This window comes from Phalacrocorax carbo, chromosome 3 (assembly GCF_963921805.1).
Source record: "Phalacrocorax carbo chromosome 3, bPhaCar2.1, whole genome shotgun sequence".
Classification (NCBI taxonomy): domain Eukaryota; kingdom Metazoa; phylum Chordata; class Aves; order Suliformes; family Phalacrocoracidae; genus Phalacrocorax; species Phalacrocorax carbo.
The window spans coordinates 125,748,788-125,818,987 of record NC_087515.1 but is presented as its reverse complement, the minus strand read 5'-3'; the positions used below and the strand labels follow the sequence as shown (position 1 = coordinate 125,818,987).

General features: G+C 49.9%; 1 protein-coding gene and 2 long non-coding RNA genes across 6 annotated transcripts; 2 read left to right on the top strand and 1 right to left on the bottom strand.

Moving 5' to 3' along the window:
- Nucleotides 1-5,047: 5,047 nt before the first annotated feature.
- Nucleotides 5,048-11,657, top strand: LOC135312908 (uncharacterized). Its single transcript, XR_010372527.1, has 3 exons — nucleotides 5,048-5,135; nucleotides 6,002-6,649; nucleotides 9,105-11,657. It is a non-coding gene; the product is annotated as an uncharacterized LOC135312908 (long non-coding RNA).
- A 21,589-nt stretch (nucleotides 11,658-33,246) lies between these two features.
- LOC135312694 (uncharacterized) lies at nucleotides 33,247-36,547 on the bottom strand. The gene is made up of 3 exons (XR_010372386.1): nucleotides 36,438-36,547; nucleotides 35,485-35,642; nucleotides 33,247-33,281 (listed from the first exon to the last, which is right to left on the bottom strand). It is a non-coding gene; the product is annotated as an uncharacterized LOC135312694 (long non-coding RNA).
- On the top strand, nucleotides 36,189-68,037 carry GATA4 (GATA binding protein 4). 4 transcript variants are annotated; one of them, XM_064448258.1, is made up of 7 exons: nucleotides 36,189-37,568; nucleotides 57,140-57,306; nucleotides 59,402-59,482; nucleotides 59,964-60,089; nucleotides 61,287-61,374; nucleotides 61,643-61,785; nucleotides 63,075-68,037. In XM_064448258.1, exons 1-7 carry the CDS (start codon nucleotides 37,043-37,045, stop codon nucleotides 63,255-63,257), a joined length of 1,314 nt encoding a protein of 437 aa, XP_064304328.1. In that variant the 5' UTR covers nucleotides 36,189-37,042; the 3' UTR covers nucleotides 63,258-68,037. The 4 variants fall into 4 exon arrangements, with proteins under 4 accessions (XP_064304328.1, XP_064304327.1, XP_064304329.1 ...); XM_064448257.1 differs by having other exon boundaries at nucleotides 57,137-57,306; XM_064448259.1 differs by lacking the exon at nucleotides 59,402-59,482 and having other exon boundaries at nucleotides 36,705-37,568; nucleotides 57,137-57,306.
- The last annotated feature ends 2,163 nt before the right edge of the window (nucleotides 68,038-70,200 follow it).

Here is a 70,200-nt window from a genome sequence, read left to right as displayed (position 1 = left end):
TACTTAGAGGTGGAGCAGAGCTACAAGGATATTTCACGTCAAAGGGGTAGAAAAAATGAAACTCCAGTGATAGAGAAACAGATATGGTTGAAAAAACTTCATAGATTACCCTTCTGTTTCACCAAAAGTGGAGACTTTCAGTGCAAAGTAAACAGAGAGTTTGTTTTCGACAACGCTTTCTTACATATTTTTTCTTCTGAAAGAAATTCTGATTAAAATCTTTCTCTTCTCCCCAAACTAGTAGGCTTTCTTACCAGTCTGGACACTTGGGGACCACTTCCTCATCATTCAAAGGTAGAAGGAAAACCCAAAAGGTTGAAGAGTGCAAAAGGGAGGATGAAGGCCCATCATCTACATGACTATGAAGAAGCCAAGATGTCCAGGCAAAGCTGCTGAAGGTGGAAGACTGTGGAAGAGACCCTGTCGACTAAAGAGCTCTGACTCTTGAATCCTGATGCTACCTATTCTCTCTCTGTTTCAATAACATGATGCTGACCAACTGAAGGAGCCCCCCATGTCAGTCCCGCTGAAAGCTCTTTTGAGAATGGAAAGACCCAGCCTGAGCCTGGCTTCTGATAACAGCTAGATGGCTGGAAGGTACTTTCTTGTCATAGTGCTTGGCTTTAGTACCTGGGTGTACAAGGAAGGACAGAAAGTCCCTTCCATTTGGAAGAAGAGAGGGATGGAGGCTTAAGCCCACCTTGCTCGTCAGGACTGCTAGGGGGACAGTTTGTGCCCCAGTTGCATGGTTTGTAGAGGTGTGCTTGTGAAGGACCAAGACGATTTTCCAGTAAGTGCTCCTGAAGCGTTAAAGGCTGCTTCTGAGTCAATCAAGGTGAAGTCATATTTCAGAGGTTGACCCATGCTCCCTCAATACTCCTGGAGGTTCCCAGCCCCTGAAGGTTCCTCTTGTCTATCACTGACTGAGGCAAACATAGGCCACAGTCTGCATGCATTGGCATGGATCAGGGCTTGCGGTTTCCCAGCACTGATGGCCTCCAGGACAGAGCAGTAGAAGATGTCTGGCTTTGTATGGAAACTCCAGGAAGATGTTCACATGAGAACTTCTTTATCTTCTCTGGAACACCACCAGGGCAATGGACGAACACCTCTGTTCCCATGGGGAAACCTTTACTGACTACAGATTTTGCAGGAAATTTTCTATGAAGAAAGGACCGTTCCATGCAATCAAAAGCATCACCCCTTCTGGAAAGAAAGGGTCCCTGGAACAGCCGCTGTCTTCCAGAAGAAACCATGTCACCTTTGACTCAAGACTACTTGAAGAAGAGGGGCTCTGCAGTGCCGAACCACAGCCCAGAAGAGGAAGTGCTCCCTGAGACATGTTTCTTTGTTGAAATGATCAAAGCTGCCTAAGCGCTCAAACTACAGCTGAAATGACCTCAGTGCTGTGCTGTTTCCCTCCCCTGACCTCATTGGTTCTTAGATCTGGCTTTGAAAGGTAGAAGCTGTGTTGTGTTAGCTGCAGACATGGTTGAGGGCTGGGGAACAGGCTTCAGAGGTGCAGGGATAGGGGATGTGGGGTAGATTCTGGATTTCAGGAAACAGAACAGCCTGGGTCTGGTCTCAAATTCTCGCAGATGCCGAGTGCTGTGTTTTGGAAATGCTTCAGCAGAAGTAGTTACGAAACATGTGAGTCTCCAGACCAGATCCTCAAAGAACTTTTGAAGTCAATGAGCTTTCCTTATCGATATGACTGTGGGGGTACTGTGCTCTCATGGAAAGCCCTTTACCTTTCACAGTACAAAACCCATTGGGAGACATTCTTTATCTGCAGAGAAATGCATGGTGTTTATCCTCCTGCAAAGATCCTGGATGGGATTCAGCTGAAAGATTTAGGAACCTAAATTTAGGGCTAAAGATGGTTGTCCTCATGTAAGATGCACTACAGCAGCCAAGATGCCCACATAGGGTAATTCATGCCCTTCTGTCCAGCAAGCGGGTATTAAATGGGGATATCCAAAAGGTGTCCTAAATTTGGTGCCTGGATTAGGGTGAGTTGATCTGCTGCTCTGCCTGTATGGTCTGGGTGTCTGATGACTATTAGGGGAGCTCAGGCAATCATAGCCTATGGAGGCCTCTCCAATGGATGCATCCAGTGCAGGTTTCTGATCCTGCAAGTTCAATCTCTCCCTCCATCCCCTTCCACCAGCACAGGGAGGCCTCAGACTAAGCAGAAGGGAAGGTTACTCTTGCCCATTTTAAGCATGGTATTGTTATCATGGATCTTCACCTAGCAAAGGCTTGGCTTTTTCCCTTTCTTCTTATCCCTCCAGTTATACTTGAGAATAGCTGTCTCCACATCAGCTCGTGGCTTGCAAGCCACCAAAGAGCTCAGACCATCGCCTACAGTGGTGACCTACTGACCGCCTACTCCCACTGTCGGTCTGTTTACACATAAAAACCCCACCACTGGGTCTGAGCTTGAAGCCAGCTCCAAAACCATTTAAATCATACACATGTTGTGAGAGGAGCTACAAGGATAAACCCTGGAGAGTGCAGCTGGGCTGTTGCAGATAGTTTAGATCCTGAGAGCCAAGATCCCAGCCATCAGCTCACCCTTTTCCAAGAGAGACAGAGACTGCTGAGTTTCTGCTGGGGAAGAAAAATACAGTCTGGCACTCAACCCTTGAAAGGTTTCCGGCCCCTGGATTAGATGACCTCAGTATGCCTTTTTCATATCTGCTACCACAGATACAGGCCTAACTTGAGCCTGATGGGAATTTTTGGACAAAACTACTCTTTTTGTTGTTTTTTTTTTAAATGGAGGAAGCCAGTTAATTTATCTGCATCATTATTACTATTATTATTATTATTTTTATTATTATTATTATACTTTTCTATAGAAATATACTTGTTTCAGCGAATCCTGTAAAAATTCTCAGTGTTGGATGGAATTTTGGTTCAAAATGGTCAATTTTCTCATCCTACAGATCTGAAGACCTTTACAATACAAATCAGGCATTTAATTCTCAGTTTTTCATTACAGGGATCAGCTTTTACTCTTTGGACATTTCATTTTAATGTTTCACCATGACAATGCAGGGCTAGGCACAAGGGCCTACTGCTTTGCGAATAAATAGCCAGAGAACAGCTTTCCTACTTAAAAATGGTCTCCAGATTTCAGAGCCCCAAATGAACTTTTACCTTTTCCGCCTGTCCTGAAATAAAATTAAAAGGAAACATGCACCCTGTCAAAAAAACAGCATCTTATATTAGGTCTCCCATCCCAACGCTCTTGGTGATAGTGTTGTTTTCTCATCTTTCTTGTTTTTTTCCATGTTAGCTGGGGAGGGGGCAGAGGAACCAGTTTTTTCCAGTCCCCCACTCACCTGCAAGCTGTGACAGGTTGTGGCTTGCTGCTTATGACCAAATGTTAAAGCATCTTGGCTGCCTCCCCCCAAACCTCTCATAGTCCGGTGGTCCTGGCATCCTGTGCAATACCACGTCCTCTGAAGGAGCCACAGAAAGGGAGGGCAGCTGTGGCTTGGAGCAGACTGTGGTGTGATCCCTGCTTCTGTCCTCAAGGATTAAAAACACTTCAGACGTGAACATTTAAGACACCTTTCAGCTATGCAGGTGACTTATACCTTGGTATAAGTCCACCTCTTTTCACCTTCATCCTCTTCCGTGTTCTCAGACAGCTGGTCCAGTCTCTGTCAAAGTCAATGAAAAGTCTTCTACAGAGCAAAGGTGCCGGCGCTTGCAGGTGTTACCTCTCCATGACCTCTGCCTGCATATGTGTGACTACAGCATCCATTATGATGCTGTGTGAAGCTAGAAGATTTCCATATTATTTACCATTATTTACCATATTTTCCATATGAAATCTGGAATCGCCTTCTTTATGGAAAACAGGCTGACTTAAAAGCTGACTTCATTTTGGAAGTGATCAGCTTGGCCTGCCTTAAAAACATTTTATTGTCATACAGCACCAAATACATTCTCCTGTCCTGAGATGAAATTGTGAAGTGGCTGGAGTCAAGTCTCCCCAAAGCCTTTATTGAAAGTCTTGGGCCATCTCAAGAAATTCATTTTCCTGAAGTAGACACCTCATGGTCTAAGCACCAGGCTCCTGAGAACAGCTGTGGGGTTAGGAGACACACCAGCAACCAGAAATCCACTTTTTGCCCTGGTACACCAAATCAGGGCTAGCAGAAATTCTCCATGCAGTAATCATTGCCACTAAACATACGCCCTCTTGAAAGCCGGTTTACAAGTATGACGATGTCCTATCTGAAGGCAAGCAAGTTGAAAGGTCCAGGTTGTTTCAGTCTGTTTAGTTTTTTACATAGGGAAAGGAGTTTAGTTTTCAATCAGCATCTATATGTCAAAATTTGGACTCGAAACGACAACTCGTGGCTCGAATCAATTTGAAACTGCCGTAAGGGAAAAGGAAATTTTGAGGCCAAAGAAATTCTAGATCAGGTGTGTTTGTTTTATAAGTGTATTTTGAAGAAAAGCAATGACTCTCAGGGTGTGTCCTTTCATGGGTACAGAAGGACAGATATGCGCTTTGGAGATATTGTTGCAGACTTCCCCTTTTTTGCTTCCTTCCCCACCACACCAAGACCCATAGGGGTCATGGTGGGACAGGACAGCTACAACACCAGTTTGGGTGCTGGCAGTTGTTTCCATCACCCCAAAGGGAATATCATGCTCCCCTTCCTGTGCTGCCAATGGGAAAGGATCCTGGAGCTGGGGGTCCTGGCACAGAAAGAGACCACGGTGAGCATGCAGAAGTGGGGGATGAGGATGAAGAGGGTAAAGGGAGAGGCAAGCTGTATCGATTGGTGTGTGAAAGGCCGCCCAGGAGTCCCGTTGCTGAGAGACAGCCCTGGGAGATGCAAGACTGGAATTAATAACTGCTCCACTGGGGCCCTGTTTGCTCTCCTTGCCCAGAGCCGGAGGACTTTGGTCGCAGCTTATCACCCAGCCAAAAGCCCCAGGAATGCAGTCACAGGCAAATGTGCATGTTCACACGACATCTATTAATCAAAGGGCTCCCCCACCCTTTAACCCTTTGCAGGTCAGGGAGGGAGGAAGAGGTGAGAATAGCTCTTCTTTGTCTAAAATCAGAGTTCAGGGAGTCCTCTTCAGACCAACCAGAGATAGGGGTAAGTCTTCTCTGAACTTTGGTTAAGATACCATCCCCCTGCTTTGCATCCAGGGCTTTTCTAAAACGACATCCCCCACCCCCTTCAAACTGCTTAGGGAATTAATTTTGTACCTGCATCTGAAGACACCCCTTTTCAATGGGAGCTAAGTATTTAACCGCCTTAAAATGCCTTGAAAATCCCAATCATTGGCCCTGAAAAATTATCACAAACTTTTCTTCCTCTGTTTCAAATTTCAGGCGCTGTTTGCATTCACACCATGATGGTTGTCCTACAGCTTCCCCAAGCAGCCTGTGGCTACAGTTCCTCTGCTGCTGTAGACATCCATAACGGGACAATCTCTACGCTGAACAGGACAGAACTAACCAGTCACACTCTTCATCACCAGCTTTCACCTGGGAACATGGCACCACAGGCAAAGGGCCCTGCTGCAGCCTACAGCAGGCAGGATTTACCCCAGCTTGGTGTCTCCATGGCAAAACCAGCCCCCCTCTTGCCTGACTGTTGAGTCTGTTAGTCTCAGTGCCATGTGGCAGAGTGTGTTCCAGCCTGGAAACATGAAGTTGAGGAAGGTTTTCAGGCTTTTGACTTGTTCACAGTTATTTAGCCAGCTAAATTAGCCAGACAGTCTCTGTAGGCCCCCTATGGTGAAGGAATAGACAGTGGCAGCTCCCGAGGGCAATTTAGCACACCAAGTTAGGCTCCTGCTCTGTATCATCCCCTGGAAGACCCTCATGACAGAGAGACCCCAGGAAAACATCACATGTTGCAGCCTGGCCAGGATGCACATCACTTCACTGATTACCCTGAGATGTCACCTCACCCTTGCCAACACCCCAAAATCCAGAAGGGTTGTTTATCCACAGGCTGGATCACCAAAGAGACAGACACCAGAGACCCTTCGGGAAGGCACCAGGAATGTTGCAGTGCTCCAAGGTACAAGTGAGCCTGGGAAATGTCAGCTGGGCATTAGAAGACAGCTTCTAACCTACAGAGGAGTGAAGCATTGGCCTCCCAGGAGGAACAGATGGGACAAGAAGCCACCCAACCTAGAGATGGACTCTGAGCAGATTCTGGTGTGGTGACCCAGAGCAGAGGCTGGTGCTGCTCCTCCCTGTCCTCTGTGCCCTGTTCCTGGATAAACAGTGCCCAGCGATAAGGTGCCCATGTGTAAAAGGGGTGGGGACTGAGCAGCCTCAGTAAGTGTGGTCAGTTCCCCATCACTTGAAGTTTTCCACCCAGACTGGCATCTCCTCCCCCAGCACCACCACCAGCAGCCACGTGTTCACGTTGGGTGACAGGGTGAGGCTGTGTCTTTTGCCGCAGGCCATATCAGACTGGATGATGGGGTGGATGACTTTTAGGCTCCTGCACCAGGAAGGAAGGACAGATTTTAATGCGTCATGTCTTGAGAAGTCTTTAGCCCTGGATCCTGTCCTGTTTATTTTGTGTCAAGAGGAGGAGCATGAGCTGAAGAAGGGGCTTGAATGAAGACGGAAGGCATCACCCCAGAGGTGGGATTTTGAGTGTTTTTACTTGCATTTGGGTTCCTAGCTTAATTCATTATATCTCCCAGGCTTGGCTCCCAGGCTCTCACAAGCCAAAGATGCCAGGACAACAGCCCCCTTCTCATCAGGGCAGGTTTCACATGTTAAGGGCAGTGATGGAGACAAAGGACATTGTGATTAGCTGGAATTTTTAGGCATGCAAAATTTCGGGTTCTTCTATCTGTCAAAGATTCAAGCACATCTTTTGGGTTGATTTTGTTAATTTCTGAAGCATCACCACACTCTAGTCTCTGTTTTGAGCCTTGAAAAATTACCCCTCAGATCCGATTGTTCCTAAAAACCTGGATTCCTTTTGAATGAAACTAACCCAAAAGATGGACTACAGCTGCTAAGGGGTCCTTTTGTCTATGAGACCAGAGCAGGGCTGGCCCAGAGGAAATCCCTGCTGAAATATGTGCGGTGTGAACATCACATGCTCCAGACCATCCGTTTGGCTACATTGACCTAGTTCTTCATAGCCACCCCACTGGCTCATGTAGTCTTTCTTCTTGCTCTTCCATAACCTATTGCATAGGACTTGCCACGTGACTGTGCAGCACCCATTGAAAAGGGACTCTATGGGGCCCAAACATGAATAACAAGCATTTATATAAGGGATAACCATATTACAGGATCCCGTTCCTTATTTCTGATTAATTAATGCACATAGAGAAAGAGATACAAAAGGAAAAAATGCATTATTAATGCTGCAGTCCAACAAACCTCCAGCGAACCAGGTATTAAGAAATGGAAGGGGAAAAAATACCCATCAAGCAATTTCACACTTCTACCTATAAAAAACTATTCATCCAAACCCTAGTGATAAACACATGAAACTGCTCATGCAGATTAGGACCCAGCCAGAAAAGAAAACCCTCCTTGGTTTCCCTCTTCCCATCAAAGGCCATATTGTTCCCAAAGAGTTAACAGCAAAGCAGGTCTGCGATTACTGGGGAATAATGGGGTGTGATTGGGGCACTAAAGAGCTGGAATTGATTTTTTTTCCAGGCTTTCAGCACTAGAAGTCCCTCCCTGGCTTCCTGGTAACTCATGACCAGCAGGGTCAATAAAGCAGAAATCCTTCTAAAGGGGCAATCTGTATTTGAATTATTTAAGCGATGTAGTACAGCCAAGTTAAATGGGGCTTATCAAATGTTACACCTCTTAAAGCTCAATTGGAGACAGAAGGATATTAACTGCTGAATGCTCCACCGATGGCCCAAGGGAGGAGAGACAAGAAAAAAGGGGGGAGAAAGAAGAAGGAAAAAAATGGGGGGCCAAGGCAGGCTGGTTTGTACAAGGGAAGGAGCAGGTGTCTGCCGCGTGGTCTGGACAGAGATTGTCAGATTGTCTCTTCTCCCTTTTGGAGACCCTCAGTGCTTACCCAACATGGCTTTACCATCCTGACCCAAGGGAATTAAAAACCTAGACTTGGTGTATTTGAGTGCTTAAACTGCATCATCTCCCCCTGCCCCCCCACCCCCAGGATGAGAGCAGCTGGGGATATGGCGTTAGAGGGGCTGGGTCTTTTCTTCACCTTTCCTGAAGGAAATGCAGGCAGAGGTTGTTTCCATGTCATGACAGGCTGTGGGTTATTATCCCCTTGCACAGCTCGGGATGTGCACTTTGCCCAGAAAGGGCTAAGACACGGAGCCATCCGCAGGGCGCAGTGGAAAAAGGAACAGGAAGCTAAAAACGTAGTAACAGCAGGGTTTTCCTTCAAATTTTGGAGACAAACAAAAAACTCTTATACTGAGAGGGGCTAAGGACAAGCAGGGAAGGTCTAGCTTGCCGAGCAGCCCAGAAAGATGGCTGTGAGTATTTTTTCCCATAATAGCATTGATCTTGCTTAGGTTTGGGAGCTGCAATTTTTTTCAGGAAAACAGCTCTTAATTTTCTTACAAAGGTGAAAGCAAACAAAAGTCCACCTGGATGCTTTTCTGGCCATTTATCCTGCATTATGCTAACCCTTTCGTGGTGTTTCAGGTGACTGGCCATGCACTGGGAAGCTCAGAGGGTCCCTGGTGGGATTTGGGGGGTAAATAGTTCACAGGTAATTCAAACACTGAGATTTTCACATGAGTTATTTGACCTGGAGTGAAAACAAATACGTTTGTAAGTAAGAAAGCATGATCTGCCAACCAACCGCAAACAGGCCCCAAAAGAGCCTGAATTCACTAGGTGATGTATGGATGGGCGAGAACTAATTCAGCCACGTACAACCATGCAGTGAGGATATAAGGGAAAGGATACAGGGGAAAAGAGTTCATAAATTATTCATGGACCAAAAATATATAAATATTGGTTAACTGACCTGCAAAGGTTTTACCAGAAAGCCTTGAGTCTAAAGGAAAGGATAAAAGAGGGGAAAATGTAAATTAACAATGCTATCTTAATGACCCACGTTCTTTCATTAATATAGGTACTGTCCTGCCTCTGAGCTAATCAGCCCTGCTACTTACTGGGACTTCAAACTGTTTTCTCTGCACACCGGGGTACCAGCTCCCCGAGAGCTGATTCTGGGAGGGGGTCTTTACCCACCCCTGAGCTGAGCTGCCGTGCTCAGCCTGGACCCCCAGCCCGACAGCAGTGAGTCGGGGACGTGCAGTCGGCCAGAGCTGGCCAGGAAAACCCAGAGGGAAACATTTCCTGCTGCGAAAGGCTCTCCCATCCAAACTGGAACATTTCAGGAGACGTTGCTGATTTCACAGAGGTTGTGTATTTTTTTATTTTTTTTTAAAGAAAAATAATGAGGGGAAGGAGAGGAAAGTTTTCCTGACTCTGTTCCATCCTTTTTATCAGAAGTTAGGAATATAAGAAGGTGCCTCGCGGCTCAAATCCAGCCCAGTGCTATCTCAGTATTTGACATTATTTGTCATTTGGGGAAGAATTTCAAAATGTTTAGATTTCATTTCAGTTCAAAATGAAACCCCAAACTCAACCCTTCCTCCCCCTCCTCACCAAGCAGCATTGCCATCCTTCCCCAACCGTGCTTTTAGGACCATCATTTGCTGCAAAACCAAACAGGTTTTTGGGCCAATGTCTGTAACCTCCAGCTCAAACAAAGCCGGGCGCTGGGTTTGCTCACTCGGCCGTGACAGATCCAGCCCCAGGCACCTTCTGCCTCCCCGTAAACGGGGCGTTGGGGGGGGTCCTGTCCCCACCAGCTCTAGACGTCACATTTCCAGCGGGTTCTTCCACCTTGAATGCTGGATGTCTCAGCGAAGGTCACCATCGCCAGCAGCCCCTGCTTTCGCACGTTGTTTTCCCAACCCACGGCACCGGCCGATGTTGGAAGGGGACAGGATGATCACAATATTGAGAAAGCTCAACCCAAGCAAATGGAGAATTTATAAACTTCTGGCCTAGCACGCAGGCTGCAAGGTCACCCCTTATCTGAGTTTGCAGAGGGTTTGCAAAGTGCTGGCAGCCCTCCAAATATGTTTGGGAGTTTTTACTCTAACCTAAGGCTGCTGGACTCCCACATTTGACATTTTCCAAGTGCTGTTAAACGACGAGGCAGAGACCAGGAACAACGCGTGATTATAACAGCGTTCTGGGATAGGGAAAGCTGCTAGCTGAGGTTTTCCAAGAGCCGTAGCAAGTGTGAAGGCTCAGCAGCCTGGATGCTCATCCCACAGAATCCCTTCATCGGAGATGCTGCGGGGTAGCGGGAGAGTGATAGGCACAGCCAGCGCTTGCCACTTGAAAGCCTTTTAATCACAGTCCAAAGGTGGAATAATAGGGTTTTGCAAAGGGAAAAGGATGGGATAGGTTTATTAGGGCTGCTCTGGGAGCATCCCTGCCTGGTTGCCTCTGCTTTGCCTGCAGATACTCCGTAGGCTGCATCGTCATGGTTCAAGACCCTGCCAAGGATCCCATGCACTGCTCTTTGCCAAAGCCACAGGGTCTGGGTCTGGGCTGCCACCCCCGTTTCACAAAGAAATGAGACAAAAAGGAACTATGAGGATGATTCAGAGTCAGTAAAGGAGCTTGTGGCCTTGAACCCGGGTTTCTCAAGGTCTGCATTAACCCCTGCATAGATGATTCTTCCCCCTTGTGCCTCAATTAATCCATCAGTAGCAAGGGCCAGCCACCGTTAGAGAGCTGCATACATTAACGGATGTGCTCAGCGTTGCACAATCATGTAAATGCGCTGAGGTGCTCTAATCCTCAGCTGGGAATATTTCTGTTATTTGGTGGAAAAAAGGGGAAGAGAGAAAATCCTCACTGAAGACAGATAAAAATAGAAACTCGCTCGTGGTTTTATTTTCCCTCTTTCTTCCTTTTATGAGGGTGGAAAACTGACTGTGCAGGGCAAGGAGTAAAAGAAAACAAAAGAAAGAGGAAGGAAAAACAAAACCCAAAAGTGCTGGTTTTCCTTCTTTCCTTCTCAAGAAAACAAGTCCAGAAAATCTCTTCCAAAATACAAGTTTTCACCCAACAGCTGCCCCCACTTAAAAAACATTTTTGAAAGGGGAAATGATGAAAGGAGAGGAATGGCTGAGAAAAAGCGGGATGTGCTTGAATAGAAATTGGATTGGAAGTGCAGAGGGGGTTATTGGTCAGATAGGGAGGATTATTTTACATCTTGACCACCTATACAACCGCACATTGGCCCACCTAAATGAATTGTTGGTTTAATCATCCTGGTCAAAGTCCTCTGGCTACAAGCAAGGCTTGTTGTACTGTGGATTAACAGGGGGAAAAAATTAAGGGATTCTATATACACAGGTTTTCTGGCTTTGGTTGGAAAGCCCAGGGTCAGAGCAAAGCTCTGATTTCAAAGAACTGTATTTTGAATGATCCTGTTTATTCCAAGTGTCTGCTCAGGCTTTGACTCCGAGCTATTAATACAAAATAAATAATTTTTACATGAGCTATTTTTGCCTCCATTGCCAGAAAAATAAAGCCAGGCGGCCACATAAGTGACACGTGCGAATGGCAGAGAGGGAGTGAGACGGGACCGTGGGCTGCTGTGACTTTCTCAGCTGCCGAATGATACATGAAGCACTGCTGGCAAAGGATCCCGAGCAAGACCGCCTCAGCCAGCACGATGAAGGATGCTTTTGCGACACATACGGGCTGGTGGGAGACTCCCAGGGTGTGTTAGACCATGGGTTTTATGGCATCTAAATCCACTGTTGTTCGAGAGGGTGTGTGACCTGCAATAAAGGCAGCTTAGCCCCTGTGAGCAGTAGCTTCGACAGCTGCCTGTTGCAGATCCTGCCGGGCAGATGTGAGCCCAGATGGTGCAGATGTGCTGGCACAAGACCCTGTGGTGGGTACAGACGCATCCAGAGGAATGTACTTCTGTAGGACTGGGTGTAAATATGTTTTTGTGGGAAGCAGCATCCCACCACAGTGCTGCCAAGTAGAGATCCCTTGAGGAATCTCATTCCCCGTGGCATGGGGCCCATCCAGGCTAGCTGGGATGTGCTTGGACCCACTGCATTTGGATCCCCAGGGCAAAGGAGCAGGAGTTCAAGAGATAAAGGCAGCAGGTCCCTGCTCAACTGTGTTCCCAGCAGATGCCAAGGATGAGCTGTATTTGCACACCTGCAGCCAATCCCCCTCTCATGCCAATGGTCATACACTCATAGCCCACTTACCTTCTCCACCAGCTGTTTTCCTGGTCCCCTTTTTGCAGGTTGATGGCTTGAGCTCACCAAGTCTCTGCATGTGGGAACCGGATTTCTGATCTAGTGATGGAGTGAAATGGGAGGGAGGTTCAAATGGTAGCAAGCATACCAACAAATGAGGGCCTCAGTGACTGCAAATAATTCTGCAAAGCCTCTGCAGATGCCACCTGGCCTCCTGTTCTGGTGCGCCCAAAGGACAGCCCTGCTATTTGTCTCCAAGAACAACTTTAAAGTCTCCATCACTTGCTTGTTGTGTGCCCCGTGATAAAGGGGCTTCACTGGGGTTCAGAAATGATGACGGTCTTGGGGGGCATCAGCAAGACAAAGAGAAAGCAGCTAGTGAAAGTGCAAAATGATTGCTTCTCAAAAGCACAGCCCTTAACCTATATCCATGTCAGGCACTCAAGGCTGCCTGGGGAAACCGAGATCTGTGCCCTCTGCTAACACAGCAGCCCCTCCGTCAAAATAAGCACCAGCTGGACCGGGAAAGGCTCTCCCACCTCATGCCTCTGCTGGATACAAATCATGGAGGGAGGCAGCCTGACCCCGAGGTGTTTTGCATGCTCAGACTCACACAGGCACAAGGAAGGACCTTCAAAACTGCCGGACAAAGGACCTGGTGTTGGAGGCTCCCCTTGGAGCCGGCGGGGGAATTGATTGCTGCGGAGATGTGGGAGGCGTTCGCTGGAGTCTGCGAGTCTGCAGGGAGAGTGTACAGCTAGAAAACTCTACCTACCATTCACATCTGGGTCCTGCAGTTTTGGTGCTGCTTTTTAAGGATCTATTCATCTATGTGTTGATCAATCTAGCTAGGCAGCTTAAATTATCAGGTTTTAAAAAGACATATATTCATTTAAGCTGTAAGATGTCCAAAATGGGACTGCGTCCTTCAGAAGGCGAGTGTTGCAGTAAGGTGTAAATATCCCTGTTAAACTACTGGATGTAAAAGCAGACATGGCTTTAGATACACAGGCATTTCTTGGGGGAAAATATCAGATAAGGATTTAAACACAATTATATCAGTTCTGGTTCTGGACATCCATCACCTGAATTTTCTAGAGGCGGGGTGGGGGGGTACCAGGGGAAAATCACTACAAGCTCACCTTGTTCTCATCTTTTCCCACAGATACCTCCTAACAGCTACTATTTTCAGTCTGGAGGGAGGAAGGCGGTATAAACACTGTCCATCACTGCCACAAATTATACATTTTATTTTTCCATATTTGGGAAAATCAGGGCTCAGCATTCCCCCAGTGCAAAGCACCAGCTTGATTTTACTGTCACCCTTGGAGGCCCCAGGTGGCTGGACCATTGTCACGTTAATAAGGCCTTGATCTCAAATAGAGCACCTGTACACCCCATAATACAGCTAAATACCAATAAAAAAATATGTGTCCAGCCCATCGTTCCTGGCAGGGCTCACCAAAATCTAACCCAAATCTGAGGTCCCACCAGGACAGGGGCAGGAAAGCGGAGGGGGCCAGATGGCTTTCCCTGAGCTGTAGGCATCTATTAACAATTAGCTTTTTGGCTCCACTAAGTGCACTCAGCCTGACTTGGTTTTATTGGCATCACCCATCTCCCAGTAAATGTGATAAGAAAGTCTGATTAGCCGTGGCGTTCAGACCAGGCTCTGAGCTAGTCTCTGGTACAGCTGTCTGAAGGCTACTTACCACATGTGCTTTCCACACCACACTTCCAGGCCCAGGAGGGTCTAATGAAGATTGTCCCTGGACCTCATTGTTTACTTTTAGGCAAGCATCAGAATTAAGACCAATTTAGCTGCCCCTTCTTTTCCTTGTCTTTTTTTCACCAGGCTCAGTCTAAACATGCATCTCAAGAAAGAGACTTTTTTATTGCCAAGACAACGCGTGATAAGGAAAGATCATCTGTCTGCGAGAAAATTACTTCTGTGGGGTTCAGAAAGTGGTCCCAAGGGTCTGATTCCAGCACAGGCACAGCCCCTGGAGAACATTAAAGAATTATAGCCCCCATGATAAGGCACTTTCTTTTATAGTTTTTTATTTCATACCAATAGTCACAGCTTAAAGATAAGAGCAACATACATTTTGTTTAACTAGGCTCTTGTTCTTGGTGTGGGACTCACTGTGAACTGGCATCCATCAAACTCTTTTGTGATTTACATGAATACCTGATTCTTCTGATAAGGGAAAGTGTAAGTCAACACAGTTCTGTTGTAATTGGGTGTTACCTGTTTAGATACTGAACTGCTATCTCAGCAGCAGTTCACAGGCAAGCTCGACTTTACCTTTCCTTGCTAGGTGCAGAGAGAATGTCTCTTGGTTTTGCATTGGCCCCCAGGTGTTGCAACAAGCTGCCTGGAAGCATCTTTTCTCTACAGTCTAACGGAGGTGGCCACAGGCCGCTGCGGATGCTAAAAGTCAATGTGCGTTCAAACAGTGATGGGAAGAAATTACAGAAGAAAAATCCCAAGTTAAACCCAAAGTCCCCACCTCAGGTTCAGCATAATCCTTGGCCAAGACTGGTGGAGACTGCAAAGTCTAGCAAAGAGGTGCTACCATATCCTTATTTTGCTGATATAATTATTTATCTTAGTGAGCAGCATTTCATGCTTATAGTATAAACAAACTATTATTGATGCGTGTACGATAGCAGCAATCTCTGACCCTCAGCACACTAAGACTTCTTTGCACTAGATGACAGAGATACTAAGACACCTCAAAGCCTGGTAAGTCTGCAACCTAAAAACAAATCAGAAAAGGAGCCCACTAAAGGATTTGTTGACTGCCAGGAAGCAGGACTTCTCAGAAGAGACACCACAGCTCCTGCCTTGGACTATACCACTTTTAATGAGATGCCAGTGTCCCAGGAGACAACTGCTTTACTTCTGACAAAAATAAGAGCAATTGATCTTCCATAACTAGAATAACTAGAAAAAAAAACCTGACGGCTGAGCATGAGCCAGCAGTGCCCAGATGGCCAAGGAGGCCACCAGCCCCCGGGCTTGTGTCAGCACTGGTGTGGCCAGCAGGAGCCGGGCAGGGATGGGGCCCCTGTGCTCGGCCCTGGGGAGGCCCCACCTCGAATGCTGGGCTCAGGTTTGGGCCCCTCGGGACAAGAAGGGCCTTGAGGGGCTGGAGCGTGTCCAGAGAAGGGCAGCGGGGCTGGGGCAGGGTCTGGAGCACAAGTGTGCTGGGGGGCGGCTGAGGGGGCTGGGGGGGTTTAGCCTGGAGAAGAGGGGGCTGAGGGGAGCCCTTCTCGCTCTCTGCAGCTGCCTGAGAGGGGCTGGAGTGAGGGGGGGGCTGGTCTCTGCTCCCAAGTCACCAGGGACAGGACGAGAGGAACCGGCCCCAGGCTGCGTCAGGGCAGGTTTAGGTTGGATGTGAGGGAAAATGCCTTCCCTGCCAGAGCGGTCAGGCCCTGGCACAGGCTGCCCAGAGAGGTGGGGGTGTCACCGTCCCTGGGGGGGTTCAAACACCGTGCAGCCGTGGCACTTGGGGGCATGGTTTAGGAGGCCTGGGGGTGTTGGGTTGGGGTTGGACTTGATTCTAGAGGTCTTTTCCAACCTTAATAATTCTATGATTCTATGAAAGAAGGGAAGACCGTGAAGAGCCTGAATCTCCCACCTGCAGGCTCTGAGGGCCAGAGGATTGAAGAAACGAAATACAAATCACTAACCAAAATGCTCATTTTGGATAAGAAATACCCCAGATGCTGCCTAGTTTTTTCTCACTCTCTGCCTGATGTCTTTAGGAGAGCCATGCTCAGGAACCTCAAGTGGAGAAGCAGAGTGGAAGTCAGTCATTAGTACCAAGATGTTCTCTTCTGCTTCCATCCCAAGTTTTAATATCAGCCTACAACTTTTCATTATTTCTCTGGCATAAGCCAGGGCCCCACCAAACCCCCTGCAGTGGCAGAGGGGTGGGCAGCAGCACAGGACTGCAGGGATCTCTCAGGAACTGCTGGTAGAGGGGCTAGAAGACCATCAGTCAGTGAGATGCAGACTGGGAAGATCCTATACAAGGGCTGTAAAAGGCTGTTTGGATGTATCTCCCTCCCAAAATCAAAGATTTGCCAGCTCCCAGCTGGGCATTTGCAATGCTTTGCCATGAAAGGGCTATTCATGGCACATCTCTCCAAACCACAGTGATATCCCGTATGTTAATCCTATGCCACTGCCCAGATGGGAGGAACATTGGTTCCTGCCAGCAAAAACTCAGGACTGGATAAATAAGAGGAGCAACAGGGTTGATAAAGTCTTCTTCCCAGATGTGGGATCCAGGTCTTCAAAAAGAGTAAGACTCAAAGCCTTGTCTCTCCTCAACCTCCCCAAAAGCTTCTGCTCAATGTAGAACCTTGCTTGAGTCCCCCCATCCAAGTGCTGGACTCTGGGGTGCAGTAAGTAGGTCATGCATGCCCTGAAACATTGACTTGGCCATGCTTGGTCAAGGCCCTTCTCTGTGGAGGTAGATATGGGTTGGATGTGCACCTCTTGGCAAGCAAAGATCATGGCTTGGTTGGCGTCAGGTGTCCTCAGAGGCCAGGAATATTTGATATTGTGAGAGACCTGAAAAAACCCTCCAGCCTACATAGTTGAAGAGGTAGTGTTGTATTGGCTTGTTTTTATGAGTTTAAAAGAATTTCTTGGCCACCACACTGCTAGAAGACAGGGATTTTATGGTGGTATAGAGAAAGACAGATATATAGATATGAATGTATATAAAATGCTAAATATACTTTTAGCACGGGAGAGCTGAGGTTTAAGAGGCTATTTCCTGGCTTACTTTAATTCTCTCACTAGACATTTTCCTTCACACTAAGTGAAATTCTGGCTGAATTAAAGAACCGCTTTTCCTCTTATCTGCTGTTACTGTTATCTAACTCCAAGGCAAAGGCTGGGAGCTCAGAGACAGCCAGGGCATGCCATTTTACAGCTCGCCTTCCCACCATTCCCCTGGGCTTGCATGGAAATGCTGGGAGGATTTGTTAAAAAACAGCCTGTCACTCTCAACCCAACCATACAGGGGGAACAGCAATAGGAAAGCCACAAAATAGGTCACTTTGCTGGGTATCTTGGTGGTTTTTTTTAGTGTGGAGGCTCCCAAAATCTCCTACAAACCCCAGTGAAGTGGTTGCAGTATGACCTCTGTAGAGGAGGGACAGTTCTTTCCATGAAAAGGTCCAGGTCCCTTCACATGTGTGAGCCTCCAAGGGTGTCATGAAAAGGGAAGCAATAAAAACCACCAATCCCGTTCCTTATTTACTGTCAGTACTTGTTTCTGGCTCCTGAGACAGGTTGGTGCAAACAGCAGGAGCCAAGCTCCCTCAGCTCCTTCCCTGACTCCACCACTGACTTATTGCTTAGTCCTGGGCAAAAATACCCACTTACTTGCACCACTTTCTCCACCTTCATCAAAGTCTCTACCTTGGTTATAGAAGTTGCCAGTTTTGGGGGAGCAGGATATGTTTGCCCAGCACCAAACACAACCGAGGCTCCTACTTCAAACTGATCCTCTTCATGCCATGGTGAGAGCAATACTTGTGCCTAATTAGGGTAGCCCTTAACTAAGAAACCTCTTTTATCCTTGGATTTTTCATTAGTGTCTTGTCCCAGAGTTATTCACATACCTTTCTCCAGGTTCCCTCCGAGTCCTCCCTTGCTTCAAGGTATCATCACCCTCTTACACCCTTTGTGTTTGTGCATCCCAGACTTTGCAACTGAGTTAGCCAAGAGCTGCACTTCTCACTTAAGCCAGGTTTATTAGGTTTGCATTGTCATTGTTTTACATGTCTATTCCCTAAATTAAGAATAGCCTGGTAGGCACAGAAGTGTTTAGAGCCCTTGAAACCAAATTAGCTACCGTCCTTTTTGGTCACGTGAAGGTTCTTTCGCTATAGCCTTAATTAAGGTTACTTGTAGCCCACCTCCTTGCAGCATCCTGCTGTCTCCAGCAACACCAAGCAAAAAAAAAAAAAACAAACAAAAACCCCAAACATTCAAGGTCCTTCCTTGCAGGATCCAGACATCTATCCAAGAAGGTCCCTGCTCTGCAGTCAGCTGGGAATTGCAGCAGCCTCATTTTCAAAGGTGGTATGGATGTTCAACACTGGGTCTCAGGAGAAGCTGTTATTTCCAAGGTTTTCCAAAAATAGAGAGGGCATCATATCTTTAGTTCTATGGCAGACTGCATGAGCTGCATTATGCCACTGTGAAGTTCTGCCTATAGAGAAGTGTCAAAGTAGGTATTGCCAGAGGTGAAACACAGCCACGGTTGGACATCCACTGGGGGACAGCTGTGGGGGCTGAGATGCTGCTGAGTGCTCAGAGGTTTGTTACAACTCCTTCCTCCTTTTTTCTCCATCCTCTTGCATAGCCAGTGTTCACCTGTATTCCAGGAGGCCAATAAATCTCAGGAAGTGGAAACCAGCAGATCCATCTCTGAGGGAGCCAAGAGGTCTTGGTTTGAAGCATGATCTCATGCCCAGAGTAACAAACAGGCACAGAGTCCTGCTTGTCCTCCCAGCTGCCTTGCTCACCTCCTGGGGAACTTCAGGAAAGTCTCCTGCTTTGATTTCCCCTCCTGTAAAACAGGAGTGAAATCTGCTTCCTCTGAGATTGGCTAGTGAAAAGGGATGTGCAGCATCATAAAATGATGGTGATTAGAATTACATGCCTCTTCCCATTTGAAACAGATACAGATCTGGCCCAATAATTCCACAAAAAAAATTCTCAGTCTGAATATCTTTAATACACTGATCTGATTTAAAAAGAAACATGCACCTGAAGTTAAAAAGCAGGTGGGTTTTATCGCCTTTTTTATTATTTAATTTAGCCGGAATGTCTTTTAAGATGAATGAGCCTTCTGCTGACAGCAACTCCCTTAATTTTTGCTTTCAAACTGAAATAGATGGGATTTTAGGGGATTTTCTGTTTTTAAAAAAATAAAACCACCTTCCTCATAGTAGAAAGTGTGTTCAGCTTCTGTCATGAAAAAACTCTGGCGAAAACCACAATATCCTGCTGGGGAGGTTACACCATGCAGAGCACTTACGGCCCAGAACATTTCTGGTCTCTCCTGCTCCAACAGGTTTAGAGGCCCAGTCCTTCAACATCTACATAAATTCAGGCTATGGTAAGGACTACTTTAGGGTGCCTGTGACCAGGTCAACATCCCTTCACTTACCTGCCACAATGCACTAATAAGGAACTGAGGGCTTGGACCTCTTTAAAGTTACGGTGACTCAGATGGCCAGCGCCACCCAAGTGTGGCTTGCCACCCAAGCTCCAGGAAACTCTGCCTCTAAGACACACAAAGCTTGGTACAAGAAACCTCGTCAAGGTATATATCTTCCTAACACCGAGCACTTGCTCGCACATTGCCAGAAGACAAGTATATAACAGCACCACCTGGTGATACCTCCCAAACAACGTGCTCAGCGCTATCAACTTTTGCTCTCTCAAGTCCTCCCATGTGATTCTGTGGGGCTACTTGCTTGGATAAGACAAGGTAACTGTAAATTCAGCTCAAAGTCAACCCTCACAGATCTGGCCCTCACAGATATGTAGCACAAGGGGCAGGCTCACGCCTCGTGTCCCTCAAGGGTCAGTACTGGGACTGGTACTGTTTAATATCTTCATCAGTGACACAGTCAGTGGGATCGAGGGCACCCTCAGCAAGCCTGCAGGTGACACCAAGCTGGGTGGTGCAGTTGACACACCAGAAGGACGGGATGACATCTAGAGAGACCTGGACAAGCTGGAGGGGTGGGCCTGGGAGAACCTCAGGAGGGTCAACAAGGCCAAGTGCAGGGTCCTGCACCTGGGTTGGGGCAGCCCCCGGGATCAGCACAGGCTGGGGGGTGGAGGGATGGGGAGCAGCCCTGCCCAGAAGGACTTGGGGGTGCTGGGGGTGAAAGGCTGGACAGGAGCCGGCAACGTGCGCTTGCAGCCCAGACCCCCCGCCGTGCCCCGGGCTGCATCCCCAGCAGCGCGGGCAGCCGGGCCAGGGAGGGGGCTCTGCCCCTCTGCCCCGCTCTGTGAGACCCCCCTGCAGCGCCGCCTCCAGCTCGGGGCTCCTCAGCACGGGACAGACACGGGGCTGTGGGAGCGGGGCCAGAGGGGGCACAGAAATGCTCCGAGGGCTGGAGCCCCCCTGCTGCGAGGCCGGGCTGGGAGAGCTGGGGTTGTGCAGCCGGGGAAGGGGAGGCTGCGGGGAGACCTTATTGCGGCCTTTCGGGGCTTGAAGGGGGGCTGTAGGAAGGGTGGGGGCAGCCTCTTTAGCAAGGCCTGTTGTGACAGGATAAGGGGTGACGGTTTTAAACTAAAGGAGGGCAGATTTAGACTGGATATAAGGAACACATTTTTCACAGTGAGGGTGGTGAGACCCTGGCCCAGGTTGCCCCGAGAGGTGGTCGATGCCCCATCCCTGGGAACACTCAAGGCCAGGCAGGACGGGGCTCTGAGCAACCTGCTCTGGTTGAAGGTGACCCTGCTCATGGCAGGGGGTTGGACTGGATGAGCTTTGAAAGTCCCTTCCAACCCAAACCATTCTATGATTCTATGATTCTATTGCTGTACATCTTTCCAAGAGGTAGCATTGCCAAGAAATCATCAGGACTTACCTGGTTTAGATGAAGATAAAAACAAATTATCATTGGTGAAAAATTACCTCAGTGACAGCTAAGCGGGGCTAAATGTGAGGATGCCCAGTATTTGCTAGTAAAATTCTTTTTATGCAGGAAGCATGTGGCTTTACCTCTAGACAAATTCCTCCTGAGCATCAGTGTAAGAGCTGAAAGCCGTCCATCTAGCCGAGCACAAGCTGGAGACCCCAAAAACTTTACCGAGCAACCTTAGATTATCCTGTAAAAAAATAATACGGTCACTCCTCTGTAGTATTTCTACTAGCTCTGCATGAGCCTGTCCAGCCGACCCCGTCAATGCCTTTATCTCCCTCCTCTCACCCTTGGGGGATGCCACGGCTTGGCCAGCAGAGAAGGACCTCAGCTGACCCAGGAACCCTGAAAAGCCGAGCAGCAACCTGCCGACCGTAATAGAAAATACATGAGGCAGCTAAATATTTTCTTTAGACAAGGCATATCGGGAACAATTGGAGCACAGACTTTGCTTCTTCACTTTGTGTGGATTATGAAGGTTTTTTCTTACTGCAGTAATAGCCCGTGCTCACCAGAAGTAACCTCCACATCTTTACATGCATAATTCGTGGGGTCTGCCAAGTGGACAGGAAATTAATGACGTTTAAATGAAGAGCTGCTCCCTTTTCTAGCTGTCTGATTATTTCTTTTGATTTAGTATAATCCTGGCAGAGCACTCCTGATCTAATCACAGGAGCTTGCACTTCGTGATCCAATTACTGCCAAGTTTCTGGACGTTCCTTTCGCTTTGATGGGAACATTTAAATGTGTGAACTTCACAGGGGCTGGCTGACAGCTCTTAGCTCTGGGATCTCATTTTAATTATAGCCTCAGTGGAAATAGGTGCAAATTAGTTGTCTCGAAACACCACCTTGAGAGACCAGGTTTCTCTTCATGGGTAAGCTAGAATCCCTTCATTTGGGGGGGGAAATAAAATAGTGTGATTTTCCACAGACCGGAACATCTACTTCACCTTTAGCCAGTCTTGCAGCCTGTCCGTGGCTTAGACATGCAAACAGCTCCTGGGTCAGCTTTGCTTCTAGCCAGAGGCTATGAATCCTGGTACCTGTACTGAGCCCTACCCCTACCTACAGGTCTCCACCCCTCTCCCGAACCTGGCTTGAAATAATCAGTAAATTTAAGCGCTGTCTGGACAAACATACAGCCAGCACACTGACATAGTTTCATTTTTAAAAGGGAAGCTACAGACATGGAGATATCACCAAGCCTGTTTTCCAACAGACTTCCCCAGCCCAAACTTACAAAAAGTTGGGCTGAGAACCGATGATTTCTGTGCAGCTGGTGAAAGAGTCCAAGGCATCTGCTTTTCACACTGATTTTCCAATGCTGTCGCTCAAGCACCATCATGTTGTACCCTCAGTCTTTCATGACCGCAGTCACCAATCCCCTCCCAACACCGCTGGGCAGAGAAAGCAGCTCCCAGGGTCTGCCTTGTGAGATAGCATCACCCCACGGGCTCCCAAAGCCTTCGCTGTGATGCCGATGCCCAGTATTTGCTCTTGTCCTCGCATTGTCCTCAACCCTGATAACTCCTTTGGTCAACGTTATTGTCTTACCGCAACAGCGGCACTGCCGAGCCATCAGCCCTCTGTATTTTGCAGGGAGGGCACCACATTCTAGCCGCTGATAGACCTATCTATAACCCCATTCAGAATTGTTTTGATCAATGGTCTAATCTCTCTTTGTATGGTCAAATCCTTCCCTCCCCTGTCTGCAAGCTGGAGGTTGGGATGAATGTCCCCTAGGCTCGTGCCATCTCAGAGCCCGGCGACATGGAGAGCACGTCACAAAGATTCACTGTTTGTACCCCATGAGGCTATTTTAAAAGAAAGACGGGCAACTGAGGTCCCGAGAGAGGTGCGGTTGCCTCTCCAAGGTCTCAGGATGGTTGAGAATTGAGCTGGGGTTTCCCAAGCCTTAAGGACAACCTTATCCTCCAAGAGTGCTGTAAAGGACTGGCCCAGTCAGGGCATTGTGCTGATGGCCAAATACAGGAGCCTCGGCCAGAGACACCCTTCCATCTAAAGTCCTGATATCTTTTGAAGACGTGACCATTTGCTCAGCTTTATTTACTGAGCAGCCCTCTTCCAGTCAATGGAGCTGAGATAAGCACAATCTTGATGAGATCAGGATTCATCTGATAGGATGAGAATAGAGTGGAGAAGAAGAAAGAAAAAGTAAAAGTAGAACCTCATTGATGATCCAGGCTCCAAACCAGGCCAAATCTGAAGGGCAGAGCTCTCCCCCAAATACTGCTCCTTCTTTTTTTTTTTTTTGTTTTGGTTTTTTTTTTCAGAAATGGCAATGGAAGGCATTTGGGCTCCAGCATTGAACCAGGAGCAGAGAGAAAAGAATGAAAGCAGGGGAAAAAGAAACTAGGAAAAATGGATAAAAATGGGAAAAACTTCTATATATTTTCACCTCTTTTATTTTTCTTTTTTTTTTTTTCAAACATAAAAAATGTGAAATTGGCCAAGAATTTTGGAAAAAAAAAAATCCATCACCAACTGAAGTTGTCCTCACCCTCCATCATGTGTTTAACACTGGTGGCCAACTTCATACAAGAAAAGGAAACAAAGCCCCTTTCAGAGGAGGAGGACCTGGCCTGGAGGCCCAGTTGGACTTTCTTCAGACACTTCCCAGTGGTGACTAAATTATTGTCAGTAACCAATGGAGAGGGGCAGTTCCTCCACCTGAGAAGCACCCACCTCTCTGGAGTGACTGCAGAGGCACATTAAGCCTACATGATTTGCTTAGAGGCTCCTGGGCAGCTTGGAGCAGAGCTAAGGGAATTGGCCACAGCATTGTCAGAAACATCAAGTAAATCATAACAAAGCCCAGCTTGGGTTTTGCCCAGGTGGCCACATCCATCCTATTAAACTCCATCTCCCAACTCACAGTGGCAGCAGCCAACCACCTCGTGGGAACGGTTGTGGCGTGTTCCCACAAAGAGTTTGGGATATGTCTGTCTGGTTGTCCCTACGGCTGATATCCAGCACCCTTGCTCCAGTATGGCCAAACCAAGCTGGGAGGGGCGGCTGATGCACCAGAGGCTGTGCTGGCACCCAGCGAGAGCTGGCCAGGCTGGAGAGCTGGGCCCGGGGAAACCTCAGGGAATTCAACCAGAGCCAGTGCAAGGCCCTGCCCCTGGGGAGGAACAGCCCCCCGCACCAGCACAGGCTGGGGGGGACCTGCTGGAGAGCGGCTCTGCTGAGAGGCCCTGGGGGTGCTGGGGGGCAGCGAGGTGACCCTGAGCCAGCACCGGGCCCTTGGGGCCAAGGAGGCCAGCAGTGTCCTGGGGGACATGGAAAGGCGTGTGGGCAGCAGGGCGAGGGAGGTTCTCCTCCCCCTCTGCTCTGCCCCAGTGAGGCCACATCTGGGGGGCTGCGGCCAGTTCTGGGCCCCCCAGTGCAAGAAGGGCAGGGAGCTGCTGGAGCAAGGCCAGGGGAGAGCTGCCAAGGGGATCAGGGGCTGGAGCATCTCCCTTGTGAGGAAAGGCTGAGAGACCTGGGTCTGTTCAGCCTGGAGAAGAGAAGGCTGAGTTGGGATCTCATCAGTGCCTATAAATATCTGAAGGGTGGGTGTCAGGGGGATGGGGCCGGGCTCTTTTCAGTGGTGCCCAACGCCAGGCCAAGGGGCCACGGGCACAAGCTGGAACACGGGAAGCTCCACCTGAACATGAGGACAAACCCCTTCCCTGTGCGGGTGCCAGAGCAGGGGCACAGGCTGCCCAGAGAGGCTGTGGGGTCCCTTCCCTGGAGACATTCACCCCCCGCCTGGACGCGGCCCTGTGCCCCTGCTCTGGGGGTGCCTGCTCCAGCAGGGGGTGGGACGGGATGAGCTCCAGAGGTCCCTTCCAGCCCCCACCAGTCTGGGATTCTGTGAGACATCCTGGCTCAGAATCTGGCAGGAGGCCCTTAGCAGAGAGATCGTCCTCCCAGTGAACAGCAGAGCGAAGTGGACACACCACTACTAGATGCAACCATCTCCTGCTCTCCACATGTGATGGGACTCCATCAGCTTCTGTCTATGCACCCCTGGAGAAAGGGAAGGGACGAGCACTGGAAGATACGGAGCCTGACTCTGGCCCTGCTTGCACCAGCTGCACCTCGGCCGTGGTCCCTGCCGGCTGCAGATGTCGGGGGTGTGTGGCTGGATTTGATCCTGTTCAGCTGAGGATGAAAGCCAAACATCCATTTTCATTCACAGGAGCTATCTGGACAGCAGAGGAAAGGAGCGGATCAGAGAGATTTCCATGATTACAAATAACCTCTGAATTTTGCCCACAGCCTTGAGTGTTTGAAGGAAGTAGATACGGTGGGAGCGGTTCTCCAGGCATGTCTCCCATAGCACAGTGCCCAGGCTCCATCAGATGTGCACGGCTCTGCATGGCATATTAACTCACATTGCCTCTGATTTGAGGCTGAAATAGCAAGGACAGACAAAAGGCAGGAAACAAGACAGGCGGAGCTACGGCTCAAAGATGCTCTTCACGCAACCGGTCACTGGAAAATGAAAGATTTTAGGGTGCCCTAGGAAAAAAAACCTGATTTTTTCCAAACGGGATATGAAGATGTGCAGAACAAAGTGCAAAACCTCTGTTACTAAGTGCGTCTCCCCTAAAACCTTAAGGCCAGGGCTGATGTGACCAGGCTACGATGCTGAGATTTGCTCGAAGAACAGGTGAGTATAAGAAACATCTACAAGGGGTGATGATAGAAATCTGCACCCTACGCAAACAAGAGAGAAAGAAAACACTGAAGAATTCTGTGTTACCCCGGTGTTTGAGGTGGACAGCTGTGGCTCTCATATAGTTTTAACATCATTTTCCATGGAAGATGAGAAACCAGGAAATAAATAGTTAAACAACAAAGGTCCCCTGCTGGGTTTTTTGTTTGTGTGTTTGGTTTTTGCCTGCAACAATGTAAAATGTAACATCTTTTGCCCATTCTGTGTCTTTCCCACTGCACGCTGTTAACAGCCAAGGCTTTTTCATCTTGCAGGCATGCAATACGAAGGCAGAATTTTTAAAATGTTCTTTATTCTCTATATGAACCCCCAAAATGAAGACTTTTGGAAGAGGAAATACATTTTTACTAGAAACTAAGGAAAATATTTCAAAATTTTTCATCTAAAATTAGTAAAGCCCATCGGAATTCATGCTCCTATCCTTTCAAGAACAAAAACCTCAATGCTAAACGTAGCTGAAAGCAATTAGAAATGTTTAAACTTCTTCCTTATAGCAGTTCAAGCCTAGCTTTTCCTTTTATTGAGTTCAAACAGCAATTCATCCGGGAATGTCTTCAAATCTTAAAACAAGCAAACCAACCAAAATCAAACCAATAACCCAAAAGTGAAAATGAAATTCCATTAAACTTAAAAAAATAATTGGGCAAAGATACTACACATCGGAGCTTTGCTCATCCGGATACAAAAAATATTGAACCTTCCAGTGTGCTGATTTTGTATTTCTGCCTCTTCCAGATGAAACGCATTTTTCTTAATTTTGGGACGATTTTCCACTGAACCAAAAAATGCATTTCCTAATGAGTTCTACTTCTACACGTGTGTTTTTCTGGAGAGAACATCAGACGTACAGCTCTGCCGCAGCCTGTACGGGAAGGTGCTAAAAATCGTCCTTTTTGCATGTCAGAAGAGGACAGTAAATCAAAAGCATGTGTTTTGCAGAGGAGCCCTCAGTGGGTGCAGGCAGCCATTCCTCCACGGTGGTTTGCGTATCTTTGGGTGTTAACAACTGGAATATTCTCTGATGCTTCTGCTGTTGCGCTGGCATTACAGTGAGACTTCGCAGCTGTTCTGCCAAAAATACATAATCCTGCGTTAAGGCACGGGACTAAGTGCTCTGGGAGAGATGGGTCCTGTCCTATATCGGCTATTCCCCACAAGCCTCTTAGTCACTCTTTCCCTTGTCTTCCCTGATAATACGATCTACCTACCCCTCAGTGTTGTTGTGAGGCTTAACTTGGTAATCTTTATAAACTGTGCTGGGATGCTTTCTAGAAGAGAAAAGAAAAAGAAAGTTACATGACCTGGCCTCATTTTGCTCTCCTGTGGCCAAGGAGCGACTCCCAGGGAGCTACAGCTGATCGACAGAAGCAAGCACAAGCTCAGCTGCCTCTCAGCTGGGTGGTGCAGTCGACACACCAGAAGGACGGGATGACATCCGGAGAGACCTGGACAAGCTGGAGGGGTGGGCCTGGGAGCACCTCAGGAGGGTCAACAAGGCCAAGTGCAGGGTCCTGCACCTGGGTCGGGGCAGCCCCCGGGATCAGCACAGGCTGGGGGGTGGAGGGGTGGGGAGCAGCCCTGCCCAGAAGGACTTGGGGGTGCTGGGGGTGAAAGGCTGGACAGGAGCCGGCAACGTGCGCTCGCAGCCCAGACCCCCAGCCGTGCCCCGGGCTGCATCCCCAGCAGCGCGGGCAGCCGGGCCAGGGAGGGGGTCCTGCCCCTCTGCCCCGCTCTGTGAGACCCCCCTGCAGCGCCGCCTCCAGCTCGGGGCTCCTCAGCACGGGACAGACACGGGGCTGTGGGAGCGGGGCCAGAGGGGGCACAGAAATGCTCCGGGGGCTGGAGCCCCCCTGCTGCGAGGCCGGGCTGGGAGAGCTGGGGTTGTGCAGCCGGGGAAGGGGAGGCTGCGGGGAGACCTTATTGCGGCCTCTCAGGGCTTGAAGGGGGGCTGTAGGAAGGGTGGGGGCAGCCTCTTTAGCAAGGCCTGTTGTGACAGGACAGGGGGTGACGGTTTTAAACTAAAGGAGGGCAGATTTAGACTGGATATAAGGAAAAAAATTTTCACAATGAGGGTGGTGAAACCCTGGCCTCGAGAGGTGGTCGATGCCCCATCCCTGGGAACATTGAAGGTGAGGCTGGACGGGGCTCTGAGCAACCTGATCTAATTGAAGATGTCCCTGCTCACGGCAGGGGGTGGGACTAGATGGCCTCTAAAGGTCCCTTCCAACCTAAACCATTCTGTGATTCGATGATTCTCTCAGAGGTATCGTCACAGAGCACAGGAGCCATCCTTCATTTTGCCTCTTGGGTACCAGCAAGGGTGACGCTGCCGTGACACACGTTTTTCCAGCCCATGCTTTTGCGATGTCTTTGCTGTTACATACCAAATCAGAGTCTGCTTTAGCCCCTTTGCTTGCAATGCTGTCAGCACATCTTTTCACCAGCGCAACATTCACGTCGCATAACAGATATTACTGTTTATTAATAATATCAAAACTGTGTTAATGATCTAAGAATGAGGGCTAATTAGATATAAATTTGCCGACATACCTGAGGATTCTTTCCGCAGTGTGCTGCGCTGGAGTTTTGCCTAACGATAACAATATAATTTTGGGATAAAACGAACTTTCACGTTACGCTACCTTTTATGGTTCCAGTGCGCTGTGGATTTTCTTGCTTTTCCCCGCAGATGACAAAACGCCACCTTCACCCCAGGTTTCCCACGTGCAGTTACCCTAACGCCTCCCATGTTGTCTGAGGCTTTTAGGTCCCCGATTCCCGCAGGGGTCTGGGGCCTCCTTTTCTTCGCAAAGCTGAGGCCGGGGGATTTGGGGGAGGCTGTGTGAGTGTCTCCTGGGTCCCAGCCTGGTGTCCCAAGCTCGGGGAATTCATCTGTGACAGATCCAGGTAAAGTCAGGAAGATTCTCAATAAGTTCCCAGCTGCTTCTGTTATCACACACTCACATGCTCATCCTGAACCAGAGGGTTTTTTTATCCTTGTTGAAAAAGAGTAGATATTTCTATGGTTTTTTTTTCTCAAGTTTTCCATTTTTAAAATCGTCAATATTTTGTGTTTTTTGACTGGCAATCTATCCAAGGTCAAACCAACCTCCTGCTTTGCTGCTCAGCCCTGCCAGCACTTGCCTGCACGTGAAACCCTACTTGTCCTTTGCTCATGTGAGAGCATTTCACGTGGATTTGGCACTTGGAGCTTCAGTTCTTGGAGCACTGAGCGTCAGTATGAAAAACTGCTGTTTCGTTTTGTAGTTTCACTTTTGTTTCTCTTTTTCTTTTTTTTTTTCTCCCTCTCCAGAATAGGTGGATTCATTCAGACCCGTGCAACCTCCTGGTGTGTCAGTGCAGAGAGAGAGATGGGTTTTTTAGCCCAGAAGGAAATCAGTGATGACGCCTCCATCCTGACACCACATCTGCCATTCAGGGGTGGAGGATTTGGGTCAGGACTGGTGCTTTCTCATCATAACCAACCCCAGCTCCCCACCACTGCAGTTCCCACAGCCCAGTGCCCGGTGTGTGATGCTCGGAGGGGGAGCAGGAGCATCCTCTCCGAGTCCAGCCCTTCCCTTCCCGGCGGCGGCGGGGCTGGCCGGGGCGCTGACCCCAGCGCCGGGGAGTCTGGAGCAGAGCTGGCGGCCGCCGTTCCCCGCCATCAGCCCACACCTCATCAATAGGGGCTGACAGCCGCGGCCTCGCCGCCCCGACGGCACCGCTGATGGCACGGCACGGCTCGGTACGGCCGGGAGTCCGGGATGCAGCCCTGTAAGTCAGGGTGCAGGCAGCCCTGTGGGTCGGGGTGCCAGCAGCCCCATTGATCGGGGGTGTAGGCAGCCCTGTGGGTCAGGACACAGACAGCCCCGTGAGCCCTGGGGGGCCAAGCTGCCCACAGGCTGGGAGCGCAGGCAGCCCCACAGGCCTGAGGTAGCGGCAGCATCACTTGTCAGGGGGCACACACTGCCCTGTGGGTCTGGGAAGCTGTGGATCTGGGTGGGGGGGTACAGGCAGCACCACTTTTCAGGGGGTGTAGGGAGCCCCATGGGCCTCAGGGCCCCGACAGCCCCATAGCGGGGGTAGTGCTGACAGCCGCGTGGGTCAGAGCGCAATGAGCATCGCAGGGAGGGATACACGGATGCAGCCATACGCAAAGATGCAGTAACAGATAAGGACATAGAGTGACTAGGCATAGGCAGACAGACACGTAAGTAAGAGAGATAAAGGCACATGGATAGATGTGTATAGATAAATAAATAGGTATTTCGGCAAGTAGATGGGCACAAACAGGCAAATAGATGTAGGAATAACTAGAAAGTTACATAGATATATGGGAATATGCCTGGATGAATAGAAGGATATATGGAATGGATATATGGATAAATGGATAGGTGAATAGGTGGATAGACAGGTATATGGATATATGAGTAGATGGATAGACTGATATATGCATGTATGGATAAATGGATAGATGGATAAACGGGTGGATTGGTAGTGACACTGGCTGAGGTTCCGCTCTGCCAGCCTTCTGCCTGATGCAGGAGGCTTTTCCAGCCTCCCCGACGTGGGAAGGGGCTTTCCATCACCACTGCCATTACAGCAGGACGCGAGTGGCCGTGCCCCGGCCTGAGCAGCCGGCTGGTGCCCAGCCCCCAGGAAGGCGATTTCACAGCCGTGGGGTGACAGCCTACCGCAGGCGTGCTCCACACACGTGGTTTTATTGTCATTAGGTCAAAGCCCCGCGGTACTTGGACGTACTGACAATAAAACCACGCGTGCGGATGGCGGCGCGAGTGGGCAACAGGAACCCGGCGGGATGCCCTGGCCCTGAAAGTGATGCTCGCCCGTTCAACCCCGCACCGGCAGACTCGGGGGAACCCCCCCACCCACCGGTGACGTGCACCTGCAGGTTCCCACGCAGCCATTCTTCACGTCGCGGGGGGGCAGCGGCGGGAAATGGGATTTTAGGCTGAGATTTTAGGCTCAATTTGCCTGATTTTGGCAATAAAGCTGAACAGGAGTGTAGCATGCCAATCCGTGCTGTATTTTCAGTGCCCTCCCTGGGACACCTCTGTCCCCTGCAGCAGGCATCTGCCACACACACGCGATGGCACAGACACACGTGGCATCACACACGGTGTGATCCAGCACACGTGTTCTCATCCTGCAGCCCCCATTTCCCTAAAGATCCCGGTTCCGGGTAGGTTTGGGATCCCGACTCTCCCCAAATCACCACGGCGCTGACCCTCATTTCTCAGCCTCCCACCCCCCAAAACTGCTTCATCGAAGCATGAAGTGCTGCTCCATGCACCTCTGTGTCCCATGGCTTTGTCCTTGAGGAAGTCATCTGTATTTATTTCCACTGGGGGGAAAAAAATAGAAAAAAAGAAAAAGCCATAATATAATATTTTTTTTGGAGGGGAGAGGGCAGTCAAAAAGGATTTTAAAATGCCCCTGGAACATCCCTGAACCATGATGCTCTTTGGACTCCCCTCTCCCAAGGGGTAGTACCTGGCCTTTGGGGGGGGATGTAGGCGGGGAGGAGGGGGGAGCATTTTAGGACCCGCTGTCGTCCTGTAAACAGATGTGACATTTGTTTCAGAAAGTGTCTCTGAAGGTGAGACTTTGATAAGTCGTGGGGGGGGAAGCCAAAAGCAGGGCCCCCCCTCCAGCTCTGATGCCTTCCTGACCACATGCTCCCCTGGCTGTGGGTGGGGGGGTGTCCCGCTGGTCTGTTCCCCCCCCTGTAGGCTTGGCTGCCCACAGTCTCCTGTGGGGTTTCCTTGGGCCGGGACGTCCCGACACGTGTCCGTGGGCAGGGGCACAAGGTGGTCCCGGAGCACAAGGCTAAGGGGGGAGGGGGGGCACCGAGGGGTGGGGAGCCGGGATCAGTCCCCCGGAGGGAGGAGGACTGCTTCATTCCTTCCCCCAGCAGGGCTCCTCCAGGGTTTGATGCTCCGGGGTCGTCCCCTTGCTCCAGGAGGAGCAGGCGGGGAGGGGGTCAGCGGCACCTCCCCCCCCCCGCCCCTTCCCCATCCCCAACCCCCCACAAAGGCGGCCGGGGAAGGCGGGGGGAGGTGGGGGGAGGAAGGGGTGCTCCCCCCCGGTGCCGCCCCGGGACGTCTCCAGGTTTGCAGCACCCCCTGGTCCTGCCTCTCTGCCCCCCAAAAACAGGGGGTTTCCAAGGGGTCTCCTCCCCCGGCTTGGACCCCCCCCGCTTCCACCTCCCAAATCGCACCGGCTGCTCTAATGTAAACCAGCGCCGTGCAGACCCCGCCGGCTGCACCTCCATACCCCCTACACCTATAGATACACCTATAGATACACCCCGCCCGCAGATGCCACCCAGCCGAGGGCACTGGTATTTTCGGAGATTTTTTTTCTTCTTTCCAAACCCCCCCAAAATAGCCCAGCTGCAGGCCCCCGCTGCCCCGGGATGGCCCCCGGACAAACACACACCCCTCCCCAAACCCCTTCCCGGCCGGCAAACAAGGCACGGAATAATTAAAATAGTATTTTTTTTAAAAAAAGAAGGTTCTCACACACACCCCCCACACCCTTGGTACCGCAGCCGCCGCCTGCTTTTATGCCTTTTGCTCTGCTAAAACCCCACTTGCCCGCCGCTTCCCCCCATCCCCTTTTTCTTTTTCGTAATTTTTTTTAAAAAATCAACTTTCACACGGTCCCACGGAGAAATTTTTAAATCCGCTTCTTTCCCCCTCTCCCTCCCCTCACCCCCAGTTCCTATGGGATATTTTTTTTCGTTGTTCGCTGCCACTCGCGGGTGCGTCTATCGAGTTTTAACTCGAAAATCGCAGCGGAATTCACTTCGATGCGCGGAAAAAGGAAAGAAAACCCAGCATCGTATGGATTTATTTCCTCCCTGGGGGAGAAAAGGGGGCTGGAAAGGAGAGTGGAAAGGCCGAGGTTTGTTCCGCCGGGTTATTTTCAGCCAGATTTCGTTTAACCGCGGCGGACAAAAAATAGGCTCCGAGTGGAGAGCAGGGATTTTTTTTCTTCTCCTTGCACTCTGTATCCCATCCTCTGCTGTTTTTTCGGGATAAAAACATGTCCGAAATCCATCCTCACCCTCCCGGCTGTTGGTTTTGCAGCAAGCTGGGGCTTGGCTCAGCTTTTTCGGGGTGCGGACCCCCCCCTCCCCCCAGCGACGCGATGCTCGGCGCTAAGGACCGGTATTTCCCCGCTGAAAGAGGCTGGATCCGGCCATGCACAAGCAAAACCGAACGTGGGATTATTTTCTGGAGGGGGGGGAGGTGTTTTTCTGGAAAAGGAAAACCCAAGGCAGGTCCTTGAAGTCGTCTCTGCTCCTGGTGAAACTGCTTGGGGGGGTTAATTGGTTTTAATTGGATTTTTGCTTGGGGTTTGTTTTTTGGTTTGTTTTTTTTTTTTTTTTTTAATAAAGAAAGCGCCGATATTCAGTAGGAATTCACCGAAGTTTCAGCAAAATGTTGCTTTGGTAGAAAAAAAAAATCGCCACAGATTTTGCAAGGAGTGTCCGAAGCCCAGCACATCTGGATACGCAGCTGCTTTGGGAGAAGGAATAAAAATAAAAAATAAAAAGACATCGATATATTTTATTCTCCCTTTTTTCTCTGCAAGCCGATAGCGCTATGTTCTTAAGCTTATTTATATATATACACACATATATTGTATATATACGTATATATACAGCGTGGTATAAATTACACCGTATTTAGGTATGGGAGTACATACACGTCTATATGTAACACCCGTTCCCGTGAGCGCCCAACATGCACCAAGTCCCACCTACATGCGGTGGTTGTATCGGTATGTATATAACTACCTACTTAGCAATAAATACAGGTTTCTCCCCGTGTGCTTAAAGCACAAATACCTGCACCGCACGCAGCCGCACCGTTGCCGGCATTTCTCCGTGCCGTATTTATGCGCCTGTAATTGTATTTCTATACGTCCCTATAAGCGCCTTCATGCCTGTATTTATGGGGTTTGCCAGGATTTAGCTTTTAGCCGGGGTTTTCGCCTCTGCCACAGGCATCCCCGCCGGGCTGGAGCCCTCTTTTTGGGGGGGGTGGGGGGTGTCAGGGTCCCTGTGTCCCCCCCACCCCACCGTGGGTGCCCCGGAGTAACGGGGGGTGCTGCGGGAGGCTCCGGGGTGGAGGATGGGGGGACCCCGCGTCCCCCAGGACCCACTCCCGGCCCTGGGGAACCCCCAACCTCTCCCTTCGCCTCCTGCACCCCCCTTTAATAAATCAACACTCTCTCCCCCCCCCTTTTTTCCCCCCTTCTCCCCCTGCCTCTTTCATACGGAGATTTTTAATGTCCTCCGAGATTTTTTTCTTTCCGAGTCCCAAAAGGGCCGGCCTCCCCCTACCCCCACCCCGGCCGGGCAGGACCCCCAAATTTCCAAGGGGATCCCCGAAGCCGGGGTGTAGGAAATATTAAAGGCGCCATTCCTGGGGAGCAGGACTTTGGGAACCCCCCGGCGGCTCTCGCAGGACGAGAGGCTGGAGATGGGCGAAATGCTCCCCCGGGAAGGGGGTGTGTGTGTGAGGGGGCTCAGTCCCCCCTCCGTGGGCTCTGTGCCCAGTGGGATCCCACTTTGCAGAGGGGTGAACCCAGCCCTGGGCTCTCCCTTTAGACCCGGTGGCCACTGCAGCGCACGGGGAGGTGGCGGGGGGCAAGGGATGGGTGTCCAGTTTAGGGTGGGGGGGCACCCCCAAACAGGCTGGGGTGAAGGGGAGAGCGGCTGCAGCCTCTTCACTCTGCTTGGATCATGACGGATTTGGGGCAGGAGCTTGGAGAAACCCCCCACCCCACCCCATGCAATACCCCCACGGAAGAGGGGGTTGCCTCCAAAGGGATTGGGGAGCTGGGGGGGGCGGGGGGTGTCGCGTATGTGTCTTCCCCCCCAACAAATACCCCTTCTTATTTCTGGGAGCCGGGCGCGGGTGTTGCTGTGGGTGCGTGGGGAGGTGCGGAGCAGGGCTGGACTTTGCCTGCGGCGTGGGCCGGCCGCGCGGCCGTGCCTGGGGTGGTGGTTTGATTTTATTATTTTATTCCTTTTCTTTTTTTTTCTTGCACGGCAATGAAACCTGGCGCCCGGCTGATGGTGCAACAGATACCAGCCACCCTCCCCTTACCCCTCCACCTTCCTCCCATCACCGCCCATTTCCACGTGACGTGGGCAAACCAGTCAGTGAGTGGGACTGGGGATTCTAGCCATACTGGGGAGCCAAGCGGGGGGGGGGGGGGCAGAGAGAGCCCCGCTGCCCCTAACCCCCGCCTGCAAAGCAGGAGCCAGGCATTTAGCCCTCTGCCTTCCCCGCAGCGAGGGGGTGTCCTGCCCCCCCCTCCACCCCTTGCCCCCCCCAGCACCGAAGGTGGGTAGCGCTTCTCTGTCCCCTCGCTCCTCTTCCTCGCCGTCACGCCGGGACCCCAGCGAGCCCCTTCCCACGGGCCTACCCTGAAATCTTCCTCCTATTGTCTCCTCGGGCTTGAAAACAGACTCGATTTTGCTTTTTGGGGGTGTCGAGTATTTTATTTTTACTATTTTTAAGGCAGGAGGGGAATTCACTCCTTTTCCCCCACCCATGGATCCTGCTCCTCCTTGGAGAGTCCCATGGAAACGCTCCGTCCTAGGCCGGTTACACACACACGCACCAGCCGCTCCTCCGTCCCCTGGGTTTTGGGGGGAAGCAGAGCTCCCTTAAAACCCCCTTCTTCCCGGCTCGCTTCCATCCTTACCCCTTTCCAACGCTGCCTCCGGCTTCTCCCCCTTTCCTCGGCCGCCTGCCGGTCTCCCGCTGTCCTCCCGGGTATCAGTCCTTATCTCTGGGTTATCTCTTCTGCTGCTAAATTCAGCCCAGCGGAGGGGTTCAGCCTGGGGAATCTGCTGGTTAAATCTAAATCAGTCCCAAGAGTTATTTCTCCGGCCATAATTCGCCCCCCCTACCCCCCATCCAGCCTTTCTCCGGGTGTGAGATGGTTTTCTAGGATCCCTCCATGATCTGCAGAGAAAACAGCGTCTCAGAGCATTTCACCCCGCTCCCAGACCCTCCGTGGGAAGGGTATTTCACCCTGACCCCCGCCTCCACAAGTGGCTTTTTGGGGTCTCACCATCGCAAGCCACACGCAAGGCCGCGACGGCATCGCACGGCCTGTCCCGCGCCCGAAACCCACCCCCTCCACCCCAACCCACCCCCCGCCACCCACCCAAAGGAGCGCAAATCACAAACCAAACCCCCACGGGAAAAAGCACCCACGGTGCCCACCCAGCCCTGAGAAACGCCTCTCCATCCCGACCCACGGCGCTCCCGGTCCCCAGTGGGTCAGCCTGCTGTACTTCCAGCTTCCCCCACCCCCCCACGCGGGAAAAGAGGGGAGATGTGTGTGTGTGTGGGGGGGGGAGATGGATTAAAAACACCCGGGAAGGGAAGTTGTGTGGGTAGCGCTGATGGGGGGATGCGGCGGTAATTCCCCCCCGCCCTTCTCCCTTTTTAAGCACCCCCCACTCCACCCGTGGCCGGCGTTTTGGGGGGGCTGCAGACACACGTGAGGCGGGCGCAGGGTGGGAGGGTCGAGCCAGCCCCCCTCCTCCTCCTTTCCCCACCGTCTGCCTAATTTAATCCCCCCCCCGCCCCAGCACACATCAAACGCCGGCCTCGGGGGCCATTAACAACTTAAAGCACCGATCGTACCTGCGGGACAAAGGTTTTTGCTCCAGGTCCTTGGAGAGAGCATCGCTGTCTCTCACCTTCCCGGCTGTGTACCCCCCCTTTGACACCCCCCTCCCCGCCCCCCGGGACTGCTCTAACCTCCTTATCTCCCGCCCGGCCGCATCTCCCCCTGCCTCCCCCGGGGGAGTTGTTGGACGGGGCGGGGGGGGGGGGTTTGAAGAAAGGCGGGGAGGAGACTGACCGAGGGTTTTAAGCAGCCCAACCCCATCGGGGGGGTGGGGGGGGTGGGGGGGCGGGAGGTGATGGATGGAACCCGGTGGGAGAAGCTAAATCCAGGCGGGAGCTAAATCTCTCCTCCGGAGGGACCTGGACTTCTTGCTTTGGGTCTCGAAGAGGCGGCCGGACCTGCTGAAGGTGCGGAAGGTGGGAGGTGGGGAAGGGGGGGGTGGAGGAAAATTGCATCACTGGTGGTGTTTTGGTTTTGGCTGGAAGGCTGTACCCACGCGAGACCGCTCCGGCCACCGCTCACTGCAGGGGAAAGTGGAGCCTGGGGTTCTTCACCCGCTCCTCATCGCTCCGGATTGTGACCGGGGACCTGGCTGGGGTTTGGGGGGGCCCATCGCGAGATGTACCAGAGTTTAGCCATGGCAGCTAACCCCGGTCCTCCGGCGTACGAGGGGGCAGGTGGCTTCATGCACAGCACGGCCGCAGCATCCCCCGTCTACGTGCCCACCACGAGGGTCACCTCCATGCTCCCCAGCCTGCCGTACCTCCAGAGCAGCGGCTCTTCCCAGCAAGGCAGCCCCGTCTCCAGCCACTCCATCTGGACTCAACCCGGAGCCGAAAGCGCCGCTTACAACCCTGGATCTTCTCACCCGCCCGTGTCACCTCGCTTCTCCTTCTCCACCAGCACCCCCATCCCCGCCACCTCTTCCCGGGAAGCCGCGGCGGCTTACAGCAGCTCCTTGAACCTTTCTGCTAACGGGAGGGAGCAATACGGCAGGGGTTTCGGCAGCTCCTACTCCAGCCCTTACCCAGCGTATATGAGCCCCGAAATGGCCACGTCTTGGACTTCTTCACCCTTTGACAGCCCCATGCTGCACAACCTGCAGAGCCGAGGGACGCCCGCAGCCGCCCGGCACACCAACATAGGTGAGCGCAGCCGGGGTTGGGATGGGAGAGGGAGGGTTTCACCCCACCGCCCCCCCCCCCCCCCAAATTTTGGCATTCGCACCCCTCTTTGGGTAGGGCGAGGAGGTGGGAAGGACAGGAGGGAGAAATACGGCGTATTTGGGATGTCGCTGCTGGAGCCGCGTCTCTGGCTGCAAAACGTGGGGGTCCCGGCCGTGCTGTGGTTGCCCCCCTGCACACGCACCTTCTCTGCAAAAACGTCATTTCAAAACAGCCTCAAGGATCACAATTTCAGAAAAATAAATATAATTTAGGGTAGGCCCGGAGTGGCAAGAAACGACGTGCCGAGCTCCCGCGCAAGGGCCTGCTGGCTCCACAAACAGCTCCGTGGGGACTCGGGGGCTGCCATGGGGAGGGCTGCGGTGTGCAGGACCGTGGGCGTGCAGGCAGCCCCTTCCCGAGCTTGGTTTAGGTGTAACATGGGGAAATTTGTTTGGAAAGTGGGGAAAATGAAAATCTGGCCTGCGAATCCCAGATCTTCGCTTTACGCAGTTTTATGTTACGTCCTTTTTTTAGTATTTTGAGAGGTCGGTTAGGCTAGAAAAGGGGAAGGCAAAGGGAAATTTGGTGCCGATGGGGGAGAAGGAGAAAAAGAAATGCCTCTACATTTATTACCATGCTTTTTGGGGGACTCGCGGGCACATCTGAATGACCCAGCTCTGGTCGAGATGGTGTCTCCACGTCCCAGAAAATCTCAGCCCTGATCTCTTGTGCCGATCCTGACCTCGGAGCCTTTCATTTCATTAAGGGCCCCTGGGCCGTATGACCAGAAATCAGCCTGAATGGCTTAAAATATTGCTTTTATATTTTTGTGTGGCAGAAGTGGGAGGAAGGGGGAGAGAAGCGCGGGGCACGTCTCTCTGTCGCGGTTTCATAAACCCTTTTTCCCTCCCTGCCTTCTCTCCATGAAGGTATTTCTGTCGGCTTCGGGGTCTGGGTTAACAAAGAAAATGACTCAAATTTGTCTGCGGATACATTTTAAGATTGCGTTCTTTAACCTGAATTTTGGAGGGTAAACTTTCCATCGTGTCTAGCAAGATTTGCTTCATCTTTAGCAGTTTTGGAAGACATTAAAGAAAGGAAAGTTGGGTGTCGGTGAAGGCTTGGCCTTGCCAATACCTTTTGCTTTCCTTTGGGAGTTACAAAACTGCCTAAAATGGGGAACTGATTATCTTTAAGGGTAAAGTTTTGGCCAACCAGGCAATGTTTTTGGGGAGCCCTGGGAAGGTGGAAAGTATGGGGAAAAAGCAGGAGGAATCAAATAATCAAATAATACTTGAATATTATCAACAAGGACGTATGCGCATTTGTATTGCAGTACCGTGTCGCCATCTCTTCCTCTGCAAAAACATCACCTTTTTGCAGTGGTCTAAAGGGCTCTTGGTAACAAAAAGAACTTAAAATCAAAATTATGCAGATGAAGAATTGAAATCGTAGAAATACCCGGCAGCTCCTACGGTGCCCGAGATGGAGCGTGGTGATTTGGGGGTTTCAAGCCCTACGTTAAGCAGCGGTTTGCGTTGCAGGTCTTGCAGCCGGCACTTTGGTGGCAAAAAGGGGTTTTTACCCAGGCTTTTAAATAGCACTGGGAAGGGGGGATGCTTTGAGCCAGTCCGGAAAGCATTAGCGGTCGCTAACAGAGGAGGAAGGAGCCGGGACCCCTTTTCATTGCCAGGTCTTGATTCGGGTGCTGGATTCACGGTATCGCCTCCGGCATCGCCGAGGGCAGGGTGGCAGAAACCGGGGGATTTATTAGCGTGGGTCTAATGATGCCTCTGCCTGGAATGTGGAAAAAGCACTCGGGTTTTAAATAAAAAGTGCTTGGTTTTTGGTTAAAAAAAAACACAAACCAAACCTGCCTGAAAGCTGGTCAATTTTAAATTCAGGATTAAAATGGATTCTTGGGAAGGCAGCTCTCCTGGCAAGTAGTTTAAGGTCCAGACCTGCCCCTTTCCCCCTTCTCCCTGAGTCGGGACGCGGCCGCTGCCGGGTTGCTCCCAGCCGGGCCCTTCTCGACGCTGGGGCGATGCTTTGCACAGGCTGTGGGTGTCGAGGGGGTTGTGTGAAGCACGTAAAGGCTGGCTGGTGGTTCCTGACTGGGGAGAAGGGTTTGGTTTTTTTATGAGCAAGGGTGAAAAGCCCTGTTGGGCTGAAAAATCAAAGGCATTGAAAGATTCAGTAGGAGTGAAACACCATCGTGGGTTGCACCCGTCACAGACCTCCTGTAATAACCCATCGGAGGCTGGCTCAGCACCTGAGCGGTCCCTGGCATGGTGAAATCCTTCCTTTGCCTTTTCTTAGGGCTAAAGATATTTTTATTCCCTGCACATCGAGGAATCCTGTGCTGGAAGCAAAATCCCTCATGCAAGGCTATATTAAACCAAGTGATTTTTGCAGCGCTTTCATTTCCCTCCAGTGATTTTGCTTCCTGGACAACCGTCACCTTGGGATAGTGTTAATTGCAGAGCACCCCTGGGATCATTAGAATATTAATTATTATAATTTTTTAATAATGAAGATCAGGTCTGTGCAGGTGTAGCTGAATATGCAGACATAGACATGCAGTCTGTGCAATTGGGCATGGCACTTCTCCCCCGCTGTAAAGCAATGCACTGGGGAAAGAAGTTTAGTGAAAATGTGTTCAAATAAAATGTCACTAAAAGAAATAAAGATCATCACGTTTGTCCCTGATAAGAGGAATTTTGGCCTGGGTTAAAACATGCCAATGCAGCTCTGTGGTATAAAGGGCTGGGAAGGATGGGGGCATAAATCACATGGGCCTATTTGAAAAACTTTCCCTGGTGTGAGTTCAAAATGCCAAATTTGGGCTTTTCAGTGTAAGTTTGGCGAATGATTTCATTACCCTGAAGGGCAGGATCAGACCCTGCGGCCGAGGCCGTGAACTTGCCGCCAGGCATTGCCTGGGATGGGGTTACAGTGAATTCCCGACTTAATGAGGCATGAAAAGGACCCGCTGCACAGTCCCCTTTCAGGAGACTTCCCTGCCAGAGCCAAAAACTGCTTGAAATCTGTCCCAGAATTAGCAGCTCTCCCCGTCCCCCCTGGCCTGGCCGAGGGGAGCGGGGATCGAGGGCGGCACAGGAGCCCGAGCGCATCCAGCCTGCTGCCACTTGCTGCCTCCTGGATGTTTCCAGGCTGGGGTTGGAAGGCCAGATCCTGGTTTGCCGTCCTCACCCCCTGTAATTTTGCTTTTCACAAAAAAAAAAAAAAAGCAGGGTTTTTCTTTTGCTGTGGCATCGAGGAGGTTTGATGGGTCGGGCGTAAATCCGGGCGAGGGAGCGTGGGCATTTCTGATGGGTGCTTTGCATTCTGTTTTGACTTAAGTTGAAATCAGGGTTCCTCAAACAGGCACTGTTTGAACACAGCAGCAGCTTCTGGGAAGATCAAAGCCTGGAGCAGACGAGGGGTTGGAAAATGTCTTCTCTGCTGCTGGTGGGGGAGAGATTGTGAACCAGATCTTAAGTTTTCCCATAGGGATGCTAAAAGATTTGCCCCGTAGTATCCCCGGGGCCGGCATTTCCAGTGACTCATCGGCATTTGTTACAATCCTTTGCCCTACAAGCAGCCCCTGACCTTCCCCACCCACCTAAGGACAAGGTGGCTGCTCCCCGTGGGGCAGCGGGCCATGGGGGGAGCCCAGCATCTCTGCTGTCCCTGCCCTTGGAGCGATGGGAGCGTAGGAGCCAGGGATGGGACCCAAGGACGTGCCTGCATTTTGCACGGGACGCTACATCCCGCTTTGCATTTCTCACCTCGGCTCCGCGGCGGGGAAGGTTGGCCCAGGGCTTTGTTCCCCCCCATGGGTTTCAAGCCGCCTTCTGCTCTCCCGCCTAATTTAATTGTCACTGGTTAGTCTGGGATTTGGGATGGAACGCACACAATTAGGTGATACAAGATCGAACTCAAACACACAACTGGTTTTTACCCCCCCCAAAGACCCCAGACAGCGTATTTTAAATTATAAATAAAGCAACAATAATAATAATAAAAGTTACGGTGATTAATAATAATCACCATCGCGGGCGCTATATCACCCCTATTAATAATACAGTTCCTTCCTTCATTGAAAACTGTACTTTATTACCGAATACAAATGCATGTGTGTTGCATAGAACAGCCGTGGTGTGGTATATAATACATTATAAATGCTTGAGAATTTTTGTAAAGCAGTAAAATTTAAGGCAGCGGATAGTGGCCCTGAATCTCCGACTTTATTAAGCCAGGATTAATTTTTTTTCTCCTCCACACACGCACTCACGTGTGTGCCTTTGTCCCTGTAAAAATAACAGTGATTTTTTTTTTAAGAGACAGCCTCTGTTTTGCTCTTTCTTTATTTCCATCATTTTTTGGGGAAAGAGGTGAAATCCTTGGAAACAGATGAGGGTTTATTTGGTGTTTCCCAAAGCAAACTGAACCCGATTCTGCTGCCTCCGTGTTTCTCTGATGATGGAGAAATCTTGCCTCGGCCGGCAGAGAAGGGCTCCCCAGAGCTGGTTATCCCAATCGCAGCTGGGTATGTTGAACTGACAAACTATTTTGCTCCCAGTAGCTGTAAAATTAAGGATGCCTCAAAAAAATCCCACCAACCAAGCACCAACCAGCAAATAAAATCCCAAATGGGGCAAAAAAACCCAGCAGTACAGTGAGATGAGCAAGTTTTGTGCCCGGAGGGCAGCAGCCGGTTGCTCCTGGGGAGGGTGTGTGTCCAGGGCTGTTAAAATAAAGGTGGGAAAATGTGATTTTAAGGAAAATGCAATTTCAAAAACCCTGATAGTATAGCCCCAAAACCTGCAGAGACCTTGTTTCTCATCGGCACAGGGCTCTGGGCTGAAATTTTTGCTCCTCGAACCCCACAGAGCTTTGCACATGTAGGAAAAAAGGGGGTGCAAATATAATATATCTCCTTTGGGAGGTTTTGTTCCCAAATTCCCTGCTCCGCATGCCAACCCGGTGAGTCCTTCCCTCCCTACAATCTCCTTACTGAAAAGGAGGTGCAGAAATGGGGTATTCGAGGATCTCCCCCTGCTCGGCGACGCTCCGGGGAGGGGGGGGCACAAGGCAGGGGAATGTGGGGGGAGGCACTGAACATCTCCGGTCCTTCCAACCTTTCGCAACCCTACTACAAAAAGACTTCACAAAGCGTCTGCCTCCCATTTGGGGCTCACCGCTGCCTGCAAAACCAAGCGGGGATCTGTGTCGAGAGCTCGAATCGTGGGCTTAAAGCGGCTGGTTTTGCTCCTGCTGGGAGGGCAGAGGCAGAAATGCAGATTTTTTTTGCTGGGGCAGCCGTGCCGGCCCCGTGTTACGGGGACTTGTGATCCCCGAATAACGCAATTATGCTGCCAAAACCCTTCAGCCGTAATGGCAAGGTTGGGTGGTTACGGGTGCAGCCTGCTTTGGCGGGGAGGGGGATGCGTGTAATTATGCCTGGAGGATTGCAGAAAAGGAGATTGGGAATGCCAAATATTCACCTTGTTGATGGATCCCGAATTCATGCTGCTGTCTGGCAGGAAGGTGTAAATACGCCTTTGGTGGGCAAGTGAGAAATGCTGCTTAAATAACCGAGGAAATATGTGAGAACATGCTTTTACCTCCAAAATTAACCTGAATTATAAGAGCAAATTTCATTATAATGTTGGATTGAGGTTTTTTTTTTTATTTTGGCGGCGGGGAAGAAAAAACCCCTGTGGGTCCCCTTTGTGGGGCAAAAACCTTGCAGCTGGCTACGATAACGTCCACCATTACGGCAAATTATTAAAATCTCTCTGGCCTTTACAAGTCTTCCCCACATCATCGGTCACAGTGACCGGTCCAAGCTGTAAATACATCTGTAATGACAAATTAAACCCAATTATCTGCCGTGCCTGAGCAGTGAGGTCTTTATACATGGGTGCTTACACGTGCGTGACAGCGCTTGAAAATAATTCGATCATCATCATTGCCTTCGCAGCGGCTGGTACAAGTGGCATTCAAGGCTCTTTTGCGAAGCCCCATGTTTCTGCCGCGCCGAGCGACGCCGTCGGAAGGTCTCAAATGGCAGAAATGGGGGGTTTTTTTGATCCCTTGCAATTTTCCAGAAGGTCACTTGCTGCAGGGTATGCGCGAGTGTGCAGCATTCCCCGTGCCGCTGCACCCTTTTAAACACTCGGGGCACTCGGCGCTGATTTCTTTTTCAATAGGATAAGCTGGGTTTTCTCATCCCAATAAAAACAGCGCAGGCGGGCGGGCGCTGGGTCTGCTAGGAGAGAAGATCTGGGCAGAGATTTCTGAAGCTGGACATAGATCTGACACTGCCATCAAGGCTGAAACATTTCAGCTTTTGGGTTTTGGCAAGGGCTGGGTTTTAAAGCCAAGTTTGGGGCAGCGTCAACTGTAAGTGATAAAATATTGCGTTTCTTTTCCAAAAAGCGCCCGGTGATTTTTTTTTTTTTTCTCAGTTATTTGCTGGTACAGAGGGTTTTTTGCTTAATTAGGTGGACACCTAACTGTGGGATGCCCCCTTGGCCTGGGGAGGGGGCAAAGTTGGGTCCTTCCCACGACCTTCCGCTGTTTTCTCCGTCTTTCTGAGAACAATCCTGCTGTTTCACCCAAGCAAGGACTGCAGGATCAGGCCCTCGCCATGAAGCAGATTCAGTACGGGCTGTGAAAAAAAAATAACACCCAAACGAAAGAAAAAACCCACCTTGCCTGCGCAGAGCCGAAACCGTCCCTGTTCTAAAGCAACGGGAGGCTTGCCAGGAGCCGGTGCAGGATCAGGCCCTCGCAAGAACCTTCCATGGGGAAGAAACGCAGCTCGACGCAAAATATTTGGAAGCCCACAGGTTTTCTCGGGGAGGTGAAGCCCATCGCACAGGAGAGCTCCCCAAAATCCAGCGGGATGTTTCGTTTTCCTTTCCGGAAAGTGGCCACTTGGTTTATGTGTTGCAGCATGAAGGGGTTTGTGGTCGGTTTTATTTTTTTTTTAATTATATTTTTTAGTGACCTGTAAAGCTGGTGAGCCCCTTATCGGAGCCAGCTGGGCTCGAACAGCTCACGCCAGCCTTGGGAGAGACTCGGAAATTCATTTTGTTTGTGAAAGAGGAAAAAAAAATAATTCATGGAAAGTTAAGGGAAAGTAAGTTTTCCACTAGAGGTGGGGTGAGGGCAGCCGGATGAGCGGCGCAGAGGCGCTCATCTCCCGTCTCCACCAGGGACTGGTACTGGATGCTTCTGAATCTGGGATAACAGAATTGCTGCCTGGAAATGTTTCCTCCTAATCCCTGGTAATTAGGTCGGTGTCTGCTGGGGGAGCATTTCAGGAGAGGTCCCACAGTGGGATGCCGCTGCCTGCTCTTCTTCCTCCCAAAGCTCAGCCGTTTTCCTCCGCTCGGTGCTTCCAGCTGCAGTGCGGCGTATTTATGGGGTGCCGGGGTGGGGCTGGGGGCCTGTCGCCGTCAGGCTCTTCTAAAAGCTTAAAACCCGAGCCCAGCAGAAGAGATTGTGAGCAGGGATGGAGCAGCGGGGGAGAAGAAGACCATGCCGCTCCCTCAGAGCAATATTTTGCCAATTCTTGCTTTTTTTTTCACAGCCCCTGCTTGCGCGGTGCTCTCTGGCCGTGTCTGTAATATTTAAGCAAGTTCCAGGTTGTCCTCCGGCCTCGAGGGCCGGGGGAGTGGGCTGTCTCCTTTGGCCCCACAAACATCTCTGAACAGTTTGGGAGACCTCTCCCTCTTGTCTGCTTCTCAGCTGGCTGCCTCCGGCTGTTGCCCGCCGTCGTGCCTCCGTGCGCCTAGGTTTTCCATCAAGCTCCAGCTTCCGGAGTCATGTTATCGTACGTCAGGCTCTGGTTTTGCAGGAAGGAAAGGACCAGCTTTTCTGGGCAAGAGAAAAGTTGGGAAACCCTTATTCCTTCATGCTGAAACTCTAGAAGAGGCAAAAAAAAAATTCCTCTAGTATTTATTATTTAAACTCCAATGAGTTTCCAAGGCAGGATCTTAGGTTTGCAAGCCAGGGAGCCTTCCTTATTTAATATTCAGAGCTTGCAGCGCTGGAGCTGTAAAAAATCAGCAAGGCGGTGAGCCCCAGACATCAGGACTCCTCCGAATGACATGTTTGGCCCCAGATGTCTGAGATTATTTTGGGAAGGGTGTGCTGGCCCCAGGGGCTGGCTGCTCGGGGGACGGGCTGCTGGGAAGGACGCTAAGTTGGGATATGCCTTGGTGATGTGGGGCGTGAGAGAGGCGGCTGGCTTGGGGGGTGTTGCCTCCTCACGTTGCCCTGGGCTGGGGGGATGCCCTGGATCCTGGCTACGAGCGAGGCTTTTCTCCAGGGGCTTCCCACGTTCGATCCTTCATTGCTTCAGTGGGGCAGATAGCCGAGGCTGTGATTTACCCTGATCCTCTGGATGTGAAGGTGTGGCCTCGAGGGTTTTCCCAGATCCCAGCACAAGCAGGACCACAAGCAGGAGGGTGAAATCCCCCTTGTACCCCTCCCCTTTGCCCCCAGCTGGGGAAGGGTCTCACTCTGGCAGGACTACCTGCCTGCCCCGCTGCCTGCGCCGCTGCCTGCCCTCCCCAACAACCATTTCTATCCCTAAACCAACATCCCAGTCAGACTCTGTCACCTCCCTTCACACAAAATCAATAACAACGGGTGAGCAGGTTAATTATAATCACAGAATAAACGCCACGGTCTCAAAGTTCACTCAACTTCAGCAGCATTTCAAAACGAGAGGACAATGCCAAGAAACTTTCATTGATTCCTCCGGGGCAGGTGTGGGAGTTTGAACCTGTCCCCAAGCTGATCTCGATTCAAGACCTACTCAATTTTCTTCCTTATCTTGACTGTTGCCTATCTTATAATGCCTGTTATTTTAGATAAAAAGTCCAATCAATTGAGTTAGAAAAACTGCAAGTTATATGTTGCCCTGATAAGTTCGGTACCTGCCGTTTTATTGGCCTGGGCTGCAGTTTCTGAGCGAACTGACCTTTGCAGATGCTTTATCGGCAGCTGGGAGAATCGCTCCATCCTCCCACCCTGCTCAGGGGGTGAGTTGACTTAACGTTCAGAATAACTAATAAAAGAGGAAAAGAGAAGGGCAGGGGTTAGACAAACTGACTGTCCCCTATACCGTGATGAACCATAGTAAACACCTTTTTGTTTGTCCCTGGCTGGCATCCTGTAGGGAGGCCAGGAGCTGGCCTAACTTATTTTGGTGTAACTCCTCTGAGTGGTATTTATCAGTGCAACACCTCCAAATTGGAGTCAGAGCCTCTGTCCAAGTTAATGAGCTGAAGAAAACTGGGACTGGGGTTGGATATGCACTGGTTAGTGCCGTCATGCTCAGAGAGGGCTTAGACATGCCGAGCAGTATATACCCTACGTATTTCATCTATCCCTACACATAGAATCATAGAATCGTTTAGGTTGGAAAAGATCTTTAAGATCATCGAGCCCAACCGTAAACCTAACACAGCCAAGTCCACCACTAAACCATCTACACCTATACATGGTATATACATGCTTTACACATATAAAGTGTGTGCGGTGTTTATATATGTGTGTGCGGCTGCATGTTACATTTATATTCTCCCTAGTAACAAGCGATAGGATGAGAGGAAATGGCCTCAAGCTGCGCAAGGGGAAGTTTAGGTTGGATATTAGGAAAAACTTCTTCACCGAAAGGGCTGTCAGGCATTGGAAGAGGCTGCCCGGGGTGGTGGTGGAGTCTCCATCCCTGGAGGTATTTAAAAGAAGGGTAGATGTAGTGCTTGAGGACATGGTTTAGTGGTGGCCTTGGCAGGGATAGGTTAGCGGTTGGACTCGATGATCTTAAGGGTCTTTTCCAACCTTAACGATTCTATGATTCTATGATTCTATGATAAATATATATACAAGGTTCTATACAGTCATGTTCTAGATAGCCATAGAATAATAATTCTAATACCAAAAGCAAAGACAGTTGATTAGAGATGACTCCTAGCTTGATAAAATGGCATTCCTAAGGACATGGTATATATGTATAAATACATTTTAATATATGTACACATATACATACACATGTATAATACACACACACACATATGATAATAACCATAGAATCATAGAATCATTTAGGTTGGAAAAGACCTTTAAGATCGTACGATTAACTGTATTCCTTCAAGCAGGACTTTGCCCATTTGACTTGGATAAATGTCTTTCCTTCTGATCTGCATCAGTTTGGGGGAAAAAACCAGAACAAACCAACTTTGAATTTCCAGAGTTGCAGGATTGCAGAAATGCAGGTTGGAAGATCTCTAGTCCAGCCTCCTGCTCGAAGCAGTACAACCACTAGCAGTGGCTGAGGTCAGCTGTGGCTTTACTTGGATAAAGCCTGGAAATCCCCAGGGATGGAAATCCCCCCACCTCCTAGTAAAAATGCTTTTCCTACTGCCCAGCCTGTGGTGCGTGCTGTGTCCCCTTGTGCCTTCTCCCACTATCGAGAAGAATTTGGCTCTGTTGTCTGCATACATCTGGCTAGCTGATGGCCTTCTAATGATCCCAAACAGCACCAATTTCCCTGGGCCCAGAGCTGGGCCTGGCTTTGGTCCACCTGGGTGCTGGTGGTCACCTCTGCAGACAGACAGATGGTCACCATCAGACAGGATGTACACCACAAACCATTGGGTTCCTATGGTTTAAGGAGTTTTAGCTCATCAGCTGCTCTGTAGGAGCCTGAGTGGGCCAAGAGCACGTGAAGGTTGTGTCATGCTTGATGATGGCATCATGCTTGATGCTTGGTAATGATCTAGTGCCAGATGCCAGCCATGGGAACCCAACAGACCATGCTCTTCAATTGTTAGCATGGCCCCTGGCATGGTCCAGGCACAGACCATCTCAGCCTGACCCAAGCATCTCCTGGTGCAAGCCCTGGGAAGCAATTTGGATGTGACGGCTGTAGACTGGGGTCCGAGAGCACCTGAACACGGCTAGACTCCGGGCTGAAGGTCAGGGTTTACCAGTTTCCCAGTAACTGGCCCCGGTCCACCAGTTCCCCAATAACCATAAGGCCAGTTCCCATGGCTCAGCCATGGAGCAGCAGCTTGGCACACCTCCACAGCACACCTGCTTGTGGTCCCCTGCGGGGACATCAGACACGGCTGCCCACGTCGGAGGTGATCCGTTGCCTGTGCCGGACTCAGAAACAGCTGCCCAGGTGGGAACATGGGATTGCAAATCCCAAGCTTTCCTGTTCCTCTACATTTTTTTCCCCACTGTGGGCTAGATGATCTGGGGGTTGGACTAGATGATCTTCAGAGGTCCCTCCCAGCCCAAACCATTCTGTGATTCTGTGACTCTTCCCTTGCAGTCATCAAAAAAGAGCCTCTGGTAGGGCACATCCATTTGGATACGGGACATATTTCAAGGAGGATAATGTTGTAGCTGTTTTTCCTTTGTTAAAAGAGAGAAAGACCATTTCTAGGTGCCTCCTGCCAAGCAGACCCCAGGCTGTGGATGGCCCCATCCTGGCGATTCCTTGGGCTCTCCGTGCTTATCTAAGGTTTGTTAAAAAATATTTAGACAATCGACAAGCAGAGGAATTTTCTGTTGTTCAGAAGAGCCCCAGATATTTAAAAGTGTAAGAATTGTAAGTAGGAGTAAGAAAGGGGAGGTCACCTTGGTGGGTGGGATCAGGCACGCATCCCAGCAAAAGAAAGCAGGCCTTGGAGTTCAGTCACGCACAGCTTGACAGTCAGCAGAAGTTGCTGCAGGACACCAGGTTGCTATCAGAGGGGTGGCCAGCAAGAGCTCTGACCAAAAGCACCCTACATCCTCCGGGGTGTTTGCATGCCTGTCTCCTGTATAGCCAACTGTGTACCTTTCGGATGTGGGAGATAGTACGCCAGTGTGTGGGTTGACAGTCTCTCCTCTCAGTTGTGGTACAATCATTGGGCTTGGCATTTTGGGGTCTGGTGGCTCTGGTGTGCCAGAGAGCTGTCAATGCTTTTCCAAGCAATGAGGATGGCCAGTCCCCCAGGACCATCTCCTGCCCCTTTTCCCAAAACAGGAGTTTGTTTGAATCTGCTTTAGAAGGATCCAGCCTGTTTCCATGGACCCTCCTTCCATCCACTGCTTGTCTCCACTTCTATGACTATGGCCTTTGAAAGTTGCCCTGTTGACCCCCTCCAACGAGCAGAGAAGAGCCTTTGCTCCTTCTCACGGAGGAAGAACAGTGTTGTAAGGAGATGAAAATGTAAATTTGGGGTTGTCCTGTGCAGGGACAGGAGTTGGACTTGATGGTCCTTGTGGATCCCTTAAACTCAGGACATTCTATGATTCTATGAAAAGCCTTGCTCAAGGGAAGCTTACTGCAGAGCCAAGACCGAACTCAAATCCAGGCTCAGGATTTGACTAACCTTCCCATCGTGTCCCTCTTGCACGTGACCTCAGCTGGTCCCTTGGCTGCTTCTACCTCCACTGTCCTTCAAACCAGGGAAAACATAGCCATGAAGGAAAGGAGTATTCTCGGCTGTTGGCAGTGGGGTGTGCCATAGACCTTGGCTTGCCGCAGGCAGAGGAGGGAGCTTTGCAAGGGAGGGACACAATGTTCCTTTGCCTTGACGTGAAACATTTGGCCTGGGACGGGTTGCACAGGAACAGTCTCGCTGTGGAGTTTCATGAAGCAAGGAAAAAACATATTTCTTTGCCTTTTTGAAAGCAGCGTGTGGCTCAGCCAGATTGTAGGTTGAATGTTTCCTAAGCAATAAGTAGGGTCTTTAGGTTTGCAGGGGGAAAGTTATTTGGTTTAGGCAGCCACCTGAGTAACCAACCATTTTCTCCACCGTAGATGTGTCAGATAAACCCCAAAACATTCTGGGACAGCATCGACCCTTTTCTGTGACACTGCATAATGATGCTTTTTGCTTGAAACTGTGTTTCTCGCTAAGCGTAGGGAATTTACCTGCTTCTCCGTTTCCTGCAGATCAGCAATCACACAGGTGATGTCTTCTGTTAATCCAGATGAGAGGAGAGTAGGGAGCCACATTCCCAACCCAGCAATGGGCATTACTCAAACGGGCACTGTCCTGCTCTCCCCATGCCTAGGTCCCGTTAGTCTCTAAAGTAGTGGGGCCCTGGATGGACTTCCCCCAAATTCTGTCAGGGGAGAAACAGGCAGAGAAGGGAGAGCGGGGCAAGAGCCAATGGGCAGGACCTGTTTTTACAGAAATGTCCTCAGCTCCATTAGCTGAAGGGTAAGATAATGCACATGGGCTTTCTGATCCCAGTCTGTGTGTCAAGCTGATGATGCCCCCACTGAAAAAGGAAAGGCTCACTGACAGATTTCTTTTGGCTACAAATCTCTCCCATGAATAAATCTGGGCTTTTTTATTTACAGCTGCTCCCTGCCCCTTCTACTTTTGTCTCTCCTTGTGTTTTTTTGCTGCTGCCTTCCTTTCCAGCTCAGCCCTGCTCTGCTATGATACTGGACCAACCAGCACTTTTAACTGCTGTGATCTGACCAGGAACCTTTTGGTGGGTTTTTCTCCTTGAAACTTCAGTTTCTGGAGTCATGCAATTCATGGGAGAATTTCTACATATTCAAAAGAAATAGAAGATGTGACTTCCAGCTCCACTAGCTGCAGCAATACACTTATTAAAAGGACCCCTAAAGGCTTGAACTGGAGGAAGGATTTCCACACGGTCACCTTTTAATGGAAACAATCTTGGGATTTGGGACAAACCATCCTGAGCAGCTGGGAACGGCAAATCCTGTTTCCCCGTGCTGTGTTATTGTGGCTGTCCCTTGAGGCAGTAGGTGAGGGTGTCTTGGGTGGGATCCCAGGGTGTCCATGTGTCCGAGGGGCCAATGTCCTGGGCCTCAGCTGCAAGTGCCCATGAGAGTCCATTTGAGATTCGTGTATGCACAGGAACGTGGCTCTCACCTCTTATCATAACAAATTGTTTTAGGAAACTGCTTCTCTGTGGGGAAAACTGCTCTCAGGGTCTGTTTAGAGCCTGTAAGTGCCTGGCTGTGTTTGAAGGACAGCTTCTCCTTTGCTGAGTTGCTTCATTGGGTTGAGAAGATGCTTTTGCAGGGGGAAATGTTGATATTAAATATCCCTCTGGCTGTAAACAAAACTCCAGTGCTATATTAATGGAAGTCTCTTTCCATTCCTCTTCACCCAGAGGGGGTGGAAGGTGGGAGAGGACGGGAGGGCAGAAGGTAGACAACCTCGTTGTTGTTTCTCGTGCAGCAACAGGATCTGACCCAAACCAGTGGAGGGAGGGCTCTTAGTTCTCTTCTAGAGGCAGGTTTGGGAACAGAAACTTATAAACTGTTGGCTCTGAACTGAAGGATTCAAAATCTCTCTATCATCAGAGGTGCTTTTACTGTTATTATTCTTTCAGGTCCTGATCTGTCTTGTTTATGTGTTCAAGATGATCTCTCTCCAAGGTTAACAAATTTCGGGCTGCTAAAGAAAAGCCCAGACAAACCCAGAAGGTCTGGACCTAGGAATAGGCATGCTGTCAGGCTGGAAGAGTTGGGTGTTGCAGAGTTGGTGGAAAGACCCAGAGAAGGCAGGTCAAGCTATTCCTCAGACTTAAGCCCTGGGCAACCTCCCTCTGATCTCCAGCTGACTTGGTTGTGACAGCATATCTGATTCTCCTGGCTGGGAAGGCAAAAGTCCTCAGACTTTGGGTGGGCCATGTCCTTGGTCAGAGATGCTGTCATGTCCTAGCCATGCTGGAAAATGTGCCTGTAGGTGTGGGCTGGCTGGCGGCGCTCAGATCTGCTTTCTTGTTGAGCCCTGCATTGTCTGTACCAGTTGACCTCTTCTGACCTCGTGGTCAATGTGAAGGACCACTCCCAATGACTAAGATCCATGAAGGGCCATATCCAAGAATGCTTTTCCCCTACCAGACCCCAGTGCCCCACTTAGGAGTTGTTCCTGGCTCCCTGGGGACTGAATGTCCCATTGTGGAAAGTATTTCTGACATTAGCATGCTCAAGGCCTCACCCAAGATTAGGAGACTGTTGTGCAACACACAAGTGACATTTCCTGCCCTGGGGACCTTGCAGTACTCATAAACCATAGGTGTGAGGGGGAAAAGATCTGCTTTTACACAGCAAGCTGATGACCAGGACAGGGACAAGACCCAATCCCTCCTCTCCACTGGCTGGGTCATTCAGCGAGATTTCATGATCTGCTTTTGTGACTGATCCCAAGATTGATAATATCCAAGATAAGGGCTGGGCAAAGGCCCTTGGGGGAGCTGAATGTTCAAAGAGGAAGATGAAGCCATTCAGCACACATGAGGCTAGACCAACCAGGGCAGGTGTCCTTCTCAGCCTAACCGGCAAACATAATCCTTTCCTCAACCCTGTCCCTGTGGCCATACCTGGTTTTGGGAGAGGGAGTAAATCTTTCCAGCAGAAAGGCTATTACAGAGGTCACTGAACGGACCCATAAATCTCCATTATCAGGCAGCGGCTCCTGTGCCACAAAACGGAAATTATTACCCTGAGTGTGACTGGGGGAGCCTTTCCTTCCCCCGGCATTGTTCAGGGGCCTCTGGGAGCTGGTCGGGCAGTTTGCTGCCTGAATAAACGTTTCCTTTCTCAGCTGCTAAGTACAAGGAATAAGTGTCAGGGGATCTCATAATGCCAGGATTTAGAGCTCCAGCCCTGAGACAGAAGCCAAGAAAACACTCTGTTGCCTTTTCCTGGGGACCCTCCTTAATCCCTGTTATTAATAACAATGGCAAATTGAACAATCAGTGCACTTGAGGCCCAGTGACCTCCATGCCCAGTATAGCTCACCCTGCCAGTGGATCACGGTTCCTGTGGGCTCTGAGCCCAGGGAATGTTTGGGTTTCCTAGGTCTTGGACACACACCCGTGTCAAAATGCATGGGCTGCAGCTCTTCAGGTGATACTTCCTCGTTATTTTGTAGACCTTCACGTTTTCAAGAGCAGCTGGGATGCCTTAGCGGTGTGGCCAGGTCAGCTCAGAGAGCTCCCCTCAGGAACTTCATCCCTGAGTTTTGTGATGCTGCGAAATTATAGCACCTCTCGTAGAAAGAAATCCAGTCCCTCGCCTTCTACTTCTCCACTGCGGCCCAAATGCCCTTTGTCCACTAAAAAGCATGCACTAAGCCTACGTCATCTTCTCTGAGCCAGTGTCCAGTAGTGTCCAAGACACATCCTTTGCCATCATCAAGCATACTTTGAAGCAGGGGAGGAAATTTCTCCTATAGGTGAGATCTCTTGAGGTCAAGGAGCTCCCTCTGCTCTGATGGGGCTCCAGGAATGGTGTTAATGAGGTTGCACTCCACAGATTTCATCTTCTGACTCAGCACTGGGTGGTGCACACAGGGACGCACCCATCTGATATCGCCCCATGAGGGCTGTGATTAGGGAGAGCCACCCACTGCGTGGAGCCTCAGCATGCCCCGGGAACAAAGTCTGTTCCTTCCCTGTCTCAAGCACCAGTGACTCCTGTTTATTGTCGTTCACAAGGATCACCTTCGTCTGCAGCTGAGAGGGGGAGATCACACAAATGCTATTACTATGGAAGCAGAAGAGGACTTTTGGAAACTTAAACCAGTGAAAGTCCCTCAAGAGAGAAGCTCCAGTCCAAATCCCATGGAAACTGAAAAAAAAACCCCAAACCCAAACCGACCAAACAAGTAGTGAAGGATGTAGCTCAAACAAATCCGGATGAAAAAGGAGAGCAGGTCTCCAGACTGCTTTGTTCTGGTGTTTTGGGTGTCTGATTAAAACCAACAGTGAAAATAATGTGGACAGTGGAGCTGGGTGTCACACCAAGTCTTAGGAAATAGCACTCAATATTCAGTAGCAAATTTGATTATTGTCAGAAAACAAGAGGCTTACACTTTGCCTGGTTTCAACTCCACATCCCCTGGGTTTTTTCTAAAACCAGAAGTATACCCATACTTGACATTTCTTCTTATCATACCCATTTTGAGGGACCTTCTCATTCAAGAGCTAGTCCAACTCTTAACACCTCTGAGGGACTGTTCACAGAATCACAGGTTGGAAGGGACCTCAGGGATCATCTAGTTCAACCTTGGGAGTTTTTTCTTTTTTCTTTGAGTAAAAACTTTCACATTTTGGTTTTCTAGTGGAAAATCTCCAGGAAAGATGACATTTTGTAATTAGTCACAGACACAAATCAGTCAAGAGCTTTAACTGTTACCTTTGGACTACCTCTGCTCTGCTAAAACCTCCTTGGATTGTGTTAACATTGTACTGAAGTATTTTCAAAGAAAAAGGGATTTTATCACAGGACAAAAAAATATTGTGAAAGTAATTTGGCTTTTTCTTTGGAAAAGAATAGTCAAATACCTCAAGAACTTCTGAGATGAAAAAAAAATATTGAAACGTTTTTCTTTCTTGAGATTTTTCAAGGAAATTAGTTCTTTCCTGACCAGATGCTCTAATCCCTTCTTTTTCCAAAGGAAGTTTATCTAATCTAGATTTTGGCTGCAACTCAATGGTGATTTTAAAGGGGAAAGTGAGGCATTATGGTTGCAGTATCACCAAATCCACGTGTACAAAACTCACCTGGAGGGATTCCCATCTTTCCTAAACCACAGAATTGCTCAAAGGTAATGAGATTTTTCCTAAACTTCTCAGAAGATACTGGATTCCTTCTTTTCTGGATCCAGAACCCCTTGGGTACGCTCATTTACTGTTTTCTAGTATTTCCCCATGGCCACCACATGGTGTAATCTCTTGCCATTTTTAGACTGGTTTTCTAGGGAGAATTGGGCTCACGTGAATCTTTTTCTCTGTGTCTCTGTTTACTGGCGCCACTTTAGTAATTCTTTAATCCTTTGGCTGTTTCATGGTTATGTAGTTTCCTACAGATTTTCCAGAAATAGTCTGGAGAAAAGAGAAAATAAGGCTGACGTTTGAACATAACCCTTATTAGATCTCGGCGAATGCACATGGGATTGAGACACAGGTCGGCAAGAAGCCAAATTTTGTTGGTTTGCTGTTTGGGGAACTATTACCTTCTAGCAGAAAGCTGAGATATCGTATAACAAGCAGGCGGACAAGGACAAAATACAGCAAGTTGCACAATAACATTAGAAGAGTTAACATTACGCTGGTCTGTAATGGCTGAAGGTCCTGATGCAGATCTCTTGCCGTCCTCCACAGGTCTCCTGCGTGCCGCAGTTTGCTGGGAATTTTTTTCAGCAGCCTGGTTTATTCCCAGCCTACGCTAAGTAGTGGACCCCTTTGCTGTCATTTGCAGTTTAGTTCTTCTCCCCAGTTATGTTTCCATCCAGTGTTCCCTTTCTGGTGTCCACAACAAGAACCTGTCCATGTGCAGTAAGGAATGGTTTTGTAACAGAAGAAATACACCTACAAGCTGAACTCAATACCTGATATTCTCCAGGTGGGATCACCATTAGGAACGCACGTTTTCAGGACCATGCCAACTGGATGCAGCTATATTTGCATCTCAGCAAGGCCTAGAGCTGATGCTTATTAGGCGAAGTTCTTGTCTTCTCGAGGGCATGGTATCCAAGGGTGAGCTGACCTGTGTCTTTCCAAATGGTGATGCAGTCAAGGTGTGTTGTGTTGACGCCTGCACTGCCTTGCAGATGATATGGACCTGTCGTAGCCTGAGGGACTGGACTGACCCAGCCCAGGGCGGTTGTCCTCACCCTCACATCACAGCCGCAGCTGGGCCCTGGTGGAGGGAGAACCAGGGACGTGGTGGGTGAAGGCACCAAGCCCTGCAGAGTGACATTAAGCACAATGGAGATTTGCATCACAAGCTGCATCTCTGACACCTGTGAATGCCCAGTGACGCCTGTTAGCTGACAGCCTGAACCGGGGTTGTACATTTGGATTCTTGCAGTTCAGGAGATGCTTCTCGTGCAGAGAACAGGGCAAAGGCACGTGAACATCTCTCCCCCTTGGCTCTCCGCAGCCATTCCCGCTGCTGGAGGGCTGGGTGGGAGCTGGCACGGGCTGGGTGAGGAGCAGTCCTGCGGGGTAGCAGGGCACACGGCACGGCTTTCCCTCCCCACACCTGCATGAGCCCCACTGAGAGATGCTCGGGCAGCTGTCTGATCTCTGGGCAGTTCTGCTTCGCGGGTCTGGGCTTGTGTTTGTCTGTGGTCGTGGGTAATTTGTCTTGATTGGAAACACGGCTGTTCGCCCGCCCCAATCTGTTTGCCCTGGCTATGTCCAATCTTGAAAATTGGATAACGTCAGAGCAGAAGGGAAGGTTTCTATTTCTGTCTCCTTGTATCTGTGTCCCAGCACATCCCTGCTGCCACAGAAGTCCTGCAGCCAACACTGTATGGCAGGGAAAGGGGTTCCTCTTCCCAAAAACCCCAGGGGCTTCCCTGAGAAAGGAAGAGCTGTTTCTTGCACCCTATAAAACCAGAATGTTTGTGATTTCTTGAAATGTCACTTCTGGGCTCAAATATGGAGAACCAGACCAGAAATTAAATGTACGGCTGCCTAATTAACCAAGTCTTTTACCTTCTCTCCCATCATGGCAGCAGAATTTTTTGATGATTATTCAGAGGGGCGAGAATGTGTCAACTGTGGGGCCATGTCCACCCCGCTCTGGAGGAGAGACGGCACAGGACACTACCTCTGCAACGCCTGCGGGCTCTACCACAAGATGAATGGCATCAACCGGCCCTTGTTCAAACCTCAGAGGAGGCTGGTAAGTCAAGATCACACAACGCATGTGGGGCAAAGCTGTGCGTGAGGACGAGGCAGAAAGACCTCAGCTTTTTAAGATGCCAGGGGTGTTTCAACTCCTTGGGCCCCCATCTGCCCAGCCTAGGTGGTTTTGGTCCAGATTTCCAAAATAAGCCAGACTGCCTTGTGCTTGGTACACTCCAAGTCCTTGTACTGTGCGGACCAGTTCTGCAGACGCCCAGGCCAGGCAGTGGAAGGGGCTGCGGGACACAGGGGCAGTACCGTGCTGTCGGTTTAGCAAAAGCCAGTCTTTGCTTTAGTATCCCTGTAGGCATATTGAGATGAATGGAAACCCTTTCCAGCTCTACCACACCACCAGTCCATCTCTTCTTACCCTCAGGGTCCTTATTCTCTGGTCGCTTCACAGTGACTGGTCACCTTTTCTGGATACCCTGATCCCGGCTCCATTGGGTGAGCTGAAGCAGAGCTTACGGGGCAGGTCAGGGCATCCCAAAGCCTGTGGGGTCAGGATGGGGTATGCATGAGGAACCTAGGGGATGGGAACATCTCAGCATTGATATCCTGCCTGTCCCTTCTCATTTTGGTGAGGGGTTTTAGGAAAGTCTCTGTAGCCTGGGCCCCAGGGACATGGGGCAGCAAAGAGCCAGCAAGCCATGCCTCAGGGCCGTATTTCCCCGCTCCTTGTCTTCCATGAGGCTCCATCCCCAACCTTCATCACCCAGACCTGTCTGTGCTCAAACCCAGCCGTCCCCTGCAAGTGTCAAAAATGACACCGGGAGCTGGAGCGCTGCCACCAGCCACAGCCACCCAGCGCCCTCTTGTGAAAACCCCTGCTTAGATATTGCACTGTCTGAGCCAGGCAGTTTCTGCACCCTTGCACCCAGGCCCTTGTTCTGTTCCATTTGCAGGTCTCCATGTTGTCTTTGAGCACATCTTTGTAGTCAGGAATGGCCCACTGGGTACCAGGCTTGGTCCTTCAGAGCAAGCAGCAATGTGTGCTTTTAACGCTGCACAGCCTTGGAGTAAAGCTTGGAAAACCCCATGTGAAATATAAAGGCATGAGCTCTGCAGGTCTGTACATGTGTTCCTGCCACTTGGCTGGGCAGATGGCAATCTGGAAATCTTGCAAAAAATGGCCAAATTCCTGCTTTTTCTTCTGGAAGAGAATTTCCATGAAGAAAAGGAGAATGCGTCTAGGGATGCAATGTACGGGTGTGGTTAAAGTAATGACAATTGGTCTAACTGAATAAATATATTCAGTATAAGTGATTTGATTTAATCTGTCACTGTAACCCCTTTTTTCGCAGACTGAGATATGCCAGAAAGCCTGGCAAGGGGAGACCTTTGCCTTTGCTGCAAGGTCTCTTTTAACTCTCCATCCGCTTCCAAAGGCCAATGATTGAAGCTAATGCATGTTGAGGCTACAACTAAAGCAGTGTTTGGTTTCTCTGTACCAAAGGGGTTTCCAGCTTTCAAAGTCTTAAGAAGTACTTGAATTTCACTTTTTATTGTCCTGCTGCTGTAGATTAACTGATCCTGTTTTATAATGAGGGGGAAGACACAGAAAGGAAGCTGTAGCAAAGGTCACAGAGGAAATCCCTAGTAGCTGCTGGGTCCTCATCTCCCAGGCTTTCACCCCATTCCACAGCTGCCAGCTGTGCTGTTTGGGCCTGCAGAGCTGGGTAAATGTCCAAGACCACCAGATTTCCTCCCTGTAGGCTCCTCATCAGGGACGACGAGAACAGGCATCTTCATGCAGTTCTAGCACTTCTGTTCAGTCCCCCGTTTATCAGCAAGCAAAGAGAGAATTTGACCCCAGCTCTTCCAGGCTTTATCCTCAGCCTCTTGAGACCTGAGCTTTGAAAGATGCTGGGAAGCATCATGCAGGTGTAGGTGTGGCTTTTTCTTCCCTCACCTCCCACTCTGCTTCCAAGCACAAAACTGGTATTTTCTATAGTTTCAAGCCCAGTGTCTTCCTCCTGTGGTCTTTTGAGCCTGGCTAAACCAGTTGACCCAGAAAGGGAACTTCAAAAGGCCTGTTCCCTGTACTGCTTCATTAGTGTGGTTTCCTATTAATTATCCCTCTTTATCTTTAGGAAGACGATGCTGCTGGAAGCACTCTTTTTCTTATCTCCCACTCAAGCCTCACGAGCAACATCACGCAAAGCCAGCAAGGAGTATGTAACATTCATGGCACTGATAAAGTTTTCTTGGGATATGCCATGATGCTTGGAAGGTGAAGGGCTTGGGGGCCTGAAAGGGCAGGCTGGTCTGAGATCCAGACACCTTACTGTAGGTGTGTGCAGGTGCAGTGGGTCTCTAAGCTGCTACCAGACCCGCTGGAGATCTGGGGCTCTGTTCAGGAGATGTCTCTGGCACCAGCTGAGATGCCCAGGGCAGCTGAGATGCCTGCATAGTGCTGGCAGGCAGGAGGCAGTGGAAAGACAGTGGAGAAGAAGTTGAAAGGCAAGAGGGGAAGAAAAAGGTAACTGTGTTATCCACTGCAGCAAGGTGAGAAGAGAAAAAGGCAGAGAAATAAGAGTGGCACGAGGAGAGGAAAACCTGAGGCATGCTGCAGCGAGCTGGTTGGGATCTGAGATGCCGCCAGTGGCAGCAGTGGAGGGCTGATGTGTTTTCTTCCTCTGCATTTTCTCGCAGTCGGCTTCCCGCCGCGTCGGCCTCTCTTGTGCCAACTGCCACACGACAACAACCACACTCTGGCGCAGAAATGCCGAGGGAGAGCCTGTCTGTAATGCCTGCGGCCTCTACATGAAGCTCCATGGGGTAATGCCTTCGTTGATCTTTACTCTTTATGGGGAGGGTATCGATAGCACCAAGCTGGGGATTGGGTTCGTTGCACAACTTGGTGCTCTCCTGGAGCCATTTTTCCTGCTGTCCCTCTGGGCTTTAGTGCCCCTCAACATTACATCATGTTTTATACTGGCAAGGGGCGATGCATGCAGGGCATTTCTCACATAGTCATTAGCTACCCTGCATCCAAGTCTTAAAACTCAGTAAAACAAGGCCCAGGTTTTCCCCACCTAAATTCCATCACTTTAGTGAAAAATCTGAGTCAGAAGCACAAAGAAGGGCTTTGCCCTTCCACACGGGATGTGCGATCCCAGCTAAGTCTTGGTTGTAGACTTGTCATGGGAGCGATTGATGACTTTTCTTGCACGGGTGTCCAGATAGACTCTTCCTGTCAGTGGGGGCTTCAGGCATGTATGTCATGTCTGATATATCTAGAAGAGTCCCATTGGAGTCCAAGGCATAGCAGGACTTTGAGATGCAAATCTCCAGTCCTTCTCCCACCAGCCAGTGACAATAGGGCCACCCACCATTGCAGAAAGAGATGCCTTCAACACCCTGGTGATTGCTTAGCAGCAAACCCCCGTTCTGCTTCTTGTTGCTATTCTTAGGGGTTTTTTTTATACACATCTATGCTCTCCAGGATTTCCAGTGCTTCAGGGCAGATGGAAGAGCATTCATGAGAGACAGGTCCAAGCTGGAAGTCAGGTGGATGAGGAGAAACCTCCCCTAACCCAACAGTTTATTCCTATAAATCCCAGCGTGTTTCTAGCCATGAGGATGACTACCTCAGTGGGATCAGTTCCTAAGGGAGGTCTCCCCGCACAGGATTGGTACCTTTCCAGAAAGCAGGCATTAGCCAGAAAAACGTCTTCTGCTCTGAGTTAAACAGGAAAGTAAATCAGATGAGCTGTTGTTCCCTTCTGGCTTTAAAACACTCTATACCTGTGCTGTCAAAACCCTATTTACTCCCATCTGGATGCACATCTTGCAGCTTTGACACATCTCGTCACACAGTAGTGCTGGCCAGTGATTTTGGCCTCTGTCTTGTTGTTGCTTTCAATTAAATCAACTGGTTTTCATGGAGCCTACGAGGTAGAGCTGTAATCTTGTTCTCCTAGATGACTTTATGGACATACAGAAACCAATGTGCCTTTATATTTGGGTCTGTAGGTTCCAAGGCCTTTAGCAATGAGAAAAGAGGGCATTCAGACGAGGAAGCGCAAGCCAAAGAACCTTAACAAAACAAAGATGCCAGCAGGTAAGTGTTGAACGAAGGAGCTTATTGTACGTGTATACATGTGTGCGCTCGTCTTTCTGACCATCATGTCCTGTGAGTCAGACACCCAGCCACAAAATGGGCTGATTCTTCAAAAATGGGGGATGTCTGATTGCCTTTCAGCAGCAACAAAGCCCTTACGATTATTTTTTTTAATTACTTTTACCTACACTAACTTTGTGTGGGTGGGTACAGCTCTACGCTGAAAGGTCTCTGGAAAGAGCCTTGTTTACCATCTGCTTTCTCACAGGTCCCTCCAGCAGCGAGAGTCTTACCCCGACCACCAGCTCCACCAGCAGCAGCAGCAGCGCCACGACCACTGAAGAAATGCGCCCCATAAAAACAGAACCTGGACTCTCATCTCATTACGGGCACCCCAGCCCAATTTCTCAGGTACAGGGGGGAGATGCTGGCAGTGGGACCAAGATGGGAACTAGGACGGTAGGCATGGTGAGAAGAACATCCTCTGTGGAAAAAGGCTGCCTCTTTTCAACCCAGGGGTCTAGGAGTTCACAGCGAGGGATCGATGCCCTGGGACGGGGCAAAACCCCACATTCTTGACACCATGTCTATAGCACAATGTAGCTTTTTTATCATGTGTGGCAGTTCTGAATGGACAACAAGAAGTAGCAGATTTGTTGAAAACATGAAATTCCTTCTAGCTGGGCAGCTATATATGTCCCATAGCAAGAAAATGCCTGTTCTCTTCATGTAATTTGATTTGATTTGTCTTGAGCAAGGAAAAAATTGCAATATTACCCTACTTTCTCTGCACTGGCTGGCTGTGGGCTGAGCAATACGAGAAATGCAGTGTGAGGAGAATAAACTCACACAACCCAAATCTAACTGGGTTGAGTCCCTGCAAAGGTAAAGCAAGCCAGCACGATGGCAGAGCGCTGCAGGGTAAGGTGGTGTGCTCTGTACCACATCCACCACTAGATGTCTTGGGACCAGCACTGCATCCACACAAGGTGTGTATCCTGCTGAGCAACACCGGGATCTGGAAGCTGATCTGCGCAGGTTTAATAACCGTGCCTTGGTTAAGGATCCCCATAGCACAGCACGATTAAGAGGCAGAGGTATAGGATAGTTGCTCTCCTTTTGGGTTCATACGGGACCTCCAGTGTTTAAACAAAATGATTCCTGGAGGAAAAAAATATGTGTTTGAGTGTTGTGCTGGACTGATCCCGCACCTGAAGCATTTTGCATCACTGTTATGTGCCCTGCAATCCACAGGAGGCTATTTGTAAGCTTGGAGAGCCCAAGGCCAATGAAATCTCAAGCCTTGGGAGGTAAAATGATCTTTTCTGACATTTAGATGAGAACAAGATATGCAGGAATCATAGACTGTCCTGAGCTGGAAGGGACCCGCAAGGACCATCGAGTCCAACTCCTGTCCCTGCACAGGACAGGCCCAAATTCACACCATGGCTCTGAGGGCCTTGTCCAAGCGCTTCTTGAATAGCATCAGGGTTGGTGCCGATGCTAGGAACAAATAGGAATGAACAGGGTCTGGAACACGCAGGAAAGAGCCTGTCCAAAGTATCATGCATAAGCTGCAATGTGCAGCTCTACAGCAAATCCACAGATATTTTATTACAACAGCACCAGCCCCCACAAAGGGATTCATAGGGTCCTCTATGGTTTGAAGCTTTGTCAAGAGGATTTTCCTTCTTCCATAGGCATTCTCAGTCTCTGCCATGTCTGGACATGGATCATCTATTCACCCTGCGATTTCAGCTCTGAAGCTTTCCCCGCAGGCTTACCAGTCAGCTATCAGCCAGTCTCCTCAAAACAGCTCCAAACAGGACTCCTGGAACAGCCTCGTGTTAGCTGAAAACCATGGGGACATCATAACTGCATAACCTGGTCTTCCATCCATGGACTTCAGGCTGATCTACTTGAGAGATGAAGAAGATGCCACGTAATCATCAAGTCAATGTTGTTTCCCACCTCCCCTGCTCTCCTGCCTTCTCTCCTCTTGTGAGATGCTCCAGCAAAGAGGTAAAGAGGATTTTTCTGAGGTGTAGGAGAGCTCTTATGCAATGAACAGAGAAGACTCAACTCCCAAAGTAACTAATGGATTTGAAGCCTTTTTCCCCACTTTAAATGAGCCTCTCTGTTTGATTGCCACCACCTTCTATGAAATAGCCAGAAACACAAAGATGGATACAGTTCTTGAGTTTTGTTTATTTAAAAATATCTGGCATTTAAGATTCAGACAATGGTGGAACAGAGACTCTTTTTTTCTTCTGTCACCATCCGTTCTTTTCTTGACCAGAAGAAAATACCACCATCTTCTCATTATCCAAATTCAGTGATCTTCCACCAAATGGAGCCAGTTCCAGAACAGTTTGTTGAACAGACTTCACTAGACACGCTGTGGTGGCTTTACTGGATTATATATGATCTAGGGCAGAGAAAAAAAGAGACCCTCCCCTACACACATCCCCAGCTCACATGACTAGAGCGTTGTCTTCATTTTCCTAGGTGGTCTGAAAAGTTAATGTATCTCCGTATTTAACAGTAAATCCTTTCCTATTTATCATTACAAAATCATGGGACTGTGTTTCCCAAAGGTTGTTGGCTGAGCCTGGAGAAGGTCTGTCCAAAGTCAAAGGGGGATTTTGGAAGGACGAACCTTCTGGAAGCAGGTAGAGGAGACCCACTTTGGTCATCATATCCTGGAGAAAATTGCTGGGCTCTTCCCTTATGGATAGCTACAAGCCAGGCTTAGAGATTATTCAAGAGCACAGCAAGTGAAAGATGCTCTTCTAACACTGCTGTGCCATTGCTTTTGAGACAGTTAATTTAATTATTTTGCATACTTTTATGTTGGTTTTGATGTCATTGATGAAATCTGATTGCCATCCATTTTGGGCTGTACTCTGAGTTCCTACTTTCCCCCTAACAGCTGGCTCATGGCCGTTTCATACATCTAAACCTTTAGGATTTCACCCTTTGCAACAAGCAAAGGCTTCAGCCTCTAACAGAGGCAGGCAGGGGCTGTTTTCTTTACCAAACATGTGCATAGACTTGCTTGCCTGCAAGAGAAGCATAACTCCATTCGTACATGAGTATTAAACAAGACTTGTGTTTTTTCTTGCCCGTAAGGCTCTCAGAGACCAGGGAATCCTGGCAAATGGAGTTGGAAGAGATGCTGAGAGCTCGCCGACTCATTCCCTTTTCCCAAAGGTATCAATTCTACCTAACCTCGCTCTGACTGCTCTTTCTCTAGCATGTGCTTAACAACCTCCAGCATCGCAGATGCCACAGCTCCTTTGTGCCATCCAAGTGCTTCACCAGATGCTTGCCATGACATTTTCATCAACATTTCTGAGGAGGGACAGCTTTGCCTGTCCAGGCGGGGAATTTCTGGGAGACCTCATCCTACGAGATTCTCCACTCTTGTTTCTGTCCACTCCCAAACTCCGTTACTCTTCTTGCCTTCCCAGCTCCTCCCTTTCCTCCCTGCATCCAGAACTCGAGTATGGAACTACCAAGTGAAAATCTAGAAGAGGGATTGTGCATCCCTCCCAAATGTGCTATCCTCTGTCTCCCACTGTTTAACATTCAGAGTGTTTCCACCCAAACACCAAGATACATGGCTTGGCGAAGAGGAAAGCCACATACATGTTTGAAGCAAAAGAATGGCATTTTATTGTTTTTGTTTGAACTCACTGTTTTCCTCCTGATGGTGGAAAAGCTTCTTTAAGGAGAAGGATTCAACTGGACTGGTCATGATAAAGACTGAGACTGGAGTCAGAGTAGAGACCTGGACCCTTCCACATTCCCTTGCTCTGCATAACTCAGTTTTGCAGGGTTTTGGAGGGGTGACAGAGCCTCTGCACCCCCCAGAGAAAAACCCCATGGCAGCGATGCCATGGGAATAGCAGGATGGTGTTTGCTCCAGAGTTTCTACTCTGTCTTGATGAGCGAATGCAGGGTCTAGCCTCATTAGTGTTAATTACAGACAAGAAAAAGACATTCATGAAACATGAATAAAAATAAATGAAATTCTGTGGTTCTGCTCAGGCCTGTTAGGCTGCAGAGAAAAGACCAGAACTTGCACCTAAAAATATGAATTTGGGGTGGAAATATAAAGGTATTCCTCCCCAGGCATGCAGGTCTTCAGCCAGCCTCCTCCTTGTAAACAGCAGTTGAGCTCTCTGAGGATCTGGCTGGGAATTCCTGTCTGTTACAGAGAAGCATGCACCACAAAGGTGCCACTTGTCCAACACACATATCTGAGATACCTACATATTGAGATACTCTGGACAACCTGAGAGAGAGGGGAGCAGCTGGCCTCCTAGGGGGGAGCTAAAGTCCAGACCAACCACACGCCCCATTTCTCTTTCCGTATGGATGCTCCCAGAGGCTCTGTCCACCTCGCCTTATTACTGCACTCCTCCTACTGCCCTCAGAGCTAAACTCCCTGGCTGAATTTTTCTCATGCCCTTGAAACACACACTGAGAGGCCATAAGGGAGTCTGCTTGCAGTGCAAGAGGGGAAAACCCCTGCAGGACATAAGCCTGCCTTATGCTCCCTTGTGTTTTCTAAATGATAGAGATGAGTGAACTGGTTCTCAGCCTTCCTCAAAACCTTAAAAATAATTATTGAAACACAGTGAGGAGCATTTAGAAGGACCCTGATAACAGAACATGATGTCTGCCTTCAAAAGGTGAGGCTCTGGGGGCTGTGAGGACAAGTTAGCTCTCATTAGTAGTAGAAATCAGCTCTTTTGTCCCCGCTTTTGCACCTTAAGCAGTAGATGCCCAGATGCGCCTGCTTCCGTTGTTCTTTTCAGTCACCCGAAACTGCTGTAGAGATATTGTCGATCCAGGAGCGTTTGCCATATTCCAGCCAACACTGATATCAGGATGGTGAGAGGCTGACCTCAGATGGAGCACCATCATGCTAGGTGCTGTACAAACACACCATGATAGATGGGTCCTGTTCTACAGAGCCTGTAAAGATAGAAGTACAGAGTAATTTAAATCAGAAGGGGCTAGATCAGGGTTCTCAGGGCCCTGTTCGGTCAAGTGGTGAATATCCCCAAGGGTAGAAATCCTGCAACCTCCTGTTCCACTGTTTGACCACCCTCATGGCTGAAATGTTTCTTCCAAATAAATGTTAGATTCTAATGTGAGGTAAAAAATGTAAAAATCGTTGGTAAATTAATTGCTCGGACTTGGGGACTCCCAAGCAATGAGTCATTGCAGGAGACCGGAGGTTGTTTCCAAGCCCCGGAGTCACACAGAGCCCCTTCATGTAGGTAGGAGCTGGGACAGCCAACGCAGGATGACAGATACCAGAAATGACAGATGAAGGGATACTCACAGGATGAGAGGATAAAAGTGCTGCCAGTTTCAGGAGGCTCAGTTCATCCTAGCAAGAGGGGCAACTTACAAAATTCTGGGTTCCATCTGAGTTCTGCTTTCCTTCCCATGATGGTGTTTAGTGCCTGCTTTGTTAATGAGATTAGATGCAGTTATTAGAGACTCATTAAGGAAAGATAATTCTTGCTATTACTGCAATAACTTATTTCATTGCAGCATGTCTGGAGAACCTAGTCAGGACCATACCAGGCCAGGCCCTACACAAATGTAGGACCAAGAACTATCCCTGCCCTGAGGAGTAAGAGGGAAGGGCGCAGTCCTGCAAAACAACTTAGGCATGTATATAAATGCATTTGCGGGACTTGCTCCCTTAGAGATCATCATCAATCACACATGCAAATTTTTATGTCAAAGGGTTTGCGCCACAAGGTTTGGTTGTGCCAAACCAGAGCTTTGCAATGGCTCAGCGGTCACCAGAGCGAGATGGGCGGATGAGAACCAGGACGGGGAGACAGAGGGGGCATTTAACCACCTCTAAATGTCTTTCCTCTCTGTACAAGTGCAATACCTTGATTCACTCCAGTTATTCTTCTGTAAATTGATCAGAAGAGATCTGTATTTCACTTGCAATCTTACGGGCTGGATGGCGATGGTGCAATCAGGAGGAGCTCAGGAATATTGTAAGGGAGCTTTAAAACCGATCGACAACTCTTAATGTAACACTGAAGCTGTGACTACATCGGGGTGGTGTTTTGTTTTGCTTTTTTTCTCCCCATGTATAAAGTTTGAAGCTTCCAAGGTCACCTGGGAAGGTCCCATGGAAACAGACACTTACTTGTAAGGGGGAGAGGGAAACCAACCAACTGAACAAGCTGTAATTATTTAAAGATGTAAAAAAATATATATTAAGAAGTAGTATGGCTACCAATCCACATAACTTCTACACCTTTAGAACTAATGGAAATAAAAAAATGATAATAAAACCTAAAGGCTGCTGCTTGACTCTGACTACCCTTGCGGGCTTCTTGGAGGGGGCTGGGGGTAAATGATCACATATGACATGCACCTGGAGAAGCAGTGGTGCAGCGGGCCCTGTCCTAGGGAGCTCCTAACAATGGAAGTACAGAGTAATTTAAATCAGAAGGGGCTAGATCAGGGTTCTCAGGGCCCTGTTCGGTCAAGTGGTGAATATCCCCAAGGGTGGAAATCCTGCAACCTCCTGTTCCACTGTTTGACCACCCTCATGGCTGAAATGTTTCTTCCAAACAAATGTTAGATTCTAATGTGAGGTAAAAAATGTAAAAATCATTGGTAAATTAATTGCTCGGACTTGGGGACTCCCAAGCAATGAGTCATTGCAGGAGACCGGAGGTTGTTTCCAAGCCCCGGAGTCACACAGAATCCCTTCATGTAGCGGGGACATGTTAGCAGTTGGACTCGATGATCTTAAGGGTCTTTTCCAACCTTAACGATTCTATGCCTCTATGATTCCATGTAGGTAGGAGCTGGGATGGCCAACGCAGGATGACAGACCCAGCAATGGAGAATTCCAAGGCCAGGTTGGACAGGGCTTTGAGCAACCTGGTCTAGTGGAAGGTGTCCCATGGCAGGGGGTTTGGAACTAGATGATTTTTAAGGCTCCTTCCAACCCAAACCATTCTATGATTTTAATATAAAAGGGGGAAAGCACCCAATATGTTTGCCATGCAGTAGGTAATCCCCCTAGCACAGCAGAGAGGGGAAAAGCTCCCTAGGAGACTTTAACACCATCATGTCTTACCTTTTTGGTCTGCTCACTAACACAGTTTTGCAGAGTAAGCTCTTGTTCAGCCTAATTGCTTCCAGCTGAACTGAGAGGCACCGCCCTTAAACCAGAATCACGATTCTGGCAAGGGCTCTATTTTGCAGAGGACAGTGATGACTGACACAGTCCTCCTACGAGCACCCAACCTTCCTCGCAGGGTGCCCAGCTTCCTTCCCAGTCTAACCAGCCCCTGAACAGTGGTGCAACTGGTGAGTGTAGCCAGCACTTGAAACCCCACCATTCCTCCCACACCAGCCACCTGGGGAGCTCCCCTGGTATCTGGGGGGGCTGGGGCTGATGGTCCTCCTTGCCTATAAAAGCGGGTGGGTGGGTGGAAGGGTTTTGGGTGTAGAAGGTGCTGTTGAGAGTGGGTGGGTTGGTTAGGGAGAGGGTAGAGGTGCTGTGGGAGGTGGCTGGGGCACTGGAAGGGGAACTGGGGGCAGAGGAAGAGGTTTGGTGCATGGAGGAGGAGCGGAAGGGGGATAATGAAGTAGGGAAGAAAGGCTGTATGGTTCTGTTCCCCAGATGTATGCCCAGGGTGAGCCTGGGAAGGGCAGTGGCTTAAGGGCTGGATGCAGGGATGTGCTCAAGGGGTGTGTGCATGATGGGTGCCCACTTTGGGGCTCTGTGCAGTGCATGTGAGGGTGTTGGGTGGTTCCTCCTTCCCCAGTGCTCTGGTGCAGACAGATTGCCTCCGCTGCCCCAGGGAGATGGGGCGAGGTGGGGAACTTGGGGATCAGCTGTTTTGGAGAGCTGCAAGTTGATGCTTGGCTGAGTGAGAGGAGGTGGTGAGCTCTGTGCTTCAGCAATTGCATGGGGAGGGTCAGGGCTGTGCCTTGAAATCCCTGCAGGAGCCTTGTGCTGGGGCGTGAAGCCATGGTGGGGCTTCCTCTGCAGCAGGGCTGCAATCCCTGGGTGCAGGTGAGCAGGCCATGTGGGTGTGCAGGTAAAACTGGGCTGAGGTAGATGAATCTGGCAGCCTTGCACTCGTTATGTCCTGGTGCGGGTGCTCGGCTTGTGTCTGAGCACAGGGACTGGAAATGAGCCCGTGCATGGGAAGGATTTCTCCTGGAGGCCTGTTTCCCTGCCCCAGGCCTGCAGTGGCACCTGCTCAGGTGGCTTGCTGGGGCAGGTTCTGGGGTGCCTGGTCATGCTTTTGGGGAGATGGTGTCATTCCCTGCAGAGGGCTGGGGCTTGTTCTCCTCCTCTTCTCCCTTGGAGGAGGGAGCATTTTGGAAGAGACTGAAGTAGGCTTGGAGTGAAGAGGCAAAGCAGGGAGGTCCATGGAGAGAGCGGGGAGACCAGGGGGAGCAGATGCTGGCCCTTCTGATGCCCTGGGGGAAAGGGCAGCCTCTCCTCTGGAAAAGGAGCATTACCCTGCTGTCCCAGAGTGGCTACAGCTGGGGAAGTGTGTGCATTAAAACCTTACAAAGTGCTCAGCACTTGTCTCTCACAACGAGCCTGTTGTGAACTGAATCAGCAGTAATCTGTGCAGCTCTGCAGGTGATGATCTTCCTGGGGGTCTGAGCTCTGGGCTGTGTGAGCTGTCCTGGGCTCACTCCACGCTGCCTGACGTGAGCCGGTGCCTGGATAGTCAGGAGGAAGACCCAAACGCCTGGGGCATGGGCAGGCCCCTTGTGTACAGTGGCCAAACACCGCTCCCA

Bases quoted from the DNA above. Each gene is read 5' to 3' on its own strand.
- GATA4 (XM_064448257.1), top strand. From the start codon at position 37,043: ATGTACCAGAGTTTAGCCATGGCAGCTAACCCCGGTCCTCCGGCGTAC. The intron at 57,307-59,401 runs GTAAGTCAAGAT...CTTTATCTTTAG, and splicing joins TCAAACCTCAGAGGAGGCTG to GAAGACGATGCTGCTGGAAG. The intron at 59,483-59,963 runs GTATGTAACATT...ATTTTCTCGCAG, and splicing joins TCACGCAAAGCCAGCAAGGA to TCGGCTTCCCGCCGCGTCGG.